This window comes from Silene latifolia, chromosome 7, assembly GCF_048544455.1.
Source record: "Silene latifolia isolate original U9 population chromosome 7, ASM4854445v1, whole genome shotgun sequence".
Lineage (NCBI taxonomy): Eukaryota > Viridiplantae > Streptophyta > Magnoliopsida > Caryophyllales > Caryophyllaceae > Silene > Silene latifolia.
This window is the reverse complement of record NC_133532.1, coordinates 33,299,504-33,371,592: the sequence shown is the minus strand read 5'-3', so window position 1 is coordinate 33,371,592 and position 72,089 is coordinate 33,299,504. Positions and strand designations below refer to the sequence as shown.

Genomic DNA, 72,089 nt, shown 5'->3' with positions numbered 1-72,089 from the left:
TTATTCCTACTCCTACATGTACATTGAGGACAATGTCCAAAATAAAGTGGGGGATGGGAATTTATATTCCAAAAATGCATAAAAATTGAAAAATTTCGAAAAATCACAAAAATATGTCTTTTAATTTCATAAAAACAAAAACCATAAAAATTTGAAAAATTGAAAAATCCAAAAACAAGTTCATTTCCTTTGTAGTGTAGTTATGTATATATTGTTGTATATATTTTGTTTGTTTTATCCTTGTTCACTTTGATTGACTACGCCACATCCGAGACATGAGGATATTGAAGACCGCATGGTATGATCTTTCCAATCTCCTTTTTCCTCTTTATGTTAATGACTATGTGGCTTTATTTTGATTGATGCGGTAAAAACAATGTGAACTTAGGACTTGCATTTAGATTATTTGGCATACTAGTTGGTAGAATCATATGCATTAGGATGTTTATATGCTAGTTGCATCATTGCATGTAGTTTGCATGTTAGAAAAATTTTGTGAAACCGTCTACTTGGGAAGCTTGACAAGTGTATATAGGCCCTAGTAGATGCTTTTTGTTCTTAAGACTTTGCTTGTTAGAATACTTGTAAAACACCCTAGGATGTGTCATGCTAGTATCCTTTGACCCATGGATTAAGGCATAGTCAAGAGTACCTTGTGGTGTGATAACTCCTTGGCTACCGTTTATTCCAAGGTGACCCTTGAAACCATGCATCCATCCATCATTCATCCATGTTCTACCACATTTTTGTCATCAAAGGGAATGGGCACAAAAAGAAATCAATTTGAGTTCAATGAAATGAAAAATGAAAGAAAGTTTGCAAAAATGCATCAAAAGAAAAGAGGAGCAAAAATAGAACTCCTAAAGCTTCAAAAATAAGGCACCCTCCCTACATATGGGGTGACTTTGAAAATTTTCAAAAGAAATGAGAAAAGTTGAAAGTTGTCAAGTGTTGAAATGCCAAAAATCAAAAAGAAATGGCAAAAAGAAAGTGTTCTCAAATGTCAAATGCCACAAGAAATTGGGGGGAAAAACAACAACAAAGCAAACTCCCAAATGAAACTCAAATTCTATCGATCCCTTTATCCATCATATCCATTTTTGTGCATGATAGAGAGGGGATGACCCTTCTTCTTGTCTAGGCAAGAGGGGGAATTCCGCGATCCTCCAGTGTTTCTAACACCATAGGGAGTCTACTCTTGACGAAAGCATTTAACGATTGAGGACAAAGGTACCCTAGCTTGACACATTTTGGAGGTGATTTATTGGTATCCTTCTAGGCTTAGTAGTTTGAACAAATTGCATCTATGAAGGAGTGTGTACCCTTGAATTGCTTCCCTTGTAGATAATTTCCGCCACTTAGATGAGGAAAGTGGCTATTCCTTTTTGTAGATGCATCCATTATGTGATTTTGTGTGCTTTAATGTTTGGATGTGTCGCCATTTTGGCAAGACCCACCTTGCCTTGCAAGAAGGCATCCTACCTCATGGTTGTCTTGTTGTGAGTTGAAGGGTCGGAGTGAGACCCGCTTATTGTCTCATATCGGCTATATTATTAGGTTAGTTTAAATAAAGGCCTAGTTTTAGTCACCTCTTTACTCGGGACGAGTAAAGGTTCGGTTTGGGGATATTTGATGTGACCATAATTAGCGCACATTTAGTCCCCTAATTGAGCCTATTTTGCATACTATTATAACATTTTATGGCCATTTTATCCGTCAAAACCTTCCTATTTGCTTTTCTATCGCATTTCATATGTTTTGTAGAAAAGGAGATAATAAGGCGGAAATTCCCGTCTTTCGTGCATATTTGGAAGCTTATTGATGATATTAGATGGACTAGTATGAAGAGGAGGCAAGAATGATGTCCAAGTATGTAGGAATAAAGAGTTTATAGAAGACTCATAAGGGTTAAAAGCAAGGATGACGAGAAGGAAGCCATTTATGAAGAAATTGCTCGGAAACTGAACCAAGGGTTGCTCATTTGGCTCTGAAAGTATGCTAGATGGAACGGCATCGAAAAATCAAGTGATCTAGGCTTTTGAATCACTCCAATAGGAGTCCGGATGAGAAAATAACGTCCGTTTTACAATCCGAGGTCAAACAAAGAAGCTGTTCGGGAATCCGCGCGTCCCGAGAAGAAGACGCTCGTCTTCCCCAATCCGCCCGGATTGTCCCCAATCGGCCCGTCTTCTGGCTGGGAAAAACAAGAAAATTCACTGGAGGAGAATCCGCCCATCTTGCTTTAAATCCGCTCGGATTCCCCCTCGCCAATCCGAGCGTCTTGCCCAAGAATCCGCTCGATTCCTCACCAGATCCGGCCGTCCCGACTCCCATCCGCACGGATTCCAAAGACAAAGACGTTTTCATTCTTCTAGCAACGATAAGAGAAGCCCTTCTCTCGGAGAATCCCGGAGTCTCCTTGCTCAACTTAAAAAGTGTAATTACTAGTTTAGCCCTTAGTTAACCCTAATGCATCCTCCCTAATTTTCACTATAAATACCCCATTTGTAATAATCAAACCATCAAGTTTTTACACAAGTTTTTAGAGTAGAAAATCCTTCTTTAGATTAGATTAGGAGTAGATTAGAATAGATTACTCTTTAATCTTTCCACAAATTACACATTAATCTCTCCTTAATTATTGTTCAAGTTCATTATTCAAGTTTATTATTGGGTAATTGAAGATTATTGGGTTATTATTGGGAGATTGACAACCTTCCATCAATCATCAAGTTTCTTCTTTTATTCTTGCATTATTCTTTGGAATCTCCATAGGTATAATCCTCTTAATCCTTGTTTTAATTATTGTTAATCTTTCTTACTTGTTCATCATGTTTTACCTTGTTAATATGATTGACAACCTTGTTAACATGCTAAACTTGATAATGAGTGAGTAGTTACTTAGCTAGGATTAGTGGGTAATTAGGGGAAACCAACATGGGATTGATTCATGCTTAATCTAATATGTTTTCATAATCAAATTGCTTGCTTGTTGTGATGTCAACTTTATGCACATGTTATGTTTGATGAAATGCTAAGCCTATGAATCCTTGCATTTTTACCATCTCTTATCTACTCAACTTGACTTGTAAGATATAAACCAACTCGAGTCTTGTTAGACCATGCATAGAAGTTGATTAGGAGGAAAGTAAGTCGACTTGTAGGTGTTGTACAATCTAATCGATTCGGCTCCGGGACCCAACTCTTCCTAAGAACCGTAAGATATAACCCAACTCGGTTTCTCCACAACATTAATTGCTTGCAACCTTGTAAACATGTTTGTATGATCAACACCATGAATTCCCCATGACCTCATGATATCCTAGCACTCTTAATCAATTGTTTACATCTTTTCTTTTATTGCTTGTTTTACTATATTGCTTGCATTAGTCTAGAACACAACTACAAACCCAAACAAATTGTGACACTAGCATAAATTGAGATAGATAGACTTAGAACCCAAAGCACACCGTCCCATGGATCGACCTCGACTTACCGCTAACTAGTAGTTTGTTGAGTATTATAAATGTGTTTGATTGGATGACCCGACGACATCGTCCGGATCACCACATGTGCACATTTTCATTTTAGGAAATACATTTCATTTTCTTTTTTAGAAATAATTCCAATTCCTCATTTTAGGACATAATTTCCATTATAATTCATTTACTTTTTTTATTATTATTTTTATTTTCCTAATTTCATTTCCACATCTCTAACTTACAGATTTCTTTTTTCTTTTTCTTTTAGGGGGTAACCCTCCCTACCGTCCGGTCATTTCCGGCAAATTTTTTGCTTTTCCTCGTGTTCTTTTGCGTCTCATGCAAATTTTTTGCTTTTCCTCGTGTTCTTTTGCGTCTCATTTTGCGCTGATTAAAGGCCTTATGTATATAAAATGTATGTTTTGCGTAATTTCTATGTAAATTTCGGCAGCATGACGGCGCAAACCGTTATCTACCAAACCTGTTCAAGAACTAACCTGCAGGTACAAGCAACACAACCCAGCAGCAAAGGCACTCAGGCCACCGTATATACACCGAACAAAGTCCAAAAGTCCAAGCAAACTGGGGGCTTGCGCCCCAAACAGAGTCCAAAAATGTTTCAAAATCAGATGTCCAAATGTACAAGACTACAAAACTACACAAAACTACTGCTGGGCGCCCTCCAACTCGGCAACGCTCGCCACCAGAACGGCGATCACGACATCCCGAACCTCGAGCTCCCTCAGCAAGCGAGCCGTCTCCTCCCGAGACTGGGTCAACTCTCGCTCCAGCTCACGGTCACCCCGTAAATAGCAACAAATTGGCTCATGTCAATCAATTCAAGCAAGATCGAAAATCAAAACCAAAAAAATCAAATAAGGTTCATACCTGACGACCTCGACCACCGACGAGTGCCTCGATGGCGGTAGCTCGCAGCCGGTTGGCCACCCTCCATAGCGCCACGAACCGGACGGCGCGACTGCGTTATCAAAAAAATTCTCGAAGAAATTGAGCAAACTCAATCAAATGTGTTCTTACACAAAAGTCATACAAGTTGGAGGCTTACCCTCCGAATCAGATGCTGCTAGTCATCTAAGCCAGCATCCGTCACAGCTACGTCAAAGTCACGCAACTCGGAGATCGTCGTCCTCCCGGTCACGTCAGTGTACTCGAGGGTCTCGGGGTACTCTGGGGGCTCGATGCCCGCCGCCTCAACCTCCTGCAAAGACAAATGGCTCTCATTAATCGATGATCCTTCGTCGTAATTCTCGGAATCAAATCAAGAAAAAGTAAAAGACACTCACCACTACCGCCAAGACGCCGGCCTCCCGTAAAGGAACGCCGAGTAGTCCTCGCCAGCAAAGCGAGAAGGTCGTCGCCACGGCACCGCCCAAGTCCGCCTCCCTCTCGGCCTCAGAAGGCTCCCTAAACATCGTCCCGGGAGGATCGACGGGAACCGTCAACGCGTCCCGAGAGCACCGACGAGCCAACCGCTCGCCCAAGTACCACACAGACCCATCGACGTCCTCAACAAAGAGCCGACTCGGGCTCCTAGGTCGAAGGACCTCGGCGACGAAAGGGGCGCTCTCACGCGTACTCCGCCCAAGTCCGGCACCCATTGCGACAATATAAAAGCACAGATCCTCCCTATGACCAATTAAAAGCAAAGTATAAGAAGAGTAAATGAATACAAATGGGATACTCACGCTTGCTCAAAGAGCGTTCACGTCCCGCCGGTAGACATTGTGAGAAGAACGCTTACTCTTCGTCCGACACATGACCCAATCCTCACCACGGATAGGCCCTCTCCAACGGCTCCGTCCTCTTAGGCGCGAGGCCCGAAAAGTAGGAGTACACCCACGCCCGTAAAATGCAGAATAATCAATGACGATCTTTCGTGATTTGATAAAGAAAGGAATTTACTTTGGTCTAAAGGAAGGTTCATACCTCCAACAAAGAGCCCAGCCCGACAGCGCCGGAGAAGTCCCCTTCTCCATCAACTCCGGACGAACCATGGCCCTCATGAAGCGGATGAGGACCGCAAAACCAAGCGGTGACCCGGTCCCAACGTCCTAGGGAACTCGGGTCGAAAAGAAAGGGAAGGAGCTTCGTCGACACCTCTCGCCCTTGTCTCCGAGGTAAATCGAAGACAAAACCACCAAAGCCACGGGCGAGCCCTCTCGGTACCAGGGAGGAGGAGCCGTCTCCCTCCCATCAATCGTCACCAGCGGGGTCTTCCCGCAAAGTAGTCTCGAACGTAAGTACTGGTACCAAACCCGCATCGCAACAGCCTTCGGCGACAAGTTCCAGCCGATCAACCTCCTCGCCTCGGCCGAGTCCGCCTCATGGCGCTCCGCCACACCATCTCCTCGGCCCCACACCTGGCACTGAAATCATGCCGTAATCCTCCAGAGTGACACCCACCTCACCAAAAGGTAGGTGAAACGTGGAAGTCGTGTCCCAAAATCGGTCCAAGAAAGCGCGGACCAGGCTAAGGTTAGCCCGCAACTTCCTCTTCACGATATCCCTCCGGACTGAACCCGAGGACCGAACGCTCCACGCTCGATCATGGCCCTCTCCTCCGCCGACACCGCTCGTAGTGCTCCATCGTTTGTCGTGTAACCCGAGAACGACCGATGTTCCCGCCTCCTATTATGATTTGAAACAAAGCTATCTTTAGTTTTGAATGAAATTTGAAAGAAATTTGGACAAAAAAGAATGAAAGAGGATGAATAATGAGTAGTGAATTCTTATTTACCAAGCTCTTCACCGTCCTGTAGGACAGGTGACCCTCTGCAGCCCACACGAGGTGCCTACTCTCCCAAGTCTCAGCCCACGCAGGAGCTCCTCTCAGCTGACGACCTCCTCGCCCGACGTTGGCCCGTCTCGGAGCCTCCTCCTCCTCGACGGCCTCCTCCTCGTGAGCCTCGTCTCCAGCAGCCATCACCGCAGCGGTGAAGGCCTGCTCTAAAGCCTCCTCAACAGTAGCGGCGTCTATCTCCATGGGAGCTCTCCCAGAAGTAGAAGCCTCATCACCTGCAACATTAAAGCAAATTCAGGCCGCGTCATACGACGACAAGCCTTTGTTAAGGGGTTTTCGAGCCTTCACACCAAAACTACTCCTCCCGTGCCATCCTTGGCCACGTTCCCACCAACCCGATCAGTCATGCGATAAATTGGGTCAAGTCAAGTCCAATTCGAAGCCTAGTTCTGGTTCGAGTCGGAAATTCGGCAAAGATTTCGCTATAACGGTGATTATGCCCTAGAAAGGTGTCCTGAAAAAGTTGTCACAAACCAAAATTCCGAGATGGTAGGAAGTTTACCCATCGTTCAAGGATCCCAAATATCAAATTTCATCGCCAATGGGCAATCCTAAGGCTATTTTCGAAGCAAATTACGGTTCAACTGTAAAACCGTCTCAAAATTCATTCAAAGGCTCAAAACTTGATGAAAATTCGAAGCGAATGCATGGTTGTGTTCCTAACACTGCCTACTATCCATTTCTAACATCAATTTGGCAAGGCAAGTCCGTTTGGGGGAAAAGCCCCAAATTTTCGATCAAAAGGGTCGAAAACCCTAATTTTCGCGGCTCAAAATTCGACGAATGTAGAAGATTAATGCAAGATCAAGACACATACCTCGATTAGTCATGTTTAAAGCAAGCTTTTGAATCAAACCTTGGCGGAAATGGTGAAGATTTGAGAGAGAAATCGTGTGAATTGTGTTTCGAAATAATGAAACAAATGCCTCTGATTTTCGCGTTTTTACGCAGGAAAGCCAAATTGGGGAAAAGACGCAGCAGGCGCTGCGCCTCTTCCAAGAGACGCAGCTCTTGATGCGCCTCTTCCTTTTGTTCCCTCCATACGAATTTTCAAAAATTCGTTATAGGTTCGTTATTTGTGGGCCCATCTTTGGTGCGCCTCTTCCACAATGCTATTTTAATCTCTGGGCCCATTCGACGATTTTCTTTCGTTCCGACTCGCATTTGTCCCCAGCGCAGCAGTATTTTGCACTATTGCTCACTCAAGATTTCTTCCATGACGATCAAGATGTTCCTAGGTCGTCAAAATATTTGTCCCAGTAAAAGAAAGATATTTTGCGATATTGCTCACTCAAGATTTCTTCCATGGCGATCAAGATGTTCCTAATCGTCAATATATTCCCCAACAAGAGTTCGCTTGAGACCGACGCAAGCAGATTCAACCTCAAGTTTTTGCCGAGTTCGCTTGAGACCGACGCAAGCGGATTCCCCAGCAGCTTTCTACCAACGTCCTGTCTGCTGATATTTATTCCTCACGGAGTTCGGCAAAGGTGTCATTCTCCTAAGCATCTCGAGAAGAAGTCTCGGTATGGTCTCTTCTTATGGTCAAGAGCTTCCTTACGTAGTCTAATGGACTTTAAACGACCCTCCCGATAGTCGACGGACTCTAAAATGTTCCCGACGACAGTCATTGGCTCGCACCCCTTGAGCCGCCTCGCGTCGCCATAGTCGTCAGGTTGTAATCTTCGATTGAACTGATGGCTATACTTTGACTTTCGCCTTGTCCAAGCCTTAGTCAAAGTGGGGGCTCAGAGATACCTCATTTCGCACCTCCCGTAAGCCACCCGGTGATGATTGGGCCGCATGTTTGATACGCAGAACGATTTGTGACAATTCGTAAGATTATCGTCAAGTGATTGCTCAAATATTAAATGTCTACCTCTTAGTTGTCATCTACGTCCCGATACGGTCGTTTTGGCGTAAATTAGAGTACATTCGAGTCCGGGTCAAAAACCGTCTCCATTTTCTGATAACTGTTAAATCCCGAGTCAGAATGTTCTGGAATGTTCCGGATATTTCTATTCCATATTTCACAAATTTTATCTTTTGGCAAATAATATCCCGTAATATTCATAAGATATTCGAGTTATTTCCGTCCTACCATAACTCAAACGCGGAAATCTTTCTTCAGCAGGAGGAAACCTCCTGGGAACAGACGCAGCAGGCGCTGCGCCTCTTCCAAGAGACGCAATGGCTGCTGCGCCTCTTCCCAGGCCCTTTTCTGCATGTTTTATGTATCTTTTTCATATCTTTCCGAGATTCACTTCCAAAGAGTCTCCGAAACCCTAATTCCGTCGTGTGATTAGTATAAATAGGAGCTTTCGTTCCTCATATTTCTCACGCGAGTGTCCGCCCTTCTCTTCTCCCTTTGCATTCTAGACTTTGTTCTTACTTATTGGCGCCTACGTGCTTGAACTTTCGACCACGTAAGCTCGGATCTTTCCGGGTACCAGCCTCTCCGTTGCATGACCGACCAATTTGACCAACTACACTCAATCAACTTAATTAATCAATCGTTTTCCTCTTACGAGGGCACTCTCTTTGCATTCGCGTCGAGCATTCACTAATCGATATCTTAGTCCTTCTCGTTTCGTCAACATGTAAGTCTGAGGGTGTATGATCCTATTTATTTATTGTATTTTACTTTATCGTTATCAATTGTAAGATTTACGTCGAAAATACCATTAAAATCGATTTCTAAAACCCTTTGTTAAAATCTGTTTTTGCGGATTTCCAGTAAATAACCGTCGAGAAAGGACGCAAAGAATCGCCGCGCCTCTTCGAAGGAGCGCGAGCTTCTGCTGCGCCTCTTCGTGAGGGGCCGCCGCAGCTTCTCGCTTTCTTTCTTCTTCGTTTGTCCTCTGTAATTCGTATTTAAATCTTTCTTTTGCTTGTTTCGTCTGTTAATTCTTCGTCGTAATAGTATATAATCCACATGTATTGTAATCATTCATCATTAGTATGTTTTAATTCGTCATAAATCCGACTTAAATCCTAAATAATCCGATATTTACGGGTTTTCGTCATTGAATTCAAACCCGGATTTTAGAGATTCAATTTGTTCATATTAAGTTTCTGGAATTCGTCATTGATATAGTTTAATCTGTTTATTCGCATGTTCGTCGCATATTCGTTGTATATCCGTCGTATTTAGTCTAATTGACCTATTTCAATAGAGGACTCATTAATGTTCTTCGCTTTCATCATAATTTCATGTAAATAATCTGTTTCCGGTTCGTCCTATCCACGTTTATCGCTTTTATGACCATCATTCACATGTAATTAACCTGTTAATCACTTTCATCCGAGTAAATATTATCAATCAATCATTAAATTAACCAATCGACATTAACGATTTGCGCTTCGCTTCACGGCGAACTCACCCTTGGGAACATGACGCAAAGAATCGCCGCGCTCTTCCGAGGGCGCAGCCTCTTGCGCTGTTCCAGGATGATTTCTGTCCCTGAACTCCGTTTCTGCCTTGACGTAGTTTAATTAGTTTACGTATTAACTAACTATTAATCGTATTATCACTTCTGTTCTGTTCGTAATTCCTTCTTTTATTCCTTTTTCTCAAATCATCCGTTTTAAAGGTATTTTCGACATAAATCGCCTATTCCGTTGTAATTAATGTAATTTTCATTATTGTAATTTTATAATCATTGTATTTCTTTTATCATTTGTATGTTTTCACATGTAAATCAACATTAACTCCTACTTCGACCCAATTGTATGCTAATTACGTGTCAACCGACTTAGTACTAATTCTCACATGCTAGGATTAAAACTTGGATGTTGCATTGCATGCATTATAACCGACGATATATCAAGTATAGACAACTTCCCTAATCATTAGTAGAGGCCGCTATCGAGGCGGGCGGGATTAGGTGTTCGATCAAAAGAGCTTCCTAATACGTACCCTCACCCCTTACTCCAGATCTCCGTGAGCACCCGTGTTCATTGGCATCCACGAGAGTCATTCTAGACATAGAATGCTAAGGGTAACGATTGCTTAGTGTTCATGTCACTACTTTGTGTCTTGACATGATACGAGGTATTCGAACGGTTCCAATTTCCCATAAAAATTGGTGGCGACTCCATACAAAATGCAAACGCTTGTTTCGTTCTCACCAAGCGCCCCCGTGGGCGGCCCGCTGTCCACACATAAACATGCATGCAACTAATATGATAGACAATTCTAACTACCGTACACATACATTCCAACCAATCAAGGTCCCGTCACAGCCGAGGGCTTACAAAGGTATGGTAAAGTGAGGTAATGGGTAAGAAAAGACAAAATATTTTTGGAAATGTGAGGGTATAGGCGGCCAAGTTAGTACCTAAACAAAGCCAAATGACAACATCCATTTCTAATCAATCAAAATTAAGCACAATGCTCTTAATTCGGCATACAAACTCACTTAACCGAATAACCACGACTCCTCATAAGATAGAAATAAAACATAGAAGTGAAAATCGTCAATAATCAAACTATTTCATTTTCCTCTTTTTCTTTCTTCTTTTCTTTCACGGTTTTCTGATCTCCTTTTTTTTCTTTTTTTTTCATCTTCTTTTTTCGTTTCATCCTTCTCCTTCCTCCATAAATTACCAACTCCAGATAGTCAATACAATCCAAACTTGGCACAATAAATTATATACTGCAAAAACATACACTAAACTAGCTTGATAGGGCAGGCTAAATTTGGATGTAGTTAAGGGTCAAAAGGCAAATTTGGTTAAATGTGGAGTTAAATGGGTAAAAATGAAAGAAAGGGGAAATGTAAGCGCCTCCCTGCATGTGACACCAACTACTAACCCGAATGTATGTAGGCAAAAAGCAATTGAATTTTATATTTGTGCAAATTAATGTTACATGCTATGCAAGGAGTACACTACTCACAATTCCTACATGAACTGGTCGTAAATGACACAGTTATAAGGCTCTAAATCTTAGAAATTATAAGTAGTTTCCCAAAATTTTAGGTCAAGTCTATTCGTTCAGCTAAATTTTAACATAAACTCGTAAATATGCAATAAGACAAAGCTAAGAAGAATATTAGTATTTCGCAAGGCTTAAGCAAAAAGGACTAAAAGTAGTGCAATTTCATCATTGAAATCCACCGTTCCGACTCAACCTATATGCATAAATAAACGTAAAACGTGAATTTTTTGTTTTCTTCGAAATTTTCTACTTTTTTTTTTTTTTTTGAATTTTTGAAAATAAAAGACAATGCATGCAAAAAAGTAAACGTGACAACAGAAATGCAATAAAAACAGTATGCAGACACGTATATGGATGCATATACCCTCCCTAAATCAAACTGTACAATGTCCTCATTGTACTCAAAAATAGGGAAAGGAAATGCAAACTGAAAGAAGAGTGAAGCTGCGAAAAACTTATAAGAATACGCGAAGTGGGGACCTCCCCAAACCAGCCAGCAACAAGGGAGATCACTAATAGCTCCATAACAACGTCACTAGAAGCGAATCAAAACGAGCCTACTCAAAGGTACTCGATCGAGGTGCAAAATTACGCGATCGAGTCAAATAGGCTGAAGAAGTTGCTCGATCGAGAACAAAAAGTACTCGATCGAGTGATTCTCATGAGGTACCTGCAAACATGTAATAAACGCCTAAAGAACTGACGAAGCAAGTCTAACCGATCCAGTCTATCATCTGAAAACCAATTATTACAAGTCCAACAAAGCTGAAATGTTTGAAAAAACAACTAAAAAGTTTTAAACTCCGGGTTGCCTCCCGGACAGCGCTAGTTTCATATAGGTCCCAGCTCGACCTTCTCTTCTTCATCCACAAACAAAAATCAATGGCCCACAACAAGGCTGTTGACTGAATACAGTCCCTTCAGCGTCCATAGTATTTTTACTTTTGGTCACCACAGTAAAGCATTGGAAGAACAGCGACTCTTGGCAGCAACATCGCCTCCACCTTTGGGTTCCTCGCGCGTTTTCTTCTTATACGGCCTAGCCTCGTCCAAACCTCCATCTGGGTCATCAATCCATACTGTTCTAGTCTCTAAATTCAACATATGGTGCCTGCCTCCTGGGTCTTTCAACCTGTCAAGACCTGTAGAAGAAATAATAAAGGAATTAACCTTATTCGTATAATCATCGTCTAAATTAAATTTAGACGAAAATTTATTGTTCTCAGCATAAAAATTACTCGATCGAGCACTCAAGATACTTGATCGAGAAGTTTTTTCGGCAATTGTACTCGATCAAACAACTTGTGTCACTCGATCGAGGATCATATTTTCCTCATTGCTCGATCGAGAGCTTTTATCCTCTCGATCGAGTACTTCCTTAATAATTTCATTCGATCGAGCAAAGTAGGGCTCTCGATCAAATGTTTGAACAGGGGTAGGCGAGACTGCATTGTATTCTTCCTCTTGAACGGTATTTTTAGCATCCGAGCCATCATTTTCAGCACCATTAGGCATAAACGGTCCTTTATAGGGAGTATCAATCCTGGTGCGAATAGCATAGACCGTCTCGGGTTGCTTAGAAGTTTGCTCGGTAATTACTTGAGCCAACTGAGCCTCAAGTCTCTTGATAATGACGTTTTTAGTTTGCATAACCTCCTGCACTTGAAGCGTAAGTGTCTTCACTATAGACGTCGACTCAACAATTTCTTCTTTCTGCTTATCAGGAGGAGGAGTTTGTTGTTGCGGCGGCCAGATAAATGGAGGCTTTTGATAGCCTCGTTGTTGAAACGGATGTGGCGGCACATGTGCAAAGGAATTATGAGCTTGTCTACGCTGCCTAAACGCATAGACTTCGTCGTTCTCTGTCAAACAAGTAACAGCATTGTGCCCCGCAGCACCACATCTTTCACAATAGACCACCTGTTGCGCCATAGTATGGAACGGAGGTGGACTACCCCGAGATTGTTTACTCTCCAGCTTGTCAGATCTTGCATTCTGAGCTTCAAACTATGCTATAATTTTGGAGACACTAGACATCTTGGTAGAAGGGTCAAAGGTACTCATGCCTTCCCTTTGACGATTTTTCTCCTAGAATCCTGTCTAGGTAGGACCTGTAGGACCTATCAAAACAACACAAAAGGAAAAAGATAAAAACTGCCTCAAAGAATTTATTCCTTGAGGCGAAAGATAGACAAAAATAAAACAAGTAAATAAAATAGTTGTCTTCCCGGCAACGGCGCCAAAATTTGACACGGTTGTCGTAACCCTATCAAAAATAAAACCAACTGGCTCTAACTTATGCAGCAGAGGTAAGTCGGGTATCTTATCCACAGGGAGGCTATGTTGTTATCTACTTTCTAATCTAAGTCTGTCTGTGTCACTCGGTTGTTTGTTTGAAATACTAAACTAAAATTTGCGGTAAAAGAAAGATGTGATCAAATAAGAGAGGGAAGTGCAAGGATTGTTGGTTCACCATGGTTTTCTAGGTATCCAAAACTAGAGTCAAAGGTCGGCATAAATTTGGTCTGCATGGTAGTGAAAAGGTCCTCTCGGTTCGCTATTCGCCCTAAAAATTACTAACTTAGCTTTCATCCTCATTAGAATGCCCTAATGTTCACTGTAGTTCTTACCCCTTCCAATCTCTCGATCTAGGTCAAGGCGTAACGAAATTAACTAGCTACAGTTAATTGCAGTGATTAACAACACAAACCAAATTCGGCCAAACCTAATCATCTAATCTCGATCTCCCTAATCACCATGGCTCCCATATACCCTAGGACAAGGGATCTAACTACGCATAATAAATAAATCAATAAAGAGAGATAAAGCAAGGACAAACATGGTAAAAAGATGTGAGCAAAAGAGAAATAACATAAAAGAGAGAAGGGAAATTACAAAGAATGAGATCCGGAAATAAAGAGCAGTGTAACGTCGAACAGAAATAATGAGTAGAGGAAAAGTCGAATGAAAGATGAATAATACAGTATGGAGGAATGTCCTTTACCTCATTAAGTCTCTCCTATTTATAGGAGAGATATTTATTTAACCTAATACGATAACAAGATATTAAAATCTTGCGTCAGATAGAAAAGTACTCGATCGAGCACTTTCATATCACTCGATCGAACAAATCCAAGCTAAAACCTCTCGATCGAGTACTTTTGTTACTCGATCGAGGACCTCCAATTAAGCATCTCTCGATCGAGTAGATTGGGTGGTCGATTGAGTAGATTAACCTCTCGATCGAGCAATGTTCAGCGCATAATTCCTGCTTCGCGAACTGAATTTCAAACGGCCGCCATTTCTTCGTTACTTGGGAAAACATAGCGTTTTTAGTGGCGTTGGAAAGCTAACAGAATAATATTTCATCTCCAGTTGGAATCACTTGAAAATCAGTTGTAGAACTCTAGATATGGTTGTTCAAAGTAGGCACTAGTAATTCGAAACTCTTCCTTTGTCCGCTAAGCTTCCTTACTTCTATGCGCATCTCAAAATAGTAGTCTCCAAGCTCCGACTCAACTCATCTCCTAAATGCATGTATAGGGACATGTTTTAGGCTTGATTATGCTCCTCTCCGGTTCATACCTGCAATTATTACAAGAGAAACCAAAGTAGACAATTCGGAGGACATTTGTAGCTAAACACTACTAAATATGCATAGGAATGCGTGCAAATACGGTACAAAAAATCTATATAAAATGCACGCATCATAGACTGAACAAGTATAGATTCACCCTTTAATCATCCTCCTACTCTCCCATTAACCCTAGCAAGGTTACTACTCGCTAGTCACCATGACAACTATGCTAATAGTTTAACAACAACAAACAAGGAGACTAAACTAAGTATGATGATATAAAGCAAGTAACAAAGAATTAAAAAGAGATATGAAAGGTACCAGTTTGAAAGTAAAGATGAACATAAATAAAGAAGGGTTCTTGCATAAAGATTAAAACTTGTCACATAGTCTTCAAATACATACCCAATAAATCCAAGATGTACACTAATGAAGATGTAAATTGGAAGAACAATTATTGAAAGCTTAATGTAAATTATGTGGAAAGGTTAATGACTAATCTAATCTAAGTGAGTATTGAAAACTAAGGGATCTTCCTAAGTCTAATGAGGCATAACCCTAATTATTAAAAAGTGAGTATACATATGGGTCATAAGATTTAGGGTTAACTAAGAGCTTAAATGAAGTGTTGGCTCAATAAGAGAAGTTGTCGCCATGCAAGACTTCTCCCAACTCGTGAGGGCTGAGTCAGAGGTGGCCAACCCTGAACTAGAAGTTGCCCAACTTGGTGCTTACACGCCCGAGTTGAGGCTTGACTTGCTCGACTTGGTGCTGACTCCGACAACTTGGCGGTTAAAGTTCCTTCTCTTTATCTTGGATGCCCCAAGATTCGTCAGGCTTACTCTGGGTCGTGGGGGCTAGCTCCTTACTACCCAAAATCTTGGATATTGGTCTACGAGTCTTCGTGCTTAGCCTTCTCTTTTTTGTCAATCATCGGTTGAGTCGTTTTACCCTCATTTTATCTAAATATCGTGCCAAGATCGTTGCATCGGGTTCATATTCTACAAAACAAATGTAGAGGGACAGAAACGACAAATAGGAAGAAAATGACTATAGATATGACAGGAATTGGCTCAATTCGCATACGAGATGAGGTTGGTTAAGGGGCTAAAATTGCGTAATAAATATGAACCACATCAACCATATACAAACAAACACATGGAAACGTACCGACACAACTAACATCAAGTTAAAAAATAAAGTAGAGCACACAAAGGATGAGAGTTTGGCCCAACTCAAACAAACATGATTCCAATAACTACTGAGGCAAACATCAAGTCTAGAAATAAAGGAGAGCACATAAAGGATGAGAGTTTCTTCAAATTAAGTAAGCTTAAAAGGAGATATTTTGCTGAAGAGATAACCAAGCATGAATCTAGCCTTATAATTACAAAACACTAGTAAGAAATAGGTTGAAAAACAAAATAAAATATGGTTAGCTTGGTCCCTTGAATAGCAGTCACATGCTTGGGTAGTTTTTTTTTGGGGGGTAGAATTGTAAAGTTCTCATTAATAACAACTCAAGCCATTACACATCATTCATCGTAATAAAACTCTACAGGAGAAGATAATTAACATTATATTCCTACTCCCTCACAAATTCTAACTAGTATTTAATCTAGGAATACTCGTCCTCTGGATTTGCTCTTTATACTCCCCCTAAACTCTTTTCTTAACTTCCTCCTTAATCCTCCTCACAAGGATCATAAGTCAAACAATGGACTTGTGGATCCTACAAAGATATCGAGCCCACCAGAATAGTACTTAAAAAGGCCACCATTCGTTAAATCGGACACTTGATATATTGAAAAAACTGGACAAAACAGGAAAAACAATAATAAAGTGAGGGATAAGTAATTAAATTCTACATGAATTAATAAAATCCATTATTATTATTTTTACTCTCCCTCTGTTAACATGAATCAACAAATATACTATCCAATCTGGGGTGTTAGATCTTGTTTTGAACAATATAAAAGAACTAGGCTTCAAGCGTTGTTATGGTTGGATTTTGCCGTTTTGGTCAAGTGGAAGGGAAGACAAGGCTTTGATCCCGCGCTCAGACCTTGAACTTTCTGCAAACAACAAACTTCTTTCGTGCATTCCTCGACTCTTCTCTTCTTCATTGTACTCGGCCATATAATAAGTCTCTTCATTGACACCCATGGTAGGGGGCCAAAACATACCACCCCATTGCGGAAAATAGATGAAGGCAACCGGAAGTGTGCATGCTATGGTCATGACCCCCATGTACAAAAGACCATAATGAGCGGTAAAATTCCCCACGGTGAAGAAAAGGAACTGAGTTAAGCCAGCCCCAATGTTACCCCCAGCTCCAGTCATTCCATTGATGATTCCTAGCGATCGTCTTGAGATGAAAGGGACAATTCCGAAAGTGGCTCCACAAGCGGCTTGAACACCTATGGAAAATATTACTAGGGCCACGATAGCCATTGAAAGGGTTGCGGCTGAACCAAGCCAAATGCAGAACAACCCGCCTAAGGTCTGGAAGATCCAAAGGGTCCATAGTCGTCCTCTCATGCCAAAGTAATGCGCACTCCAATCTGAAGCAAGCCCCCCAAATGGACGAGTCACAAAGCTTGCCAATCCAAAACTACCTGCAATTAATCCCGCTGTATGCAAGTTAAGGTGGAACCTGTGAACAACAACAATAATAGTATTATTAGCCCTCAATGGATCCATGATGACGTAAAAAGGGGTTTGATGTTTCTTACGTCTTATTTGAACTTGAAAATGACTAACAATAGTCAATTAATTATAGTTCTATTATAAAGTGCATCTATCGATGGTCACAACCTAATCATCCTTCAGAAATGAAAAACAATGTTGGTTAATATGGCATATTAGAAACTTTCATCAAAATAATGTCTATCATAAACTTGACATAAAGCATTATATCTGTTGTAAATAATGTCGCATTGTCAAATTAGAGTCATAGATAAATTGCTTAATTGAATATTAGCTTAACAGAAAGTTTCACTTTGTTAAGGTTCAAAGTCGACATTTAAACCAGAATTTATCTGACTAGCGTAGTTATAAATATTTGATGAAAATACTATCCCTAAATTTCATTTTTTTGCTCATGAGCTAGTAAATTATTACAATCTAGTATAGATCCCGCGCAAATGCGCGGTTTTTTAGATAAGAATATTAGAGAATTTAATAATTATACTATTGGTATTTAACTCCATTGGAAATTTATTATAAAATTTACTATTAGTAATTTTGTATTAAGAGCTAGAAAAGAGATTGTTCAACACTTTTTACTCCGTATAAGATTGTCGGTTTTACTAAAATTATTTTATTTTTGTTTTAATAAAAAGTTGTTTTTAATTATATCACTATATCCACTGAAAGGCGTTATATAAATAATTAAAAAAAAAAGTAACCAAAATTTAAGTTTTTATATAGTATGGAGCAAAGATGGATATTAAGTTAAAGTGTAAAAATATATATCATAAGTAAAAATAATAACAATTTATGAATACTCTAAACTCGTAGTACGTTTGTATCAGAAGATAGAATAATAAAATTAATTAGAAAATGTTTCCTAAAAAATGTTCTTGGTCATAACTCATAATGTTTAGTTTTAAAAATAATAATAGTAAAATATTTATATCACATTGCAGAGGCGTTTCTGACGGGGGTGCAGGGGGTTCATCTGCACTCCCTTTCCCGAAAAATAATTACAATATTCTTTAGTAAAGGAGCACAATAATTACGTGAGTTTAGTGGTTATTAAGACTAATTCTTAGTTAGAGGTCATAGGTTCTATCCTTACATTGAACAATTTTAATTTAATGTTATATTACCATATATTTTGTTCAATTAAACAATTTTTTTTCCCCATATAACTCCATATTTTCATAGTTAAAAAATTTTACGCACCCCCGTCCATCAAATCCTAGAACCGCCTCTGTCACATTGTACATATAATTAGTGCAATTTCATGTATGTAACAAAATAAGAATATCCGTTAATATGTCTATGCAAGTTAAAAGAATATTATACCTTTTTTAAATGGTATATAAATTATTTATTGTATGAAATTATTCAGTATGATTCAGTTGTAGATATGATATTATGAAGCCCATTTATAACTTAAGTCAAAATTAATCAAGATGGCTCAGTTGTAGATATTGTGTTATGAAGCTCATTTATAGCCTAATTTTTTTAAAGGGGGTTCAATACCAAACTATTTCACAGTTTATGATCTATTTCAAACTATTTCCCATTGGGTCCATGCATCACTTTTTTCCCATATTTTATGCAAACCGCTACTTGATGTAGCGATTTTATCCATTAATTCCTTCAAGAAGCGATTAATCTAAAATCTCTACTTGAAGTGACGATCAACCCCTTCAGATTTTCACCCTAACAAACCATACCTACTAGTTATTAAGGAAGTACTCTCTTTGTCTCAATCATTTCTTTGCCTTTTTTATTCTTTATGAGAGATATTTTAATTAATGGAAAACAAAGGATTGGAGCGAAGGGAGTACTAAAAGGGTAAAATCACTGCTTGAAGTAGTGATTTACATAAAATCGAAAAAAATACTAAAAGGGTAAAATCACTGCTTGAAGTAGTGATTTACATAAAATCGAAAAAAATGGAAAAAAAGGAGATGGCGTTAACCTCTTCGGAAGAAATATTTTGAAAAGGACCCTGAACCGTCGAATAGTTTTATTTAGAGCCCCACTTTGAATAAAATTCACAATTGAGCCTAAATGTTTCTTTTGTCGTCATATATATTTGTTGTCTAATCAGCAATTCATGGACTATACAACCAGTTGTATATGTTGTATGGTGTAGAATTTGAGCTTTGTGATAAAGTATCCGAGCTTTATGTTAAAGAATATGAGCTTTATTAGAAAGTACTGAGTTCATCCATTTACACATTAAAAACATGAACTTTAAATTAGCTCGGAAAAAATACATATAAGCTCGAATTCTTATACTTGGTTGTACCATGCTTATAGTACAACTAGATGTATAATCCTATTTGTCTAATCAGTAATTAAGTTTAAGTGAGATAAAACATACTCTCTCATTCACTAGAAACATACTTCCACATTTTTTTTTTTTTTTTCGACAAAAGTAAACCATTATATTAAAAGAAAAGAAACAGAAAACAGAAGAGTCAGAAACCAAAGACTGTACAACAAGAAACTAACCAGTAGCTAAACTAACCGACCAGTTACGTCGGGAACGAAGAAAAGTGCGAATTCCAGACAGGGAATGACGCACATCGATTGGTACTGGCATTTGAGATGCCAGAACTGAAGATAATTTTGGTGATGAAACTATAAAAGCAATATCAGTAGACGAAACATCCCTTGTCTTCATGACCTGGTGCAAAGCATGAGAATGTGCCGCGAAAAGAGAGGAAGCACGCAGGTAGAAGATCTTAGGTAAGCAAGTATCAGATACAACAGTAGCCACATATCCATTCTGAAAGGAACTCCTGCAAATAGAGATCTTGTAAGTGATCGTAGCACGCGAAAATGTTGGAGACATACCTGCCAGATTGGAAAATCGTCGGGATTGAAAGTCTTCAAGACGGAGAGAAGATAAACTTAAATGGGACTGATGCAAGGTTTCTGCCAGACGAAGGATACGTACAGGCTCAAGAGTAGCATTGTCAAAAACAATGGAATTCCGAGTGAGCCAAATGGAGCGTAAGACACAAAAGAAGTACAGTAAATCGTCAAACCCTGTTGAAGAAGAACGATGGAGATACAGCAGATGATCAGCCAGCCACTTACTGAAAGAGACAGTTGAATTAGCCATAGATCTAATTCCAAGCAACGAGGCCCGCCAGACATGCTGTATTACATCACATGAACGAAACAGATGTTCAGGAGTCTCCGTACCCGTCTGACATAACGGACAGGAAATATCAATGCTCAAACCTCGATGGGCTAGAACAGTCTTAGTTGGAATAATGTGATGAGCTAGGCGCCATATAAAAAGAGGAAACTTCTTTGAAAACGGAACGAGCCAAATTAATTTCCATGGGAAGACATATAAATGTCGTGGTTGTGGCGAGAGGATAGGTAAGAGATATTTGTAACCCGATTGGATATTATATGCACCATCCTCAGTGTATTTCCAATACAGATAATCATCAATTTCAATTTGAGGGGGTTCCATGGCCAAGATGGCCTTAGCAGTGGGAGCATCGAAAACCCGAAAGATAAGAGGTGTCTTCCACGAGCCATTCTCCAAAATCAAATCAGAAAGTAAAAGTTTCAAATGACCAACACACCCTCACAAAGCACCCCAAAGGGCAAAGGCCCTCACTCACTCCTCTTCTAGTAAAAAGGATATTTTTGTAAATTCCCAGCACTTGACCCACCTATCTTAAAAATCACTGAAAAGCAAATGCTATCTTTCTAATGAATGAGAGGGGTAACTTCTTTTAGAGCACCCACAATAGAGAGGAGGTTACCTTCCTCTTATTTTTTCACTCATCCTCTATTTTTATGATACCTCAATATTTTTTTATTTACCTTATTTTTTATTATTATCATCCTCTTCTTTTATCTCCTCTAGTTTTCTTACCACAATAGAGAGGATCCTCTTAAATTATTAATCTTACTTTAAATAATCTTATATTTGATAAATAAATAAATTAGTAGACACAGAGAAAATAATGGTTGGTTAGTGGGCACTAGGGCCAATGTTTACTTTCCTCTACTTTCCTCTAAAAGTAGAGGAAGTAATCATCTTCCTCTTGCTAAGAAGACATGTAACATATGTCTCACAATAGAGAGGATGTCCTCTTAGAAGAGAGAGAGTGTTAAGAGGATGCTCAATCCTCTCTATTGTGGGTGCTCTTAGCCTGTAAACTTTTATATACAATAGAGGCAATAATTTTAAAAGTTTAAAGATGGGATAGTTTGTATTTTTCTTCTTGTGTAGTCACTGTAGTGTGTATGATTATTTATCTTTAGACCACCCTCAAGCAAGGGTCGCCCTAACTAGGTCGCGACCCATATTTACTCTTAATCACACCTTATTTATCTTGACCCACTTTCACCCTCCCAAGCAGAAAGTCGCGACCTAGGTCACCAACCCAATCATTTTCCATTTTCCAACAATTTCAATCATTTCTCACATTCTCTACCCCACTAAACATTTTCTCATATTTTCAAATTATCATTTAATTTATATAACTTAATTTTAGTTTTATAATTTTATAAATAATTTAATTATAAAATAATAACTATGTATATTAGATAAAAAAATTTAGTACATGATAAATATTTTATCTTTAATTTGTATATTAGATAAAAAAATTAATTTAGTTTAATAATCGTATTTTAACAATCTATTCAATGTAATAATCGTATATTATTTTCAACAACGCAATCGAGTCAATATCGTAGCTTTAATATTAAATAAACTCAAAAAAAACATTAATATTAAACAAACTCAAAAAAAAAAAAAAATTTAATTAACGTGGAAACTACTGGAGACCACAAGGACAAAGACACAAACCAAATTCATTCATCTTTGAAATCCCAGTTTGTTAAAACACAAACCCAAACCCTTTTCCCAAATTCATTCCCCCAACCCAGTTACCCAGATAAAAAGGATCCCAAATAAAATTCCAAACAAACGACATCACCATCTTCAACGCATCACCATCATCGATTTTCAACATCATAGCCGATCTTCACCATCATCGATCTTTTCAATTTTCTGGGTTTCAATTTCACCCATATCTTCATCTATCAGTTTCCGTTTTTTCAAATCTCATTTTTTCAATTTTGGTAAGTCTCATTCTTGATTTTATTGTTGATTTCTATAGTGGGTAATTTAAAATCTTTATTTTTTCAATTTAAAGGGATAGAAGTTTTATTTTGTTGATGTTTATGTAATTAATTTGTTACACTTTTTAATGAATTCAAAATTGATCAAAATATATCAAAGTTGAGTTCATTTTGTAGAGAATTTAAAGATAATGCCCTTTTATATAAGCTCATATTTTTTAAAGTTTTGATTTAATGTGTAATTTTCAATAACTCAATTGTTAACTAGTTCTTTAATGTAAAATTTTTTGGCAGAAATGGCAGGAAGATGGAAGGGTTGAGCTTGACTTGTCCTTTTTATTTGTACCCAACAAACATGACATGTGTCGGGTCACCAACCAGGTCAAAAATATCAAAAGAGGTCATGGGATGACCTCTTTTGCCAACCGGGTCTTGCTAATTTGGAGCTTAATTTGTGATTAAGGAGACCCACCCCCCTCATGACCTAGATCATGACCTTGCTTGGGGGTGGTCTTAGAGTTAAAAAGATGCGAAAAAGATCAGTTAACACTGATGATTATCATAATCAACCGTTTAATTTGTTAAATCTGAATGGTAAAGAAAATTTATTAATCGTCAAATTAATTATGCTAGTCAAGTAGGAATATCAATTAGGGGAAATACATCACTTGATAACTTACATATAATTAAAACTTACTAAGAAGCCATAGGTAGGTCAATGAATTAAACTAACAAGAGAATGAAAGTTTAATTTGTGTGAATATCTTTCCTCAAAAAAATTTATCCAAACTAGTTTTAAACCCGTGCAAAATTGCACGGGTATGTATTTGGCCAGTATTAATGTTTTTAGATGTATATTTGTTTTTGCATTTCTAAAAACAACATATTTGAAAGGTTTTCGACTGTTAACTTATCGTGTTGTTATTATTAAAAAAATATTTATTACAACAATTGTGAATTATTTATTAAAAAAAATTTTAATCACTTGTAAATTAAATTAAAATTTATTTGTTATTTTAGAGTAAAAAAAAATTAAAATTTGCTTTAAATGGTAGTTGAAGACTAAATTAACTCGGTTGCTTATCATTGTCACCTACCATTTTCAGTGTGCGCGGTTGATAGTTAAGTTGTCGAGTTTTATATTCCAAGTAAATACTCCGTAATGATTGATTTTTTAAACAAAATTTTTGTTACCATGTAGTTTTAAAAAATTATGTTGTTATGTTGTTGTTGCATGGTACAATAATATTAACCAAAATACATGAATATTTTATACTCCAAGTAAATACGTCGTCAAGAATTATTTTTTAAACAAAATTATTGTACCATGTAGTTTTAAAAAATTATGTATGTAATTCATTTGCGTTTTATGTTTTATCCCGTATATAAATGTAATTCCTTCTCGTAATTATGTAATTTTATTATTATTTAATTTTGTTTTAAAACTTATGTAATTCAATTTCATTTACTCTCATTTGTAATTCATTCTGCGTATATGTTATTAATTTTATTTACACGGAATGTATAAAATTACTCCGTATTTCATAATATTAATTCATAGAATTTTTTCATAATATTATTTCATAGAATTTGTTGCAAGACAAAATTTATCGTATGTTTGAAAAGACGGAAATCTGAAGAAATAAATACATTGCACACTAACGGGTCCCGCCATAACATGAATTTCCAGGAAAAAAAAGGTTGCATTATTGTCGTGGCGCGCTGAGGATTGAGTATTGTCTTTTGTATTAATATAGATAAGATTCGATAAAAGAATTATGTGGTTGTTAATTTAGGAGATAAATACATATACCCGATTTCCAAATTATTAGACGACTCCTTATTTTATATGTATACAATAAAAAAAATTGGTTTTCATATTTTATCTGAGACAACCAATAATATCTATATGTTTTTGAACATTTCAGACGTGCTTGAAGAACGAAGATAAAAAAAAATATGTCAGATCTAAAGAGTCTCGCAAATTTATACGAAGAATTACCATTTTAAGATCTTACAAATGCCCGCCACATGGTGTTTGCCGTAAAATCGATGTTCTGATTGTCGCTTTCTGGTGGCGTAATGATTGGAACAAGAATACAATACACTGGCTTCGACGTGATGTTTTGCATTCTCCTAAGGAATATGGCGGCCTTGGCATTCAGAATACATTCTTGCTAAGTCAATCCCTACTCCTAAAAAACTTCTGGCGTATTACTTCCCGGCCAACTACCTTACTTGCAAAGTTTTGGACTGCAAAATACCAGAGGGATCTACCTATTCCGAACTCCAGGTCTTTGGTCTCTAATGTATCTTATGCATGGACTGGCATCTGTCGTGCAGTGAATTTGACGAAAGACGTTATTTGCTGGAAATTAGGTAGTGGTAAGTTGGTTGATATTTGGTCGAGTCGGTGGGTAAATGGAGATTTACCTACACTCAATACACCCTTTTCAAACCCACCACCACCTTTATCATCTTTTATTTTGGAGTCTGGGGACTGGAACCTGACTATGCTCTTCCGTTATTTTTCTTCTAAAACTACCAAGGAAATCATTGTTATGGAACCTCCAGCCCCTGATATTGACGACTTTATTTATTGGAAATTTACTGAGGATGGTGTTTATTCAGCTAAGTCTGGCTACTTTTTACTTTGGTCACAAACTCTGACTGCTTCCTCCGCTCGCTCTAGGGCACAACAATTTCCTTGGAACATTGTATGGAGAAAGACGATGCCACGTAAGTTGTCAATCCTTCTTTGGCGAATGGCACACAACATATTACCAACTAATGTTAATTTGTTATCACGAGGTTTGAATGTGGCGCAAGATTGTCATCTTTGCCACTCTTCACATGAGTCTATGGACCATCTATTTAGATCATGTTCGATAACTCATCGCTTATGGAAATCTTGTTGGCTTGGTATTAATCCCATGGCGAACCCATTTACTCCCTTTCTCACATGGATTGCGGATTTTATATCTTATCTTGCGAGTCACTCTTATGGATCGAGCAAGGACTCCAACTTGATTTATTTTTGTTGTGTACTCCGTGCCATCTGGACCTTTCGGAATTTGGTTGTTTTCAAAAATCATCCTGTTGAGCCTGAAGTTATTTATCGTCTCATTGGCGATCTGGTAAGTTCTAATTCTCGGCTTCAACTGATTAGGTCCTCTTTTGAGACGCATGCTGTGTGTCTTCCTCTTATCAAAATTGCAGGAATTACTACTTTGCAACGAGACGATGGTGTTTGCATTTTAGTCTCTACCCAGCGAGTTCGGTTTTCACAATGCTTCACTGGTTTTCTATTGGATTCTGCTTTGGGATATTCATTTTCTAACACTGTACGTGCGGGATTGTCGTTCATTGCTTCTGCACGAATCCTCATTCTGGCTATGCGTTATGCTCAACGGATGGATTATAGCCAGGTTAACTTCCGTGTTATATGTCGAAAATTATCCTCCGTTCTGGCAAACAAATTGCCTTACCAATTACTGTACGGCACTTTGTCTTTCAGATCCGTACTTTGTTTGTACTTCATCCTTTATGGTCTGTAAGCCTAGCAACTGGCTAAACTTTGTTGTATTTTGTTCGTCTTTTTCAATATAAAAGGTTCATTGTTGTCAAAAAAAAAAAAAAAAAAAAAAAAATTGCCCGCCAAAGGTTATTCATTCTTCTCCAATTCTACATGCTCCTAAAACGAGTCTAGCATAGTACCACGGGAGAAAGGGTCTTACTACTATCACAATGTGTTCTTTTTTAACATTTTAAATCGTAAGATCTATAGCCACATTGAATTTTTAAGATATACGACCATAATATTTGATAATGTCATTTATATCCTGCTTCCAAATATAAATATGGAGGAACATTACCGAAATGAAAGATACGGATCTTGTTCATGCGTTGCACTTTTCAATATTTGGGGTTTTTAAAATTATACAAATCCGTATTTTAAATTTCTTATTGTACGCCTAAACTCTATAGATAATCTATACCATAACCATATTGATAGTATCCGTCAGTTTGGTTCGTTACTTGACATTTAAATTTTAATTAATCCTAAATCAAGCCAATTAGCTAATTACTTATTCACAAAAACTTCAGAGAGACGGTCTCTCAGTAATGTTATTGAAAAACCTCTCACATGATGGGGTGAAGGACCCACTGATTTTCGTTTTTCCTTATTATGTCTTCCACTAAATTAGTGGGAGACGGTCTCTCATGAGACCTACTATTACTTATTAGCTCGCTCAATTACCCTTTAAACTACATAATAATCTATAAATCTACCTAACTATCCATATAAAACCTTTGTTTTCATTGATTCTTCGTGAAGGTGGTTAATAGTAGTTGTGCTTGTTCAAAATGATTTCTAATTCTTCTCATATTTGACGGTAGCATGATATTAATGGGTGAAAAACGAGGTTGAACAATTTGAGAGAGGAGTAAAATTGAAAGAGGTCATTAAAAGACACTGAGGGGGCGTTTGGTACGGGAAAGGGTAAGAGAATGAAATCAAGAAAGGGTAAGAAGGGGGAAGGTATGGGATCACCCCTAATATCCTTTATTGTTTGGTTGGATATGAAAGAGAAAGGGAATCGTCATCATTAAAACTAACTCCACCACCTGCCACCGCCATGATAAAGTGTCAAGATACAACTCATCCATGATAAAGGCATATGTGAGTATCCTACATTGGAAAAAGAGGAGAGAGTTGTCTATCATATAAACCAAGGAGTTACTCCACCCGTTGCCAATTGGTTTTGGGATAAAACCTCCTTGGACTTATAAGTCGGACTCTCTCTCCTTCATGCGGGTGCGGCCTAGGCCCGATAACGGAACTTATGATGATATCAGAGCCCATGGTCGAAAAAACTAAAAACAAAGACTTGGGCATGAAAAATAGAAAAAGAAAAAAGTTGGGCCAGAAAAATTGCAGTTGGACAAAAGAGACTTAAAAAATTCAATCTGCATGAACAGGGACCTCACATGTGATGGGGAGTGTTAAGATACAACTCATCCATGAGAAAGGCACATGTGAGTATCCCACATTGGAAAAAGAGGAGAGAATTGACTATCATATAAACCATTATCCATTTGCATTTTGTGAGAGAGACACTATCCGTCTTCAACTTCTGATGAATAATTATGCATAACTTAATGTTAGGTAGCAATTCATGTCCTACGTTGGAAAAGTAGAGAAATATTCGTTGTTTATAAGAGATCCACCACTTTATGTATATGAGACTTTTTAAAAAGGAGCCCAAAAAATTCTATACGAACTTAACATAAAGCGGACAATATCGTATTAATGTCACAAGTGATGAATGCAGCGGTACCATCAAGTGTAATCATCAAGTGTAATCAAAGTCGATGGCTCGGTTGTGTCTCGTGTGCATGTGGTGGACCCATGGTAGTGGATTGCGTTTGACAATGTGTATAAGCCCTCAGTATGATGACCTCACGATTGGGGATGTGGTGTTTCCTTGTGTGAACAGACTTATTGGTAATATATTCCATCCATTCAACTTCACAAAGTCATTATTCCTTCCTATTTTGAACAAGTGTCGCATTTGGACAATAACACGAAAATTAAGGAATATAGTTAAAATAATGGAAATTATTGTATAAGGGTAAGAATATATGAGTTAAATAATGAAAAGTATTGAATATGATGGGTTATGGTGGTTGGGGTGGTAAAAAAATAAAAGAGCCAAGGGTAGGAAAGTAAAAAACCATGTCCAAATATGACAAATGGGACAGTTATGTGAATATACGGAAATGACAAATGAGACAGTTATTTAGAATAGGAGGGAGTATGCTTTATCACGTTTGTCAACGCGGCTTTTACTCGACAAATATCTTTAGTTACGTATTTGCAAAAATTATAAAAGTTAGATATTTTTAATGTACTCTGAAAGACGAACCAAATAAGATCTCACGTGAATATATTTTCACTTATGTATCGAGAGAAAATTGAAGTTAAATATCCGCTTTTAAATAATGTGCAAAAGAGATAATGGTCTTGTGGAGTTGAATAGAGGGAGTAGTGATTAGGCAATGAGTCCTGTTCGGTCATAACCACAGTGCAAGATGCACTAGCATTATTGGGGACAATCATGTGGTCATTTTTGTAGGGAGGATTCTTGAGGTAGGCAACCAAATTCGTCTTGCCTTATTTATAAGAGACTCACTACCTCATTACTATTAGTACGAGGTTTTTTGGTAAAAATTCCAAGAGCAAATTTGTGCGATATTAGAGCCTAGTTGGACAGTATCTTATTAATGTGACTGAGTGGTGAAGGCTAGGGCAGAGCAAAAAATCCGATTATTCAAACTGATCCGATATCTGATTCGTATCTGATCCGAATTTTTGGATATCCGATCCAAAAGTTAAGTTTGGTTTGGATATCTGATCCGAAATCTTTGGTTTTGGTTTGGATATGGATATTAGAATTAAAACATTTGGATATCCGATCTGATCCAAAACTATAGTTTTCTAGTATAATTTCGAGAAAATAAAATTTTATTTGATATACAACTTAATTAATGTTAAAATATTAGAGAAATATTTAGGTGTTACTTAAATTTTATAGCGAGAACATTAGAATAAGAATATGAAAGAAAATCATCATGTAAAACTATGAATATAATCGTGTTTCAAACTTAATTTTAAAGTAAATTCAAAAGTATGGATATCCGATAGATATCCGCATCCGATCCGATTATTTTGGATACCCGAACATTGGATATCCGAGACATTTGGTTTGGATATTGGATATCTAACTTCAGGATTTCTATTATGGATATCCGATCCGAACTAGCACTTTGGATCAAATACCCGATCCGTACTCTGCCCTAGTGAAGGTGGCCGTCCAAACAAGTAAACCACCAAAAACTAAAATAAAATTTAGAAAAATGGAAAAATAATCTTACCTATCGAAAAAGTACTCTGCAATAACATTATGAATGGTCAATTCAACACCTAAGGAGTAGCCATAGAGCAGAGCAAAAATCCATGTTCGGTAATTGGAGACTCCATGCCATAGCACCTTAAAATATACTTCCTCCATTCAACTCCACTCTACCACTTTGCTTTTTCACGTTTGTCAACGCGTGTTTTGCGCGGTAAATATCGTTAGGTACGTATTTGCAAAAATTATAAAAATTAGATATTTTTAATATACTCGTAAAGACAAATCAAACAAGATCCCACATGAATGTATTTTCACTTATGTATTGAGAGAAAATCGAAATTGAATATGCATTTGTGAATAGTGTAGAAAATAGAAATAGGTAGAGTGGAGTTGAATGGAGGAAGTATGAGTAAGGCACATCAAATTAGGAAAGTTATTGTTGTCAGAAAAAAAAAAATAAAAAAAAAATAAGGAAAGTTATAATAGAGCTAGTGCATTGAAACTATCCCTTTATATACTAAACGAATAAATGTTCCTAATGAAAGATTCGGTGTACCCAAGAATTTTTCTGTTCCTAATACCTTTTCCTTCCAAATATTTTTTTATACAAAAAAATAAATGATAATTAAACGCAGTTATTTAAACAAGAAACTAATAAAGATAATTATTTCATTAAACAGTTATATTTTCCGTAAAATTAATGTTTTCATCAAATTATATTATTTTTGCTAAACTCTAAATTATAATATTTTATTAAAATAAAATAAAATAAAATTCATAAAAAACTATTAATTGCTAATCTTTTATTGATACAATTACTATAGGATGACTTGACCAATACTTGTATAAACAAAACTATAAATTGTTAAGAAATTTTATAAATTGAAATCACTTTTTCATTAAATTACATTTCAGCACATTGCTTAATTCTCTTGATTTATTTTCAATTTTCAACTTCTTTTTTTCAAATTAGAACACAACGATTAGAAATATGAATAATTAAAGAGGTACTAATTTTAAATATATAAGTACGATATTAATAGTAGAAAACCCTATATTTTGTACATGATTACACGAGGTCTAGACTAATTTTATATAAACTTATTTAATTTATGTGCCTTGTTATTTTTGGCTAATTTAACTCCATATATCTAAGATCGGACTTTTTTACCTAATAAATATAAGAACTTTTTATTTTTGGAACCCAATAAAATTTTTATTTTCTCCATCTATCTATTTAACTTTTTTTTATTATCTAAGAATTTAATTCTTATATATGAGCCTAGTTCTTATTCTAACAAGGCCAATAATGCCCATAATAGAACTATTTTATTTCTAAATTTTTTAGTGACAAAGTAAAAGTATTAACAATCATTGCACATACTCTACATTACGTATTAAGGTAGGTATCAGATAAATAGTATGTCTTAACCAAGAACATAAATTTTAACTTGACCTTAGATGCTCACTTATTAATTAGTATGAGATCAGAGGTTATTTGATTGCCTTACTAATTGAAGAGAAAATAAAACTTCTTAGATGTTGTTTGATTGTCAATTCATGAAGACTAAAACTTTCCATTGAACTCTAATATTCTTATATAGCGTAGAAAGTCACTTATAATTTAGACTTCCAAAGTTTTTTTTTTATTTTTTTTATTTTGGAATTCTCAAATCTATATCTTATTGTCAACTAAAGTAATGGATAATTCGGAATTATAATAAGTCTCGTCCACTGCAACAAAAGCGAAGCACACTGTGCTAACATTTTTTTTTTAGTCAACGATAAAACGAGGCAACTACAAAAGTTAGGGATGAAATTTCCCACATAAATTCATCTTATTCTTGCTTGCGAAACAATAATTCTTACACAATCCACATGAATTATTTATTGGGCATTTCTTCTTCCAATGGTGAATCAAAGTATGAAACAATAAAACTGATTAATTAAGACTAGCTTAACAGATTCAGATGTTTTTTTCTCACATTAAGATAACACACAATCCATTCTAGTTCGTTATAATTTTCAGAACAGAATATAAAGTAGATTACTATTGTTCTAAGGCCTTGTTTGAATACCAAAACAAAAGGGAAAGAGAAGGGAAGGAGGGAAGGGAAAGTGTGGGAAGGGGTAGGAGGGAGAATGGGATATAAGTGTTTGGATACAATTTCTGCCCAATTTTTTTTTATGCTTTACTGATTTTGATTTGCCTTAAGGAAAACGGATCCCTTAAAATCTCCTCCCGCCCTCCACCCTTATTTGGTTCCCAAACAAGATATTTTAAATCGTCTACTCTCCCTTCTTTTTCTAGCCTTCAAATCCATCCAAACAAGCCCTAAATGTCAAGCTAAACAAACACTACAAAACTTTAACGAGGATCTAAGAATTGAAATTCCAATGTTCGGTAATTTATACGAATTAGGTTATCTAAGTAAATAAATGATTAGTAGCAGTGGTTGAGTTAATGGTTTACCTTGGAGAACTTATCCTTGACGACCTCACCCTTCTTTTGTAAATCACCAAGATTACCATCAGGCAAGTCCTGCCCAAGAGTAAGAACTAAAATCCCCATAACTATGTGTAGTAAACCTGGTATAAAGAAGGCAATCCTCCAAGCCGTAAAGGATGTGGACCCCATACGACGAATAATCTCGAAAAGTACCGGCATCAATAGCTGTGTGGCCCCCCCACCAGCGTTCCCCCACCCTGCGGCCGTGCCATTTACTAGCCCGATGAAGCGACCATTAAACATGGTACTCATCCAATACTGACACGACACGAATGTAGCTAAGCAGAAACCTATTATGAACCTCGTCACTATGAATCCTCCTGCATCCGTGATAGAGGACATCCAGAAGACTGCAGGCGCGGTTAACATGATTATGACAGCACAAGCGTACCGTGGGCCCATAAGATCACATAATGTTCCCATCACAAGCCTGGAGAGAATACTTCCAGTGACTGAGGCCACTGATGCGTTACCTAATAATAAAAATCGGATCACTATTGGATATATTTTCTCAAACAAGTAGTGTTCCAATAATAATAAATTTAGTACTCCGTAAAGACCGTAATTGTAATTTGTTAAGCTTATATTGAAAATATTGACGATTTATTCATAATTGCTCGAAAATCTTATGATAAGACGGAGTTGATTTGCAAATGAACTACAATGCTATTCCTCCGTCCGAATCAATTGTTTACTTTTGATTAGAAAACCCTCATAAAAAAATATGAAAGATAAATAAATGAATAGAACATACAAAATATTACTCCGTATAAAAACATATTTCCTCCTTCCCACCTACATAAGTTACATTTCATCATGTTGTCATAGTTAGCGGTAATAAGATAGTTGGATAACATAAATAAAGCTTAATACCTATGTCCGTCTTGGAAAGGTCAAGGTTGTCTCTTATGATGGGAACCAAAGGTGCGGCCGCAAATGTGGATATGAAGCATGTGAAAAATGATGTCCAACATAGGTGGAATGTTATCATATGAGGTTTAGCTAAGGACATAATCTTGAATTGCAACGCCTTATGTTCGGTATCTACCAGGAGATCGAAGTCGGCCGTAAGGTCCAAAGGGACGGCGTTAGACATGGCGGAGAAGGAGTTCGATTGTTCCTTCATCTCGGGGTCTCCGTGCATATAGCTGCGTGGCTCACCATCCATTGTTACTTGATCAATTGTAGTACTATTATTTTTCTTTTGTATTGATTTTGTTGTAAGAAATAAATACAATGACGCCAGTTAAGTCCGATCAGGCAAAGCTTATAAAGTACGGATACGTACCTAACGTTTACGGGTTTACATTGCACAAAGACACTATTATTAAATAAATAGAACTACATACAATTGGGTATAAAATAAAAGCAAAAAATAGGTGGAATTGAATTATTTGCCGAGTCAAAAAGTATATCCTTCAACAAACAAAGTACTGTTTAAACATTTGTGTTACTCTATATAATTATGAACTATTTTTCAATTAAGCTTATATACTCCCTCTATTTCGGTCATTTGTTTTCATATTCTATTTTTACGTGTCTTATTATCTTTCATTTTTATTTTAGAAATATTTTTTATGAGCAGTTTGATCTTTCTCACTCAATTTGGTCAACGTATCACAATAATAATTAATTCTCTCCTTTTTTTTGGCTCTTGTACCAAAATAAAAAATACTGAGTGACATGAATCAATTAAAAAAAAAACACAAATTCTCATTATAGACGGAAACTACCCGTCTATAATGAAATCCGGGCTAAACAAATATCACTTTTCTAATAGGATAAACAACAAGTGGGGTGTTGGGAGAAAAAAATGTCAATATTTTTATTATATTTGACCCATTTATAACAATAGACGGATATACCCGTCTATAACAAAACTAATTTTAAAAAAAATGTTATGAAGTAGTGCAGAAGCACTACGTACAGTTGAATCCAACCAGTTCGCTGAATCTTGTATTTTGCATAAAATAATAAATGGTCACCTCAACGGGGTACCGAAGGATCAAGCATGACTAATACCCCGTAGCACTGTAAGACGTATACATGGGGCCGCAAAATGCTGATAATAATTCACAAAACATTGTGGAGGTACACTAAGGTTGCCAAGGCAAGAATTTCAAATTCACGTCTTCCTCTTTGCTAAGCTAATTAAGTTTAGTTGCAATATATGATGGAAAACCAAAAACACATGAATATATAAGTAACCGAGTTTCATTTGTTGATACTAGTGTAAATTCGGTGCATAAATGCACGATTTTTTAAATCGGATATTAGAGAGTTTAGTAGATAAAGATGATGAAATTTAAAGCAAATTTAAATATTTATATACTATGGATAAGAAATAGGAGTATTAAGTTAAAGTGTAAGAATATATATTTATTCATAAGTTTATAATATTAGAAGTTAAAACTCTCTGTAAATATCTTTCATAAACAATGTTAATTAAAATTACGTAAAACATTTAGTGGAGAATATATATGAATTTTTATATTTATAAAATTTAGATGAAATATATTATTACAAAATGACCTATACGAAATACTATTAATTACGGAGTAGCGATTTGTTGTACTGCAATCATATTACATAGGTATACTAACACATGATATAATAATAAGATCATGTAAATCAGATGTAAAACCCAAGTTTTACAAATTAATGGCGATTAGTAGAAATTGGTTTGTAGCCCATTATTCATAAGTAGTTTATAATCCAAAAAAATGGCCCAATTATGAGAAATATTGCTTAGGTGGGAAAATTAAGATAATCTTTTATTCTCTTAGTAGTAAGAGAGATTAGATTAGATTAAATATATTATTACAAAATGACCTATACGAAATGCTATTAATTACGGAGTAGCGATTTGTTGTACTGCAATCATATTACATAGGTATATACTAACGCATGATATAATAATAAGATCATGTAAATCAGATGTAAAGCCCAACTTTTACAGATCAATGGCGATTAGTAGAAATTGGTTTGTAGCCCATTATTCATAAATAGTTTATAATCCAAAAAAATGACCCAATTATGAGAAATATTGCTTAGGCGGAAAAATTAAGATAATCTTTTATTCTCTTAGTAGTAAGAGAGAAGAGATGGGAAGGGCAAATTATATCCTACTCCCAAGAGTAGAAAGTAAGATACTCTCAAAGAAGTTATTGGAAAAATAATAATAATAAAAAAAATAACTACCACTACATCTTTCAGTATTACGTTTCTCTTTCTTTTTCATATTCTTCAATAAAACAACTATAAAATCATATCAAATTTATCAATTCCATAATTTCCATCCATTTGTAGTCACATTTTTCAAGTTTATAGTTCAAAATTGTCAAACTAAACACCATATTCACTAAATTCAAAGTGAATATAATAGTGTCATTTGCTGAATATCACATTACATGACTCATATTCATCAAATTACTCTATCATATTCACAAAACCCAAAATGAATATAATAGTGTTATATAGTGAATATACACTACGTAATACATATTCATCAAATTACATTATCATATTTGCTAAATTTAAAGTGAATATAAAAGTGTATCATGGTGAATATCGTACTACATACTACAAAGTCATCAAATTACACTATCATATTCACTAAATTGAAAGTGAATATAACGGTGACATATGAATATCATACTAGAAAATATATTCATTAGACTAAATTACCATATTCACTAGATTAAAAGTCCATAGGATAAATATCACACCCGAAATCAAGATCTAACGATAAATTTGATGTAATTTCAAGACTTAATTATCTGATAAGTTTTAAAATAATCAATCAAAACATAAATCTGAGATTACAAAACTAACAAGTTTGATTGAAAATGAATTTTATGCATAATATTTTTGATAAATATGAAAGATTTAGGTTTCAAATAGGAGGAAGATGGGTTTATGCTAATGATAAACTAATAACTACTTAATAGTGCGTGGTTTTATATTTTAATTTTAGTTTTTTTAATTGTGAGAGCATGGAGTACCCAGCACATGGGTGTAGGGCATAAGAATAAACCTAGTTTTAGGATTCCGATACGCTATTTTCTTATGTTTTTTTAGCTGAAATGCAAGTAAAATTAGTCAACATATTTACTTCGTCTAGTCGTGTTTGTGTGAAAACAAGCACGGTATCTTATGGTACTATGGAGGTCGTAACTATCCTTCTATACTTTGTCAACAACACTAAATGTAAGGGCTCTTGCCACGTATGTTTGCCTATTGTCAATTACAAACGTCTAATTATTTATAAAATTTAATTAGCACTAGGGATGATGATATGTTTCTTATATTAACAATCGGGAATCTTCAAAAATACTTATATAATATGAAATGTAAAAACAGAGTGCATACGAAGTACTTGTACTTGCTAGTTTACATGCTAAGGGATAGATGGCTTAAAACGAAGTACTAATCTTAGATAAACTAAGTTCTAAGATCTAAATTGACGCTTAGTTAAGGGTATTCAAGAAAAGGAAAGGGAATGAGACCCCCTCTTCCCTTTGTTTTTGTTTGGTTAGGATTAACACCGCATCCCCCTATTGACGACAACTGGAGTGTCAGCTCTTGCCGATGGGGACTAATGGTGGCACTAGTCTAGGTGGTTCGGGGTGGTGGTGATAGGTTTAGGGTGGTTGCAAAATCTTGGTCTTATTTTTTCATTTCGTTATTTATTTCAAACCAAATGACCAAGTATATGAAAAAGAAACCCTTTCCTTTCCTATTATTTCCCTTTCTTATTCTTATTCTGTTTCCCTAGTGCGAACTAAACACCTGCTAAAGGATAACTAAAATGTTATAGTTGATTTGGTTCTGTTTGTTGCAAAATCTTGGCCTTCTAACTGCTTTCATTAGTAGATTGTATTTAAATAAGCGCCGACCGGCCACCTTCTTCTTTCCAAGCGCACATCCTCTTTTCTCCAGTCGATAACATATTCTATTTTCCGATTTTTTATTTACAAAAAAAACCATTTTTTATTTAGTTAATTTCGAATTATTTTTTCTAAAAAGAATGATTTAATTTACAGAAAATTTGACATATTTTTGTTTAGTAAAAGTTATATAGACATATGATCGACTCGGAAAACAAATAACAATTAAGTATACAAGCATGCATTATAATGGTTTGCAGAGTGCTTAAAACGGATTTTGGTTTAAAGAGTGGTTTACACACCAAGCAATCAAACTACGGCCTATGGAGAGGTCCGTACCAGACCAGGGTAAGGTCGATTCCATGTTCAATTCGCGCGAGAAGTGAAAGCCCTTGATGCAAACATCAGTATGCATCATGTATGGTTGACATCAACTGCTATCCATCTAGTAAGAAACAAATTAAATAAGAATTTGTATTGTTGATACGGCACGACTGGTTGAATTGGGTTGGGTATGCCTATGAAGGTTAGAAAACATGGGCTATGTCGAATGAGAATCAATAATTTCAAAACACAAATTTAACTCCAACCTCGGTCAAGTTTCACCACGGGTAACACAAAGACTGAGTCAAAATGTATATATCCACCCCCAACGGAGTCACCAAACTATAAATCACACCTCGTGCGCAACGCGGCGGCACTCGCCAATGGGTTTGTTACCAATATGCAAGGCTTGGAATCGCTGAAATGGTTGAACGATCCTGCAATTCGGAGTCACCATGAAATTATTATGTAAATTAAAATTTGGAAAACCGTTTGAAACAACTTTATGTCTTGTCAGATTAATAATCCAGTATTCAAAAGGTCGAGTGTAACACCCCCATACTCCAAGTGCCTTACCAGAACCACTTAAAGCACGAGAATGCTACCATCTCGGTTACCCGAGGCAATGTAAATCAAATAGACAATAAAAAAAGTACTTAAATAAATAAGTTTGAAGTGATACAAGTCCAAATCTCAAAACTGATAAAACAAATACAACTGTATCTCAAAACTGTTGAACCAACTGAACTGAAAGTAGTTCATGACACAGCGGAAGACTCTAGCGACTCATGTGATGACTCCATCCCAGCCATCCCATGCGCATCAACTCATACCTGCTCAATAACTGCTCACCATCCCCGAATGGATCACCACAGTTTTTAAAACAATTAAACGGGGTCAGTACTGATTACACAAACGATACAACCAAAGCAATACAACAATCGAATCCAACCAAACCAATCTCCATCAACTCATCACACACAAAAGTGTGTAGTCCTGCCAGAATACTCATCGCAACAAGTATTCCACACCGCCAGTGGGGGACCGCAGCCGTTCCCACCTAAGCCCCGCTCATCTCATCCGAGCGATAAACCCAAGTTCCTAAATGTGAACATCCCTTCTGTGGCGGGTTCCACAGAAGGCGAATCAAGGGCGTGAAGCCACTCCCGCAAGTGACTCCACTCAGCCGAGGACACACCTATACAACAACCACATTATATTATCAACAATCACCAACCCCAAATCCAATACCAATATGATATACAACAACAACAACAATCAATCAATCAATTATCAACAATGCCTTCTAAACAATACTGAGTAGGGAAACCCTACCTGGACTAGCAATCACACGACCGTCACAACAGCTAATCAAAAACGTTCCTCTATGAATCCTCCTCCTATAACACATATACATACAATTACTACCAAATCCATACAATACACCCAAAACCCTTAAAACTACCCAATTAGGGTTTTAACTAAACTCAACGAAATGCTATAAAAATTATACAAGAAGCTTACCCTTGACACGATGATCACAACGGTATAAAGAACAAGACAATCTGACGATCCTAGCCTTGGGATTTGTGAACAACGCGACGAATGCAAACTACGTAACTCCTTTTCTTTTCTCTTGAAAGGTTTGAGAAGGTAAAAGTGTTTAAGAATAATGACGGAAGTCTTTTATATTAATCTCGCGTTATTAACAAAACCTGGCTAAATCAACCCGTAAGACTCACTTAATCGATCGAGTAAGTGACTTACTCGATCGAGTGTCACACGTACTCGATCGAGTACCCATCAGGTCAGCTACTGTTTTGCGTAAAAACATACTTACTCGATAGAGTAAGTCCCACTCGATAGAGTACCCACAGACATAGAAAACCGTAGTATTATAGTCTTCCCTCCTTAAAAAGAACTTCATCCCCGAAGTTCAACCCATACACAAAAACAAAACATACTATCTCCACTCCGACACAACATCATAACCAAAACTCAAAAGAAAACTCCCAACCAACATCCAAACCGACTCAAAGCAACTACTAACTGTACTAAAACAAACATAAAGCATATAAAAACCTTATGCGACCATCTCCTACCCCCCTAAAAGAAACATGGTTACGTCCCCGTAACCACACATACCTGATCAAAAAGAGACGGATACCGCTCTCTCATAGCCTCCTCCGCCTCCCAAGTAGTCTCCTCAACCTCATGGTTAGACCAAAGAACCTTAAGCAACACCGTTTCCCCATGTCTAGTTTTCTGAACCTTGCGATCAAGAATCTGTTTTGGCACCTCAAGATAAGATAAGGACTCATCCAACTCTATGTTCTCTACCTCTAACACATGTGAAGGATTGCTCACATACTTTCGTAACTGAGATACATAAAACACATTATGTACTCTCTCCAAAGCTGCTAGCAACGCTAACCGGTAAGCAACCCCACCCACACGATCCAAAATCTCATATGGTCCAATAAACTTCTGGCTCAGCTTTCCTTTCTTACCAAATATCATGACCCCATGCATAGGAGACACTTTCAAAAGAACCTTGTCCCCAACCTGAAACTCTATGTCACGGCGATGTAAATCTGCATAGCTCTTTTGTCGATCCTGGGCCACTTTCATCTTTTGTCTGATCAGCTTAACCTGTTCTATCATCTCCTGTACCATCTATGATCCAAAAACCACTGCCTCAGCTCTATCATCCCAACAAATCGGACTCCTACACCTCCTCCCATACAAAGCCTCAAATGGTGCCATCCCAATACTCGTGTGATAGCTGTTGTTATAAGAAAACTCAATAAGGTCCAATATTGTAACACCCCCACACACCAAGATGTCTTACCAAGGACCATCCCAGTGTATGAAGGTGTTACCATCTCGGTCACCCGAGGTAGTAGATCAAATAAACAATGAAAGAACATTTATATTATAATGCTTTGAGTCTTTACAAAATAAAACAACGTAACAGGATATAAGGTGCTAGCTACGACAACTATTAAACTCATGCGTCGGGACTTCTACTCCGGTAGCGTGGTGACTCGATTCCCCTCCAAGCCCATCAGCAAACAGACCAACTGTACCTGCTGAGCCAACTGCTCACCATCCCCGAATAGATCACCACAGTTTTGAAAACACAACACGGGGTCAGTTACTGAATAACCAAAGTAAGGCAAGTACAAGAGAAAACAACAGCTGATCAACATCCACCTCCAGTCTCCCATTCTCACACAGTAACCGACTACACACTGAAATGTGTAGCCCTGCCAGATTACCCATCGCAACAGGTAATCCTCGCCGCCAGTGGGGGACCGCAGCCAATCCCCACCTAAGCCCCCCTCATCAACGAGCGATAACCCTGTCCATTAATATGCACATCCCCTCCTGTTGCGGGTTCCACAGAGGGCGAAACTAGGGCGTGAAGCCACTCCCGCAAGTGACTCCACTCAACCGAGGACGCACCTCGCGAACATCATCAACAACCATCACAACTCCAACACCCAACTCTAACTCCAACTCCAACTCCAAGATCAACAGATAATCACAATACCAATTACAACAATCACAATACAATCTTAAATCAATTAATAGTAAACCGAGTAGGGAAACCCTACCTTATCGCCAAGCCATGAAAATGCATCCACAAATAGCCAAGCAAGTCTCCGAGACGCATCCTACAAAATGTAACCATATCCTATTACAGGACTACCTCAAAAGCCTACTGAAAAGACAACAAAACAGCGACTTACCTAGTGACGCGGACCGACGATGAAAACGACGACATCCTCGCACGCATCCTTCATATTTAAACCCGTCCCCTTCCATGGTTAAAGTCTAGGCTATATGAGAGTGTAGGGGAAGGTGGGTGAGAGGTGAGAGGGGGATAAATTAGGGTTAGAGTGAAAATGGAACCGTCAAAATAAAATAAGACTTACTGTGACACCCCGCGATAAAGCGGAAAATATAACTAATAAATTAAAGCGGAAATTTGTGAGTTTTTTTTTTAAACTTTTAAAATTACTAGTTAAAGAATAGCACGCGGGTGCCAAAAGGAAGTGAAACAATTACAACAATAGACAAATTTAGGTTATTACAACCCAAGTCTAGATAGCGGGGAAAAGATATCCCACGAATAAACAAATAAAGGGTTTCTAACTAGAAAACTAAGGTCCAAGGGTTTAGTTCTCGCTAGCCCACACGTCTTCCCCACGTAAGCATCTTCACTACCTGTCATTCATGTAAACATGAACGCCACAGTCAGTGGGGAGTAACTCAAGGTTCTCCCAGCCACAATATGTCGAAACGAACATAACAAAGAACATAAACAAACAATAATATTAGATAAGACATGAGTGAATCGAATCATAACTAAACATGGGATCATACGTATTTAAACCAACAAGAGTAAAAGAAATGATGGAATAAACAAGTAAGGCATAAGCAACAATAAATAAATGGAAAAGAAGGACAAGGAAGCAGACACGACCACTTAGCCACGAGCACGTATTTCAAGGAGATATGACCAAAGTAACCATCCAAATAATGCAAGACATTTACTACTCTTAGACTATAATTTCCCCGGGTAGGACTACGATAATAATACGATCCTAGTCTAAATTTGCAGATTCTCGGGTGTACATCCCGATTCGACGTGCGCCAGCACAGCACGCACCCAAGACTCGACTACTAAGGAGACCGAGTACCCCAATCGCCGAAACAAAGACGAAAGTGGCGGAAAGACTAAGATAAGACTCACTTGCCAGAACAGCACAAGTGGCCAAAAGCCGTACTTGCCAGAACAGCACAAGTAGGCCAAAACCGTACTTACCAGAACAGCACAAGTAGGTCAAACCCGTGCTTGCCAGAACAACACAAGCAGGGCAAAAATGTATGTCAAGCTCATACGATGGTAATATGGCATTTCTATAAGAATACGACTCTTTACAAGTAATTATTTATAATAACCTTCTCATGCACATGTGACTGGATTATTAATGTCACATTCATACTTATGGTTTACGTCTCACCATAAGTACGGATGGGAACATCAATCCCGACGATCATATCGCAACTAGAGGGCCTATGGCTCACCCCTAGTGTCCGATAGGACCAAGACTCTCACCACCGAACAATACAAGACATTATCAATGATATGACCCTTCACAAATAATTATTTAACAATAAATATCTCATACTTGTCTTATGCAAATAAATACTTCATTTTATAATTTGTCATGCCGGTTAAATAAAATGTAATGAATGATAATGAATAATTTATGTTATAAGAAATATACGGGATAAAATGTGACCAAGTCCAATTGACCCATTTATAAACCCAATAAATAAATCATGTGAAATCCAATGAATTGTAACATTTCGTAATTGTTAGGTGTAATTGATGTGTCGAAAATGTGTGTTAACCGTGTTAGAAATGCGTGACATCCGTAAGAACGATATGCAATACCCTTCTGAGGTTTGGGTACGGGAGCGAACTTCGGGACGAAGTTCATTTTAAGAGGGGAAGACTGTAATACCCCGTATTTTATATAATAAATTAAATGAATATTATATAAAAAATTAAATGGATATTATTATATATTAATTATTATACATTTTATATTACCAATTAAGTCGGGTAATTGTTGAGTCGATAATTACATTAAGCTATCGTAAGTTATTTAAGACGGTTTCATATGGAATTCGAAAGGTGAGCTAAACCAAATGAGCTGGCCCATTAACGATTTCACCCAATTAAACCCTAAGCCCATTAACCCTAATTATACACTAACCCTAACCCTAAACCTAATGATAACCTAAACACTACCCCAACCAACCCGCCTCTCTCAGATCTCACACACCCTCAACCCGCCTCCCTTCTTCATCAGCTTAGATCTCAGCCTTTCACGCAATACGAGAGAGAGAGAGAGAGCATGGGTGGTCACGGTGCAGCAAGGAAGGGCTAGGGGTGGTCGTCGACGTTCTTAGGCGGCCGTGGTGGTTGTTATGGTGGCGGAAAAAGAGAACGATTTTGAGATGGAATATTATTGGACATCTGTCCATTGGACTGCTTAACTGCTTAATTGGATTTGCTGGCACTTTGAGGTAGGGAAATACACTTGTCCTATTATCGTCATTGTCGAATTGTGTTAACTTGATTCCTGGTTGTTGATTTACGTTATCATTTATATTCGGAAAGGTGATTGACTGATTTGATCGTATTGAGTATGATATCATAACATCGGGTAACGGACATGACTTTATGATTTATCAGTTCAGTGATTTATATACATATTGCATTGCATTAATAACTGTTGAGCATTTCATATGCATTGGAGTTGGAGGATGAGGTGGTGGTGATGATGTTGAGATACGATGTGATGTTGTGATAAGGCCCAGGCGGGTTCTGCAGGATTCTCCCTGGTGTCCTCAGCTGTTGAGCTGGCAGATCGGCTTCGGTCGATATATAGTCTACCGGGGATCGGTATGGCTGGGTTGTCCGGGTTATGAGATGTGTGTGATGAGTTGAGACGGAGATGGAGGTGACGGAGTGTCATGCATATCATATTTTATTGTTTTATTGTTTTCCCTACTCAACCTCGTGGTTGACCCTGTGTATTCGTGAACACCTGTGATGAACCGTTTTATGGGGAGCAGACTTGACAGGTTTAAGAGATAGGACGGGAGCTTGATGGGCGTGAGACACTGGATCAGACGACCTAGTAACTAGATCATCATCTAGAAGACTTCACTTTTATTTACGTCAGTTCTTGTAATTTAATTTGAAAAGAGAATTTGTAATAATTAAGTTAAATATTATATAAATTGCCTTGGAGTTTAATTTGTTATTCACTACCTCGGGAAACCGAGATGGTAACAGTCCGGTTTATGAGGGAATGTCTTGACGAGGACTTCTTTTACAAACCGGGGTGTTACAAAGTGGTATCAGAGCGAACGATCCTCAGGCCTAAACCAATGAACCCAATGAACATAGGATGTGTCTAATTAAAATGAACCCGGATAGAATCTGTTAGGAGCATACTACGGTAAGGTATGAGTTAGGGGCCCCCTCACACCGAACCCGTGGTCCTCTCGCCTGAACCGGAAACCATGAGTGTATACGAGAGAAAGGGTAGAATAGTGCTTGAGGTTGAACAGAAATTCAAATATCGTTGCCTAAGTATTACCTGATTGATACATTGATTATTGCCTAATTGAGTTGATATATACTTTGAGACCCATATATTTTAACCATTATGCAGGATAACGCTACGGTAAGTAATTTGTATGAATGATGTGTTGATAGCACCACTATATCTAGTAATATGAGGTTATGTGATTCCAAAGCCATGCTAGTATAGTCTTGTGATAGTAATTAGAAACACTATTGAATTGCACGTTTATAGCCATAGCAATCGTGACTAGATATACGGAATAGATCGAGATGCGAAGGGATTCTACGGGATAGATGATTACGTAAGTACAGTGTGAGATTTAAGTTAGGATGGATTAGTATCGATAGTATAGTTATAAGAATTGGAACATAGAAAATAAATAACTTAGTGATAAAACTCGTTCTGGTTGGTGTTACCCTTTTATTGACCTTACTACCATTTCTTTTCTGTTTATTGCCTATCGATGAAAATTTTATGGGAAGTAGCCTCGTGAGTTAGTGATCATTTGACGTTGGTTTCACGCTTATATGACATACGGATTATGAGTAATAAATACTTTAGTGAACTGTGGTTAGGAAGTTCCCGTGCAGTGATGTTTGACCAATGATTTTATAAAATCCTCATTTAAATTGTATTAATAATTTTCGCATAATTCCAACTCCATCAATCAAAAGAGTCGCATATGTTTTCAAAATGAATAAGTCACTAAAAAAATCTTGATGTCTCAATATTAAATAATAAGTTTTGCAAACTGACCCAAGTTTGGACCAAGTGTTGTCACATGTTTGTTTGGACCTACCGAGCTGTAAAATTCTTTAAAAATAAAATTCTCGTGCTGTAGACCTAATTATTTTTTTTCCCCTGTGTTTTTAACTTCCCGTGTTTTATAAAAGCAATATGAATCAAGTTTTAATCGAACGGTTATTTATTCGTGATCTTTGAAAGTTACAACGTAAATCAAAACATGTAAAATGTGTGTTCTAGGTTGAGTTTTCAGATAATTGTTTGAGTAATTCATGAGCCTTAGTAATGTGAATTTATAATGTTTTATATGACGACAGAGCGCATGTTCGATAGTTATGTATCTTAAAAAGTGATAAAATTAAAGTTTAGTTGATAACATTGTTGGCATGATAGTATGAGTAAAATTGAAAAAAACTTAAATTGATTTTTAATCAAGGGTGAGATATTTTATATGAGTCCAGTTGTTTGCATAAATTACATACGTTTGGCATGTTGTAATATCTCTGGTGTGTGCATCATATTTGCATAGTAGTCGGATATATATAAATATAAAACTATATTGTCACATCTTAGTAAAAATTTGATGGTATTAAAAGTTAATTGATTATTCTAATATACTCGCATGAATATTTACAATAATTTTGTTTAAAAGTTTACACATGAGTGGTAGTAATGATTGTGTCTAAATGATCACACGTGTAGGGTGTCATCTGAGTTCTAATGTCTTTCATATGAGTTGTGTGCCCATAGTTATAATTATTATCTTCATCACATTAAATTATTTCAGTTGAACCTAAAACCTATAACATGATGATAAACAGTGTCATCATTCCTTATTGAATATGTTCGTTATTATATTGTCATAAAATGCTAAAGTGATGTTGGCCATTGTAGCACGACATTTGACATATCTATATTCTCGAGTCGTCACTATCAATTATATTTTAATAAAAAGTGTTTATGATAATTATATTGGCAATTATAATGGATAACCCTTTAATGATTCACATGATATGTAAGGGATATTGTAAAATGGGTGTAGTTAAATACATTTAATCCTTTATGTTATGATGTTGGGTGCAAATAAAATATATTCAAAACCAAGAACGAAATTTTATGCATGATAGTCTTGTATGTTAACTTTTCAATATCGCTGTTTAATCGCTTGTTTGACTCGACCAATAAGTTTATAAAAATTTGCCAATCAATGTGCTTTCGTCATTTATGAATAAATACCAAACCCTTTTGTTATGAGGATTAAAAATATTTCAAAGATGATAAGTATTGCGAAACTGGTTTGTCTTCATTTTATCGGTGATTACGTGTCTTGACCTAAATCAGAAATTAAGTAAAGGAAAGTCGATCGAAAATTAGGTTATAAATTTTCATAAATCGATCTATCAAAGTATTGACCCTAATTCTTTTCGGATGTTGATTGATCCCCTATGTTTCTAAAGCAAAAATTACAATGATTGGTAAAATGAATAATTACAAATGATTTTTACCGTAGTAATGTAGCTTCCTTGAGAGAGTTTGTATGTTAATTGTCTTTGGTAAGGATTAGTTAACTGGAGCGTGAGTTGTGAATCTTTTATCCTCTTTCGGTGGTTAGCGATAGTTGGAGAACTTTGGTAATAATAATGAAGGTTACGAGGACGTAACCATGTTTTTAGTTGGGTAGGATTGTAAAATCTTGATGCTTAATTTACACTTGTTTGTAGGTTATAGTTGACCAAGTTGACGTTTAGTTGTGGGGTACCTATGCAAATGCGTTCTCTATGTTTGTTCCTACTTCTTTAGTTGGTGGATGTGTAAAAGGAAAGTGTGATTAAACTACTAGTAATGAGTTATGAGTTGTGGGGCCCTTGTGCCGGGTTACGTTTACGGTCCAGTGAGACCACGGTGATTGAGTTACTTGAGTTTGAGATCGAAATTTAGATGGAAGATGACGGTGTTCTCAGATGATTATATAGTGTTATACATTTGTGTTCGCAGGTAGTTATTAATTATAGTTAGTTGGTTAAGTAATGATGAGTTAAACTTCGGGACGAAGTTTACTTTTAGGAGGGCTGAATGTAACATTTCGTATTTGTTAGGTGTAATTGATGTGTCGAAAATGTGTGTTAACCGTGTTAGAAATGCGTGACATCCGTAAGAACGATATGCAATACCCTTCTAAGGTTTGGGTACGGGAGCGAACTTCGGGACGAAGTTCATTTTAAGGGGGAAGATCAGTAATACCCCGTATTTTATATAATAAATTAAATGAATATTATATAAAAAATTAAATGGATATTATTATATATTAATTATTATACATTTTATATTACCAATTAAGCCGGGTAATTGTTGAGTCGATAATTACATTAAGCTATCGTAAGTTATTTAAGACGGTTTCATATGGAATTCGAAAGGTGAGCTAAACCATTGAGCTGGCCCATTAACAGATTTCACCCAATTAAACCCTAAGCCCATTAACCCTAATTATACACTAACCCTAACCCTAAACCTAATGATAACCTAAACACTACCCCAACCAACCCGCCTCTCTCAGATCTCACACACCCTCAACCCGCCTCCCTTCTTCATCAGCTTAGATCTCAGCCTTTCACGCAATACGAGAGAGAGAGAGAGAGAGCATGGGTGGTCACGGTGCAGCAAGGAAGGGCTAGGGGTGGTCGTCGACGTTCTTAGGCGGCCGTGGTGGTTGTTATGGTGGCGGAAAAAGAGAACGATTTTGAGATGGAATATTATTGGACATCTGTCCATTGGACTGCTTAACTGCTTAATTGGATTTGCTGGCACTTTGAGGTAGGGAAATACACTTGTCCTATTATCGTCATTGTCGAATTGTGTTAACTTGATTCCTGGTTGTTGATTTACGTTATCATTTATATTCGGAAAGGTGATTGACTGATTTGATCGTATTGAGTATGATATCATAACATCGGGTAACGGACATGACTTTATGATTTATCAGTTCAGTGATTTATATACATATTGCATTGCATTAATAACTGTTGAGCATTTCATATGCATTGGAGTTGGAGGATGAGGTGGTGGTGATGATGTTGAGATACGATGTGATGTTGTGATAAGGCCCAGGGCGGGTTCTCGCAGACTTGCCCTGGTGTCCTCACCGTTGAGTGGGCGATCGGCTTCGGTCGATATATAGTCTACCGGGGATCGGTATGGCTGGGTTGTCCGGGTTATGAGATGTGTGTGATGAGTTGAGACGGAGATGGAGGTGACGGAGTGTCATGCATATCATATTTTATTGTTTTATTGTTTTCCCTACTCAACCTCGTGGTTGACCCTGTGTATTCGTGAACACCTGTGATGAACCGTTTTATGGGGAGCAGACTTGACAGGTTTAAGAGATAGGACGGGAGCTTGATGGGCGTGAGACACTGGATCGATTTACCTAGTAACTAGATCATCATCTAGAAGACTTCACTTTTATTTACGTCAGTTCTTGTAATTTAATTTGAAAAGAGAATTTGTAATAATTAAGTTAAATATTATATAAATTGCCTTGGAGTTTAATTTGTTATTCACTACCTCGGGAAACCGAGATGGTAACAGTCCGGTTTATGAGGGAATGTCTTGACGAGGACTTCTTTTACAAACCGGGGTGTTACATGAATGGACTAGGATAAGCCCAATAAATAAATCATGTGACAAGCCCAACAGAATAAATAAGTAAATGAACGATATTAACTAATTACGTTATATAAAATATGAGACGGGAATTTAATTATACAGACGACGCAAGGTTGGCACCAAAAGTTCCCATAATATAAATGTGGCCCAATTAACGCAAAATATGTAAACAAGCCCAATTGAATAAGTATTTAGAAGAACGATATTAATGGATTACGTTATATAAAATATGAGTCCAAATTTACATGTTTCAAACCTAAGAAATGGCGCCAACACCAAGGACTAGACACGACTCAAAGAGTAATTTGGGCAACCCCATTCACGGCCCAACAGTCAGCCAAACACGACCTCCTAACCAGCCACAAACGCAGCCCGTAGCCCTCGCCAAAACAACCCATACAACCCACCTAAACTACCACCCAACTCTTCCAGCCACCACACCAATAGACGCCCGAGTGCAGCCCCAAAAACGTGTAACACAGCCCATACTTTCTACCACAAAACAGCCACCATAAACCCGTCAACAACCGCCCACACAACCACCAGTTCAGCCACCCAAAAACACGGTCCAAAACAACCCTTCCACGGCTCCAAAACAGAGCCATAAAGCAGGCCATTAGACCTGCCATCAACACGACTCAAAAAGTTCCGTTTTGGATTCTCTTAAACCCGACACAGACGTTCACTTGTAAACGAAATTTAGACGGAATTGTTATCATTAATATGACCTAACCCGACAGATAAAATGGGTTCACGAAACAGCCACCCAAAATGTGCCAAGCACGGCCAAGGAGGGACAAACCTGCAAAACCATAAAACCGGACCCAACAGAGACCGTAACAGGTTGCCCGCGGCCACTGTCTCTACTGCTACATGTTGGAGCTTGTGTCCTCCACAAATTAGTGTGATAACATTTGTAAATCTCTTACAGGTTCACAAGGGTATACTTCGTATTTTATCAGTTGATTAACGATTACCTAATAACGGTTGGCTTGCTAGAAAATTTGACGTTATTATCATACAGATGGCGGTGATCAACTGGTCCCTAAAAGTCACACCTAAAGAATGTGTTTGAGAGATGTGATTATGGAAATATAATCACATTGATGCCTTATATGACTAAACAGTTAGTCAATGTGTTGATGAGACAATTATTTAATGCCGATTAAATAATATTAGTTGAAACAAATTAACTGTCAATTCGTAAATTGAATATAATAAGTTATATTTAATTAATGTATATAATGTTAGCTTGGACGAATTAATATGTTAATTCGTAATTAAATGTAATCGGTTATATTTAATCAGCAAATGCTAATTATACGATATTGTCATAATAAATTATTATTGACCCGTATTAATAAATCAACCGCAAGCTGTTGTGTGTAGACATGTTAATGCGGAATAATATAAATGACAATTTATATTTAATACATTTAATACATTTTGCATACTACCAAAATAAGAAGATTTAATCTCCTTATTTTGGGTAGGTAGAAAAACCGAAATAAAGAGAATATAATCTCTTCTAATTTTCGGGATTTGGGCCGAAATTTTGGAGAGAAAATATCCCTCTCATTTAACTCTTATTTCGGTCAACATAAGAGGTGAGGAGAGATCAATTTTCTAACCTAATTTTTCTAACCTATTCTTGCCTCTCATATAAAAACACAAAACGAAAAACCCTAAGCAATTTACAGAAATTGGGGATCGATTCTAGCAAGAACACAAAGGGCATATCTCATATCGTCTTGAGTGCAACTGATAGGTGAATATCATTGCGATATTGTTCTTAGGCCGATTTTGCTAGGACCGAAGGTTGTTTCTCAATTCTCTCCCTTTTCGTTTATGTATTTTATTTTATGACTAGCATTCATCATTATGATTCGTTATAATCCTTAAAATTAAAGGGATGCATACAGATAAATCCCACAAGTGGTATCAGAGCCAAGGCCACGAATTTATTTTGATGATTTTCATAAAAATTGGATGTAAAGGATATAAGGGTTTCGAAAAAAAAATTTTAGGGTTTTTTTTTTTGCCGATTTGAATTTTTTTTTTCAGCCGAGTTGTTTTCGTTTTTGTTGCTTTGATTTCCATTTTGATTTTTCATATTGTTGTTTTAATCAGTTAGAATGATTATATGAAGAATTGGTAGATGTTTGATTTAATGTAGATTAAGTTAAAATGTAAATGGAATCGTCATGTTGATGATATAAAAATTGTTTTGCTATATAGTTTTTTGGCATATGCGTTAATCATGTTTCATTAATTCATATGCTAATCATGTTCTAATAGCAACTATAAACGATTTTCTTCATCGGCTTTTTGTTTTAGGGCTGTTTTCAAATTTTTTAGGCCGTATGCATAAAAAAAAATAGGTTTCTGTTTTTTTTTTCAAGAATGCCGAGAAAGAGAAAAAAAATAAAGGCTGCTACTGTTTTTTTTTGTTCCAGCCGAAAAAGAAAAAAAAAACGATTTTCTGTTTTTTTTAGGGTTTACCGAGCCAAAAAGGGAAAAAAAAAATTCTGTTTTTATCGTTTTGGCTAAAACCGTGAGCCAAGAAAAAAAGGATTCTGTTTTTTTTTCGGGGCTAAAACCGTGAGCAACAAGAAGAAAAAAAAAGAAACTGTTTTTTTTTATTTTTTCTATATGCCGAGACTATTAAAAAAAAAGGTTTTTTTTTTGTTTGTTTTGGCCAATATTAATTATACATTACATTTACAATGTATGATTAATTGTTGTGAAACAGTTCACAAATTTTAAGATACCTAATTATTTTAAAGTAGTTTAAAATATTGATGGATTAAATTCATATTACAAGTTTAATATGAATTAAGTTGAAATTAATGTGATTAATTGAGTAATTGTCACTTAATTTGATAATTTAAATAGGTGGTTTGGATAAAATTAATCAACATAATTAAAGAATTATGTCTTGCATGTTTAATTTTTTTTAGTTGATGCTTTTCTTTTGTTGAATGAATCGTTGAATGAATTTATTTACGTATTTTTGCAATCGGTTGTAATTTGTAATACTTAGTGTGGCCTTAGTTAATTATGTTTTCGTAATGAAGGAAACATAATTTTTATGTAATTATGAGATCTCAAATCTCCTTATTTTTCTTTAGTTTTTGGGTTTTGAAATTAGAATGTAAATAGGTTTATTTTGTAATTTATTTATTGTAATTTCAAAGAAGACTAAAGATGGAGATTGGAGCTCACTCCCGCTACATGGATCAAGATGGAACATCGAGACAAGCTTCTCGGGTCCAAGGATGGATTCCAAATTTGTATTTAATGTTCATTTTGATAGGATAGGCCACACTAGGACTTTATTATTGTTTTTATGTTTTTCGTTCCTATTTCTTTTCATTCACATGATAGTTTATGCATCATTTTCCGCCTTAAACCAAACCACCTACTACTAAAATGCATGAAAATTGACTCATATAGATTGTATGTTAGTTTTCATGGACATACAGATGTCACATACTTATTAAGCCATCACCTTAGTTTATTCATTCGCGCATGCTAGATATTAGTTCACTTAAATGAATTAAAATAAAGTTGATGGGATCTTCCTCTAAAACGGAAATTGAGACTAGTCTTTATAAGGGCAAACAACTATGAATCTCTTCTTCGTCGGTAGGCATAATATGACCCCTTCTACGTTGGGTAAGTAGTTTGTGTTGACTTAGGTTACCTCAACATCATAGTCCGAAGAGTTTCTCGTGATTATGATGGACTAAAGATAGAATTTACAGAAATTTATCGACCAAGAATTCTAACGGTAGAATTAGCTAAAAGGTTGGCTTATCAATTTACAGATAATTGGGTCTTGGGATCATTTATATAATTCTTGAGGAAGATCAATTGTATAAATGCATGAGTCTTCGCGTTATAACAGTATTACATTAGACTTAAATTAAAATCGATGAACATGCTTATTATTTATTCTTCTTTTCGCAGTGTAGAACACGTTTATTTTACTGTTACAACAAATGGTTGGAAATAACGAAATCCCAATGCCAAGTGCCACACTTGGACGCGAGTCCTGGCTGAAAGTTTTAATGGACAACATGAATCAGTACACGCGACTGAAGAATGATGGGTCCAACTTTGCGGACTGGGAGGCAGCACTACGGAATGCTATTGCTGACGGTAAGCTCAAGTACTTAACTGAGCCAATACCGGTAAACCCAGGCCCCAATGCGGGAGTTAACGAGTCACTTGCTTATAGTGATTTCGTTATGGAAGCGGGTGCGATAAAGAACGTACTCATCTTTGCAATGGAAACCAATTTGCAGAGACGCTTCATTGCCCAAGGTGCGAACAAGATTTTCACCACGCTCACTAACGAGTTCTCAAAAGCACCGTGGATCGTTACTTATGAGCATACCTGTCGCTTCTTTGATGCGAAACTCCAAAAGGGCCAACTGGTTAGCCCACACATTCTTAACATGATTGAGAATATCGAGATATTGGAGGCACTTGATTGCAAAATCAGTGAGAGCATTGTCATTGACCGAATGCTTCATTCTCTTCACGATGGTTTTGCCTTTTTCAGGGCGAACTACTACATGAATGACTTGAAAAAGAGTCCTCATGAGCTACACTCCCTTCTCATACAGACCGAGAAGGATATGAAATTGAGTGGGAGCGTGAAGCAGGATGTTCTCACGATTTCCAACAAGGGTAAAGGTAAGGGCAAAGCTGCAGGCGACCTAACTGTAGGTAAGCCAAAATTCAAGAAGCCAGGAAACGGTAAGAGTGGGCCTGGTGAGACTAGTGGCTCACAGGGCAAGGCAAAGAGCAAGGGCGGTGATATTGAGTGCCACCATTGTCACAAGACTGGACATTGGAGGAGGAACTGTCCCGTCTACCGTGAGGACATCAAAGCAGGCCGCGTCGTTCCTGTTGGCATGTCATCTTATATTCATATGATTGAGATTTACCATGCAAGTTTCGGAACTTGGGTACTTGATACTGGTTGTGGTTCTCATCTGTGTAATCATTTGCAGGGCCTAAGAAACATCACACCTCTCGGAAAGAGTGATGTGGACCTGCGAGTCGGGAATGGAGCTAGAGTTGCTGCTGTCTCGAAGGGAACATATGTAATCCAACTCCCTAGTGGTTTTGAGTTATTTTTAAATAATCACATTACTATGTACCCAGTTTGTCTAAGAACATTATTTCAGTTTCCGTACTTGATAAAGACGGATTTTCATTTTTAATAAAGGATAATAGCTGTATTTTGTCTTTCAATGAAATGATTTATGGCAAAGCGGTTTCCATGAATGGAATTTATATCTTAGATCAAACCACGGAAGTATTACACGTGAACAATAAGAAATTAAAGGTTGGTGACAAAGATCAAACCTATCTATGGAATTGTCGAATGGGACACATAAATGAGAAACGCGTAAAGAAACTCGTCGATAATGGGACTATTCCCGCATTCGAATTTTCTACATATGGCAAGTGTGAATCATGTCTCATTGGCAAAATGACTCGAATTTCCTTCAAAGGTGTTGGAATGCGCGCTAGTGACCTATTAGGACTCATACATACTGATGTTTGTGGACCTATGTCAATTACCGCTAGAGATGGCTATAGATATTTTATCACTTTCACGGACGATTTGAGTAGATACGGATATGTCTACTTAATGAAGCATAAAAGTGAGTCCTTTGAGAAACTCAAGGAATACCAGAACAGGGTTGAGAACTAACTGGGTAGAAAGGTTAAAGCACTCCGTTCAGATCGGGGTGGCGAATATCTTTCAAATGAGTTTGATCAACACCTTAAAGACTGTGGAATCGTTTTGCGTCTAACTCCACCTGGAACACCTCAATTAAATGGTGTGTCCGAACGCAGAAATCGAACCTTACTTGATATGGTTCGATCCATGATGAGTCACACGGTAGTGCCTGATTCATTATGGGGTTTTGCTTTTTTGTCAGCTGCTCTTATACTTAACCGAAGTCCGACTAAAGCTGTCGACAAGACTCTATATGAAATGTGGAAGGGAACGGTCCCTAACTTGTACTTTATTCGGGTTTGGGGCTGCGAGGCTTATGTTAAGTGGAGACACGAGGATAAGCTCGGCCCGCGATCGGTCAAGACATACTTTATAGGTTATCCAAAAGGAACGTTTGGTCATTACTTCTATTCGCCTACCGAACATCGAGTTTTTGTTGCGGCTAGTGCGACGTTCTTAGAGAAAGAATTTCTCGAGAATAAGACAAGTAATAGAACCTTTGAGCTGTCGGAGATTCCAGAACTAACAACTGAGGAACGGATGGAGGAAGTTGTTCCTCCAACTGATGATACGATTAATATTCTTGAGGAACCTAGGTGGTCGGATAAGTCTCTCATCCTCCGGACAGATACATTGGTATGGTCGAGGAGAATGACGTTTTACTCCTAGAGAGTAATGAACCCGCTACCTATAAAGGTGCTATGGCCTGTTCCGACTCAAAGCTATGGCTCAAAGCCATGCAATCCGAGATGGACTCCATGTATGAGAATAACGTATGGGATCTAGTTGATTTACCTAATAAGGTAAAACCTCTACAGTGCAAATGGCTTTACAAAATAAAGCATTCCGTAGACGCGCAACCAGATACCTATAAGGCACGACTAGTGGCAAAAGGTTTCACTCAAGTGCACGGATTGCATTATGATGAGATTTTTGCACCTGTAGTCATGCTACGTTCCATTCGGATAATCTTAGCGATTGCCGCATTTCATGATTATGAAATTTGGCAAATGGATGTGAAAACCGCCTTCTTAAACGGTTATTTGGAGGAAGAGTTGTACATGGTGCAACCCGAAGATTTCATAGATCCTGAACATCCTAAGAAAGTATGCAAGCTTAAGCGTTCCATTTATGAACTTAAGCAAGCTTCTCGGAGTTGGAATCATCGTTTCGACCAGGTGATAAAAGAGTATGGTTTCACTCGATCGGTCGAGGAACCATACTTATATATCAAGTCGAGTGGGAGCAAGATTGTTTTCTTGATATTGTATGTCGCTGACATACTCTTGATTGGGAATGACATTCCTCTCCTATCTTCGGTTAAAGAATGGTTGAAGAACCATTTCCAGATGAAAGATCTGGGTGAGGCACAACGCATTTTGGGAATCCGTATCTACCGAGATAGATCACGACGGACGTTATCACTTAGTCAGGAGTCTTATTTGGATAAGATTCTTGAGAAGTTCAGCATGACCAACTCCAAGAAGGGGAACCTTCCAATGACGTCTGGGATGCAGTTGAGCAAGTCTCAGTCACCCACGACGCCTGAAGGGATTGAGCGCATGAGTCGTGTTCCTTATGCATCTGCAATAGGATCAATCATGTATGCCATGATATGCACACGTCCAGACGTGAAATATGCATTGAGTATGACGAGTCAGTACCAAAAGAATCCAGGTAAAACACACTGGATAGCTGTTAAAAATATCCTCAAGTACCTACGGAGGACTAAGGATAGGGTATTGACTTATGGAGGCGATACTAAGCTATGCGCAATCGGTTACGCCGAGATGATTCAAAATCTCAGTCCGGGTTCGTCTTCACTCTTAATGGTGCCGCGGTTAGCTGGAAGAGTTCCAAACAGAGTGTTGTAGCAGATTCTACCACTGAATCCGAGTACTATGCCGCGACCATTGTTATGACGGTCCCAAAAACAGAGGGCGAAAACGTCCCAAATCCAATTTACCCGCTATTTGAGACGGAAAACTCAGCTAAAAACCATTAAAAACGAACCTAACCCAGACCGTGACAGGACGTATGCAACCACTATTCAACAATTCATAATCAGAGGACGATACCATCCATTTCCAGCATCCATTCGAGACCAATTACCACACCAAAGATAAAGAAAGGTAAAGAATTAAACTTTATTAAACAAGAGTAAGAATACTACAAGTAGGACGAAATTCTCGACACGGTTGTCGAGTAACCTATCACCGTTACCTGTCTTTGATCTCTTAAACGTCCAAAAGTATGGGCCTTTCTTCAGCCTTCAGCTTAAAAGAGGGAAGAACGAGTCGATTAAGACAAGAAACCGAGTTGTCATTTGAGATGGTATTTTCGAACTTCTACAAAATCAAGACTTTATTACCTTAAAATAATGAGGGAGGAATGAGGAAGAGAATAGAGCAAGTATTATGAAATTTGGCTGAGAAATGGAGAAAGGATCTAAGCTTGAGTGTCGGCTAAAATGGTGAGTACGGCTCTGTTGATTGTTGCTGTTGTTTTGTTTGGTGCAGGTGAAACCAAAAGAAGAAGGAGAAATAAAAGAGGGGGTGTGGGGTTGCGCATCAACAACAACAACAAAGAATAATAATAAAAATAATATATAATAATAATAATAATAATAATAATAATAATATATAATAATATAATATATAAATATATATTTAAAGAGATATTTTAAAAGTAGAGTGTAGGATGTTAGGTGGGTGTGATGTGTTGTCGAATTCTGGTTGGTCCGGATTAAAGTATGTACAAAATGAAATGTGACGGTCTATAGCTAGACGGATGTTGAGACGGGAATTATTATCACAATCATTATTATTATCCGACCAAAAATACGTATACATATATTATTATATAAATCATGCCTTAAAAATATAATTTATTCGTACGTATTTTTATATAAACGAGCTTTTATATAATACGTTTATAAAATCGTGTTTGACATAAAATTAATTAAATTGAATAATCCAAAAATATTTAATAAAGTAACTCAAACGGTTTAATAAATTTTAAATGTTAAAAAGGGAAATTCGCGGGTGTTACACTTGCGAACTTCCGTTTTGTAATAACGCGTCAACAGCAGTTATACTCGGTCGAGTACTATCATACTCGGCCGAGTAAGCCCTACTCGGTCGAGTATTCACACTCGACCGAGTAGTCTCTACTAGGTCGAGCAACCACTCCCGTAAGACACTTCTCTTCACTTAGCCTCTCGCCTATCCCTCTTTTAGGGTCATCCATGGTCAAAGGGTCGGTCAAAAGGGTCCTTGAACATCGTGGATGTTACAATCTTCCCCCCTTAAAAGGAACTTCGTCCTCGAAGTTCAACCCATACGTCCCAACCACGAGAATAACCACCTAAGCGCAGTTCGATATGATACCACAGATGCACAAGACTCCAACCACTATAAAACACACAAGATGCACAAGATTCCGACCACTACAAAACACACAAGATGCACAAGATTCCGACCACTACAAGGTTCGCGACCATATAGAAGGAAAAGATGGACATAGAAAGAAGGGTAAGCACAAAGGAACTTTGATTCAACTTTGGTTTATATGGACTTTTACATCGCGATGTTATCTACCCCTCTAAAAAGGAACTTCATCCCCGAAATTCGTTCCACCCACTAACTACGGTTAACCGAAAGTCGAACAACCCTTGCAAGACCTATACTCTGGGACGAATCAAACACACACCTCTACACGTAAGCAACCAACGACGTTATGAATACCACTTTATGAATACCAGACAAGGAATGATACGCACAACCCCCTTAATGAATTACGAAAGCATGAAACGTCATGGTATTACTACTACTGCGAACACAATCACGCCACATATTACCTTTACCGTCATACTTGAAACTCTCCCATAGGTCATAATTACATGTACAAGGTGCCCTATACCAAGGTTCGGAGACACCATCAAAATATTAAAGCACACTCAAGACCAAAGAATTGACCATTTTAAGCTATAACGATTTTCAACAATGTAAGGTTAAATTCCCTGGTACTCGGCTGAGTATAAGAGAGTACTCGACCGAGTAAGCTCTACTTGGCCGAGTTTTCGTGAACAAAGAGCAATTTTGACATTAAGCACAAGCTTGCCAATAATCTTACTTGCACAAAGTCACATATGCCATTCCCAGCTGAAAGTTTATGTCTACGAGGTCTCAAACATAGTATATGAACACAAGTAGCGGCCTTATGGCCAAATACAATCATCTCAACGAAAAAGAGTACAACTAGGAACGAGAAATATCCATCAACAAACCGAAAACAAATCCAGGAATACAACGAAATCACACATCCGGACCCTCCTCCATCTCATCACCGCCACCTGCACCATATGTACCAGTCCCTGATGTACCTACTCTCTGAAAACCTCCACCTGAGTAGCCGCCTCCGCCTAGCTGATTGCCATAGTTGGCTCTCCACGGTCTCGCGAGGCAGGCAAACTCGGTCTCCTCTGGTGGCTTCCAAAATCCAGGATCAACTCCATAGCTGTGGAAGACGCCGGTGTCTACTCCTGGTCCCCTCCACCAGACGGTCTGTGCCAACTCGGTCCCTATACCCTGGTTATGGGCCATCTCATGCATGTTGCGGAGCACCAAAGTAGTGGAGATCCGCTTAGTCAAGTCACTAACCTGCATCCTAGGGTCATGCCGTGGGATAGCGCGAGTACTGCGGTGCGTAGAAACTTGGTGTGGAGTAAGAGGTCTCAGTCTCAACCTCGTCCACCCTAGGCTGTCTCACTCTACGACGCTCACGAGGTGGGAGAGGAGCCTGCTATCTCTCAGACGCCATGGAAGGCTCAAATAGATCTAAGAGGATGGCGGGGTCGATCAAGTAATACTAAGGTCCGGGTCTAGGTAAACCACTCCTTGGGTCATACTCTGCCAAATGGTCAACCACGGGTAAACGGGCGGGGTCAGGAAGCACCATCCACCAGGATCCCCTCACTCTCCATGCATATGACCCATCCTCTAAAGTCCTAAGCCACCTATTGGTACTCCAATACTTGTCATTAATGGTAGGTACGGTGTCAAACACCTCATTCCCCGATGGAGGTAGAGCCTCAAAGTCAGTCAGTCGCTGGGCTAAAAGGGTCACTATGCCCCCGCATGAAATGTGGCGGTTTGGAAACTGCGCCATAAGCTCTAAGCTAGAGCACACAATCCAAGGAGCACTATAGTATAAAGGCTTCCCCCGATGAAGGTTAAGGTAAAACATCAACAACATGACCTCGTGAGAGTTCAGCTTACTCACATCGTCTCTCGAATACAGAAGACAGGTTATCATCATAAGAAACATGTGAAGGGAGAGATGCTGAACATCATTAATCAGCATGGCACTAGCGCTAGGGGCAGGTCGGCCAGCCAGGTAAGAGAGGTAAAGAGGCACTCCACTGTTCTTAGCTACATCACTAAGGTATCCCTCCTCCTCTGCCTCTAGGCCTAGGTGGCCGGAAAACTCATCAAGGGTTAACTCATGATCCTCATTCATGAGGCAGAAAGAAACGATTTTCCCTCTCACATCGTACACAAAGGAGCTTAAGAACTCCAAGGTCAGGTGGGGGTAAGACTTCTTTCGGAGGTGGTAAAGCCCTTCCATACCTAAGATCTCGAAGATATGAACTATATCCGCCTTAACCCCCAAAGTCTCTAGGATGTCGGGGTTCACACACTGAGTTGGTCTCATGGTCCGACTTATCAAAGCTACAAAGGCGTTACGCTGCTTGAAGTCAGAAAAGATTACCGATGGGTGTTCATCCACCGGAGGAACGACGGGTCCATGGCTAGATTGACCCGTTTCCAATTGGACGTTGGCACGAGTCCGCTTCTTGGCTGGGGCCTTTTTCTTTCGGTGATGCGTGCATTTTATATAAACTTTTTTTTATCATATTTTCACGCATTTCCACGTATATTACGTAGTATTAAGCTACAAATGTCCCCGAATTGTCTACTTTGGTTTGTCTTGTATTATTTGCAGGTATGAACCGGAGAGGAGAATAATCAAGCTTAATACATGTCCCTATATATGCATGCATGCATTTAGGATATGAGTCGAGTCGGAGCTTAGAATCTACTAATGGTGATGCGCGTAGAAGTAAGGTTGCTAGGCGAGCAAAGAAAGAGCTTCAAATTACTAGTGCCTACTTTGAAGAGCCATATCTCGAGTTTTACAACTTATATCCAGGAAATTCCAATTGGAGATGAAATCTCATCCTCTTAGCTTTCCAACGCCACCAAAAACGCCTGATTTGCCCAAGTAACGAAGAAATGGCTGCCATTTGAAGTTCAGTGAGCAAAGCAGGAAGTACGCGCTGTATTCGATCGAACATAAACCTTTCGATCGACCAACTACTCTACTGGTGTAATACCCACGATGTTTAAAGACTCTTTTGACCGACCCTTTGACCAGGAAAGACCTTAGGAGGGGATAGGTAAGAGGCTAGGTGAGGATAAGTGCCTTATGGGAGTGATTACTCGACCTAGTAGGGACTACTCGGTCGAGTAGTGTGAATACTTGACCGAGTAGAGCTTACTTGACAGAGTACGAGAGTACTCAACCGAGTATGGCTGTTGTTGACACGTTGATATAAAATGCAAGTTCGCAAATTTTATTTCATTTTCGACAGTTCCTCTTTCTCTAAACCTAATTTATCTTTCTCTCACCTATCACCCATATCTCCATACACTCTCATTTAGCCTAGACCTCAACCATGGAAGGGGACGGGGTTTGCGTAGGAAGGATGCTTGCGTGGTCGTCGTCCGTGTCACCGTTGGTCCGCGTCACTAGGTAAGTCGCTGTTTGGTTGTCCTTTTCAGTAGATTTTTTGGGGTAGTCGTATAATAGGATGTGGTTATCGTTGTAGGTTGCGTCTCGGAGTCTTGCTTGGCAGTTTGTGGATACATTTTCATGATTAGCGAAAAGGTAGGGTTTTCCTACTCAGATCCTGTTTAATTGATTTGAGATGTTTTGTTGGAATTGTGTATGATTGTTGTCTGCTGATCATCGTTGGAGTGTTGGTGCGGTGGTGGTATGGTGGTTGTGATGGTGTTGTGATGATTGTGGTGGAGTCACTTGCGGGAGTGGCTTCACACCCTAGTTCGCCCTCCGTGGAACCGGCCACTGGTGGGGATGTGCACATTAAGGGACAGGGTTATCGCTCGGTGATGAGCGAGACTTAGGTGAGGATTGGCTGCGGTCCCCCACTGGCGGCGAGGATTACCTGTTGCGATGGGTAATCTGGCAGGGCTAGACACTTCGGTGTGTAGTCGGTTACTGTGTTAGATCGGGAGACCGGAGGTGGAGGATGATCAGCTTGTTGCTTGTCGTACTTGTCTTACTTTAATTATTCATTAACTGACCCCGTGTTGTGTTTTCAAAACTGTGGTGATCCATTCGGGGATGGTGAGCAGTTGGCTTATCAGGTACAGTTGGTTTGCTGCTATTGGGCAAGGAGGGAATCGAGTCACCATGCTACCGATATAGATGTCCTGTCGCATGAGCTCTATAGCAGTCATAGTTATTATTTGTATCCAGTTTTGTATTTTGGTTGTAACGAATTAAAGTAATATAATATAAGTGTTCTTACATTGTCTATTTGATCTACTACCTCGGGTGACCGAGATGGTAGCACCTTTATACACTGGAATGGTCCTTGGTAAGGCATCCTGGTGTGCGGGGGTGTTGCAAAGTGGTATCAGAGCCGACGATTTTGGAACCTGAACCAATGAACCAAATGAACATAGGGTGTAAATTAAAATGAACCTGGTGCATGTGCGTTGGGAGCCCCAGCTGATGCTAGATTTTGGGTGAGTAGGCGCCCTCATTTCAAAATCATGGCCTCATCGTGCTTAAGCCAGCCACAGGGAAACGGTAGTTAGTAGGAGTAGTTGCTTGAAGAGTGTTTGTCATGCGTGATTGTTAGCCGTAATTCTTGTAATAATGTGAGTCTTAAATGTAATGATGATGATAATTGCTAAATACCTTTGTGTTGTGGCATGACTAAGTCGAATGGTTTACTTGATCAATTGTTGTGTCATACGATGGTTTAATACTAGATGAATGTTTAGAGTAGTGTGAGTATAGGGTGAATTGTGGAATTTTCAAAAGCATAATTGTAAGTGAGATAATGTGGTGAATATATGCATACAAGTTAACGGTATGGTAAACGGTGTAGAAATGCGCCATGAGGTGTGATGTTGTAGCTTTATAGACTGATCTTCGCAGGTTGTGTCGCTAGTCATAGTTGTCTGTATGGATCGTGCTATAACCGTCTGCTGTAATTGATGTGAGGAACGTATGTAGTTCGTCAACTGATTTAGCAATGGTTATATATACATATGTCGTGTGAGATGCGTGTTTATGTGGTAGAATTAAGTTCTAACGGTGACGAGATCGATTATACGAGGCTCCGAACGTCGTTACTCGTTTTGCAGGTTCCATAATTTTGATATCTCGTTTTTGTTTCGTGAGACTCGGCCGAGAATAGCTTATACTCGACCAAGCAGGCCACACTCGGCCGAGTATAGTAACACTCGACCGAGTACCCAGTAAGTTTAGATTAAAGTCGCTACCGATCTTTGGATACTCGGCCGAGCAGTCTAAATACTCGACCGAGTAGCCCATACTCGGCCGAGTAAGCCCAATACTCGACCGAGTACGGTTTTATCGGGAACCATCCGGGTTGCTTTAAAAACCCTATAATGCCTCTTTCTTTCTTATTTCTGCCTCATACTTCTTCTTCTTTCCTCTTCTAAAACTTCAAAACACTTCTATCTCAAATTTTTGGGTAGTTTCTTGGTGATTGCTTGTGGATTTTTCATCTTTGTTTGCTCAACACATCAACCAAGGTAATGTTTTAATCAATTTCTTCAATTTGTTCTTAATTTATGGTATATATTTACTCAAGTTTCGAATCCCTATCATGTGTAAACTGAAATTAGTGACTTTCTCTTGATATCTTGAGTTTATTTGCTTCCAAATTAAACCTAGTTCATGCCGTCACAAACCCGATTCCATGATGTAAAAATCGCTTCTTGAGTGATACAATGTTTCTAGGGTTTTGCCCTAAGTTGAATTTTTGACTCTTTTCATTGTTCTAGGATACTTTTTCAAGGATTTTTGGTGATTAAAATGGCCCTTTTATTAAAATGCTTTGTGTTTTGTGAGAAAATTTCGCCTTAAAACTTCGTCTTGAAAGTATACAATCCAAAATCAGTCCGTCCATGGCAAAATTCTATTATATGTACCCTTGCTAAAACCCATATTTTGCAGCATGCCGAAAACAAGAGCCCCAGCCAATAAGCGGACTCGTGCTAACACCCAATTTGAGACGGGTCAATCTAGTAATGAACCCGTCGTTCCTCCGGTGGAAGAACATCCATCGGTAATCTTTTCAGACTTCAAGCAATATAAGGCCTTTGTAGCTTTGATGAGTCGTCCCTTCAAACCTACTCGGTGTGTGAACCCCGAGATTTTGGAGACTTTGGGGGTTAAGGAAGACATAGTCCATATCTTTGAGATCTTGAGAATGGAGGGACTATACCACTTGCGGAAGAAATCCTACCCTCATCTGACCTTGGAATTCCTGAGTTCATTCGTGTATGACGTGAAGGAGAAGACCGTCTCCTTCCGTCTCATAAATGAGGACCATGAGTTGACCCTTGATGAGTTTGTTGGCCACCTGGGCCTAGTGGCAGAGAGGGAGGGGTACCTTAGTGATATAGCCAAGAACAGTGGTGCACCTCTTTACCTTCCTTATCTGACTGGCCGACCTGCTCCTAGTGCTAGTGCCATGCTGATTAATGATGTTAAGCATGTCTCCCTCTGCATGTTCCTTAGGATGATAACTTGCCTTTTGTACGCGAGAGATGATGTGAGTAAGTGTGGACATGGGCCCACCTACACGCCGAGCCGATCTGTCAGACGTATAGCGGTCTTTTGAAAGCCACGCTCGACGGCGTAAAAATGCCTTCAACCGGATCGTTTTAGATCGGTCGGTTTCGTCTCGGTAAGGGTCTCGAAACGATTAGAGATGTTCGGAGTCGCCAACAAGCATTTGTGGGATGCTTGGAACCCGTTCGAATCCACTTTATACCTCAGTCAAACGAAGCACAAAACAGTGTTTTTAAATGAGCAAGTTAGTCGTCTGATCCGTCCTATATCCGGGTTAGCCGGAGTCGGGATCGTCCTAGACTAATGCTGGAAAGGGAACAGACCCTGCACCAGGCAGCCAGATGAGGCGCGAGCCTATTGGCGATGTAAGGGGGTCTCCCCTGGTTTGAAAATAGGAAAAGAAAATGGCCTGTTTAGGCGCGGGTCAGTCAACGGTATAAGACGCATTCTGACCATTGAAAAAACGTATATAAAACGTATTGAAAATGGGTATTTGGACCCGTTTTGGTTTGAAAGGACCGTTTAGGTCGTATTTGTGTTGATTTGAGGAACAAGACTTGAATAATCATCATTGTTTTGACGATATTTGATGTCGGGTTCGACTTTATAAGCTTGACATGAATAGTTTTGAAAGTAATTATGAACTAATTGTTTTAAGTTCATTTGGATATAATTAGTCGATACTCATCATCGTACTCGGGTTAAAATCCGACATGCTATGTAGAACCAAGGATGACTTTGTGTTGGTGACTAATACATTTATTTTGAAAATGTAAAGAAATGATGAAAGGCTTTAAAATACCTTCCAAAATGTAAAGAAATGAAATAAAAGGCTTTAAAATACCTCTTAAATGTAATTAACACCGAAACACGGATTAAACCGTCATGGTATTAAGATCCAAGGGTGAAAATTGTTTTATGGTTAAAACTTGTAAAATAAAATAAACATGGGTTTGAAAATACTTGAAATGGTAAAAACCGATTACAAATATGAAAATAAATTAAAGAGGAAAGACGAGAACAAACACGGTTGAGTCTGATCTGGGCATCCCATTGAGGCGCGAGCGTCTGTGCATAACAAGGGGCTTCTGTCTCAGGCCAAAACTCAGTTTTGGCTCGTCTAACCTATATTTGGATCGTGTTATGCATGATTTAGCATGTTATAGTCATGAAACAAGTAAAGACATGATAAAAGAAGGATTTTTACACCCTCATACTTACATGCTTGGTTTATGGCGAGAAACCGACGTAAGTGTATCAATTCATAGTATGATATTTTAATTTAGTCATAAAATTAAATCGGATCTTATGCATGCAAAACAATTACAAGTATAAGGAGAAAATCAATTCTTACATTGATGATTTCGGAATATGGGCACTAGTAAGTTCACCTTCTTACTAGTTCTTGAGCTTTCCAAAGGTGGAAGAACAAGATTCAAGTGGAGAATCTCTCCTAAGGAATTATACCCAAAGTAACACCCTTAATAATGATAATTAATATGATCTAGTATTAATTAAAATCTTACTTAAACTTGACACAAAAAAATTGATTTTTGTTCTCTTCCTTTTCGGTTAAGAGGAGAGGATTTTATGAGTATTTCTTTCTCTAAAATATTTCACAAATTGAAGAGAGTAGTTGTTATTTTCTAACACTAGAAAATTATGGTAATGTAGTGAATAATTTTATATGAAAAACCCTTGGCTTTTCTTATCACAAAACCGGTTAATTGGGGGGGGGGGGGGGTATAGTAATTGTGGCCAATGCATGCAAAAGTTGCTCTTCTCAAAAGCTATAGGGTTGCATGGCTATAGACTAGAGTAATCATTGTGTTTTCTATTTAAAATAATCAACACAATTTAAAACCCTAACCCTCCCCATTTTCGGTACACCCAACATAAAATGGAAGGTCCATTTTATTTTGTCATTTGTCAATTTTGTCATATGTCACATGTTACATGACATGTCACAATATAATGCATTTTTAACATATTAAAAATCAACATATTAATAACATATGTCACATAGAAAATTAACTAGTAATTCTTGATTACTTGTACCAAAATGGTTTATTGAATTATAAATTACAACAACTTGTATTTATAATAAATTATTCATTCTGCTTCAATTGTTTCGTAAACAATAATTTAATCTATGTAATAAAACAATTCGATTACTTAGACCGTATCTAATTTAATTGAATTACAATGAGACACGTTAATTTTACTTACAAAATCACCCGTCAATTTTAAGCAATTTAATTAACTCGTATCGGCATACGATTAATTAAATAATCAATTAAGAGTATTACCCTATAAGTATGATCTCAGGGTATCAACTGATCACCACCATCGCACGACAGTAATGTCAAACTCTAGTCAGCCAATCATTATCGATATGTGTGGGCCAGTTGACTGTAAAATATTACTTTCCCTCATGTATTCTTAAATATGAGATTTAAACATGTGATCATCATGATCGACAATTGTTATCGCATTATTGTCGGGGACACTTACTCCAACAATCTCCCACTTGTCCTCGACAAGTGTGCGTCACCAATTCTCTTGTCTTATTACTATCTCCCACTCAATGCAAGGTGTCTTTCGGGTCGTACTTGCAAGTGATCATATCGAGAGTGGTTTCCTCGATCTGGAGAATAACTGATTGACCGTAATTATCTACCATAGATATCTTCCGAGCATGGCCACGCATTTCCAGTTCATTACTCCTTGAGTGGCCCTGAGATATTGTTTTAACCCTGACAAAGGGGTGGACAATTCCTATCTCACTATTCGATTCGACTAGCCACAGCTCATCATAACCCAAAATAAGCCCTTTAACCCCATTTACGAAGGTCGTAGGATCATAAATCAAAGTTACTCTGAAACTGTGCCACCTTGGGCGAACAGTCTTTAGTCAAAAGAATCGACTCATTAGAATACTATAGTAGCTCTTGCCACGACCAGGCTATATAAATTTGCCAGACCTCTGTAAGCGGTCATTAGGCCCGACAAAGTGTTCCTAACAGTTTGCCTATGTGATCGACTAGTCATATCATATGACTCTATGACACTTGAACTCTCCATCAATCGCATCACACTCTAGTCACTTCGAGACGTCACCTCATACAAGTGACTATGGGCAAATACAATGTTAATCCGGGTTCACTTTAACGGGGTTTAATATTGTCTCTACAACCCGTTTGGATATAACAAAGTACAAGATGATTTAATGATAACTCAAACGATAAATGTAGACATTTCATTTGAGTAGTCAATACCATATTACTACCATATGTCTTACAAGTGTGTTAACACTTGTTGATGCAGTAAAAGTTCAACACAACATGTGTCCACGTGCTCAAACTTTCGAATTGCGATTTCCCTTATTTTCATGTCATCTCTCATAGCATGAACTCTACCAAGCACATATCTAGTCTTCAAACTAGACTTTGGTTCTTTAATCTTGTAAGAAACCCTTTTGTTGTTATCACATAACCAACAATTTGGATTATGGTAGATGATACAACTTGCACTAGTCAAGTGTTCCACCAACTCACAATGCACTAGGTATATGTTTTGTAGGATCCTGCAACAATTGTCAAGATGATTAGTCTAGGACTTCTCCCAAATCCTTGCATTCTAGAAAATACTAGTTTTGTGTAACTTCTTACCACAACCAAGTATCCTTCCAAATTTTTATTTCTCTCTTAGCGTAATTGGCTTAGGATCTTCATAAATCCTTATGTGTTTGGAAACTCCAGCATGTGTAACTTCTTATCACACAACTGAGTGTTCTTCCAAACTCTAGAATAGCTCATTAGTTCTCCTCGAGAATTCATGACAATTCTTATATAGCTTACCAATGACTCATCATGCTCTTAGCATATGATTTATTTAGGACATGTGCATGATTATTCTAATGGTAATTCCATCTTGATCGATATGAATAACCTACGTATCTTGTTGATTTGATGTGCGCATCTTAATGCCAATCCAACATCCCATGTTTTAATTGGATTCATCTTAGTCCATATTCATCCAGAATTGAAAACTTAAGTGCTTTCTTTATCAAAGATAGTATATGCTCGTCATTCTCAATGAGTAATAAGTTGTAAAATTCATGGAGGATGATTACTCCCACTAAATCCCATGTCTACACATGACAATTTCAAACTCCCACTCAATTCCACATGTTTCGTGATTGACCACTCAATCGAAACATTTCATGAATTGAAATCATTTTTGCTTTGTTAGGTTGTTATGATAAAACCACATATGTTATCAACATATCCTTTCAAAATACCTATTTGGAAAGAGGTTTCGATCTCTAACAATGGAAAGAGATTTTAATCTCTAACTTATTCATTCTTAAAATGAAGCAAAGCAATGTCATTACTAAAATGTAAAATTCAATATGGAGTTCATATGTCCCTCTCAAGGATGCATTTCGTTTCATTAGGCTCTTAAGTAAACGTTAACGTTGAATCTTATTGTTTAGTTTGATCATAATCAAACAAGAATCTTTATGTTAAGTCTTTTCATTAGTCATGTTCTTTTAAGTACTTTCTTTTGGTCTCCTCACGTAGTTTCCTTAAGAACATCTTCTTATGGTTTCTTCACATGGATCCCATCTATACATAATTAGTAATGTATACAAATTATTTTCTCTTATATAGATCTCGTCTACTCAAGGTATACAAATCATTCTTTGTGTCTTAATATTACTCCCACTCTATCTTTAGAATATATACACTAAATATTCAAAAGGTAGCTTTTGTGACACAAATGATGTTTTGGTGAAGAAGGAGAGATATCACATAGATTAATAGACTTATTTGATTTTAAAGATTTAATGGGTGTATGTAGGTTATTAAGTTTCCCTTAAGTGAGTTCATTAACTCAATATCACTTTATAATTGATCATACACAAACTCCAAGCTTATGGACATATAATGAATCTATCATTATAATTGTCCATTGGATCAATTTTAAGTAGATGTTCATATGTTTCTATGTCAAGCATATAAATATGAATTTTAGAAAAATTAAAAATACGATAAACGTAGTGACTTGGGTTGCAAACCAAGTCACTATTAATCCAAAATTACAACCATTGTTCAAAGGATTAAAACAAATTTCCATGTCAAACAAGGAAATTAAAATAGTTCTAGAAATTCAAAACACAACATGATAATAAAGACAATAAATAAAGCCAAGCTTCATGGGTGGTTACTCCTAGCTCCCTCACGATCTCTTAAGCTTGCTTTTCCTTGCCCTTGTTGTTGCTTGGAGGAGGCCCTAATTACAATAAAACGGGGATACTTTATCACAACTTGTATCAAAATACCAAAGTTGAATTAGAAACATAAAAGAAGGGATGGTAATTTACCTACTAGAGTGATCTTTCCAGATTTCATGTCACCAAGATATTTGGAATAATTCCTCTTCCAATGTCCAATGCCATTACAATAATGACACTTGTCTAGGGGACCCTTCTTGGGTTTGGAAGTGCTAGCTTCAAAAGTTCTAGCCTTGGTTTTCATGGGAGCTTGCCTCTTACCCTTTTTGCCACTTTTCTTGAAGGTTCCCTTGCTCTTATTGCTTATATTGAGAACATCCTTAGGGGAGTTAACATTTAGCCCCATGCCTCTTTCGGCTTACACAAGTAACTTGTGCAACTCTTTAAGGGACACATTCTTGTCTTGCATGTTGAAATTCACCCGGAATTGCACTTATGCTTTGACTTTGCTTAAGGAGTGAAGAATTCTATCAATGATGAGTTATTTGGGAATTTCAACCTTTTGAATCTTCAATGTCTCGACATGCTCCAACAATTTGAGCACATGAGGGCTAACTTTTTGGCCCTCTTTGAAGTCGAGATCAAAGAATGCCGAGGCCGCCTCATATTGGACGATCCTCGGTGTTTGTGAAAACATTGTCACAAGCTTAGAGTAGATTTCATAGGCGGTGGCCATCTTAAAGGCTCTCCTTTGGAGATCCGCCTCCATAGCAAAAATCAATACATTTTTGATTGCGGCGAACTCTTTGTGGTAAGCTTCATATGCTTCCCTAGTGGCGGCACTTGACCTAGCATTAGGTTCAGGTGGAGAGGCCTCAATGAGGTAACAAAGCTTGTCGTCACCTTGAGTGGCTACTTTGAGTTGGGCATCCCAATCAGAGAAATTTGACCCATTCTTTTCAAGTTTACATCGATCCATAAAGGATCGGAGCCATGAAACATTAATGAGAGTGTTTGCGTTGGTGTTTGGTGCGGCCATTGGTTATTGAGAATAAAAGCGGTCTACAAAACAAAATAGAAGGAATAATAAAACATTTATCGTTTTAATAATAATACTTGTAAATAATTTAAATTTAAACAAGTTTTATTTCATTTATATAGAGACCTCTACCCAACTATGATAAATGATTCCAAGACCCAAATTCATATTAACTTGGGTACGGTGAAGCCGGATAATCCCTCATCAATATAACTCGGTGGATTAACTCTTTAATCGATTCTACTTCTAGAACTCTCAGTCGATAAAATTACTCTAATATTTATCTTTAGCCCGGAACACATGCGATTACGGTCACGAATACTTCCGTTGAGCTCAATCCAAATTTCGAAGTAATAACATTTTACTACCCACTTACCCAACGTAACAAGGTTTGTATTACGGTGAAGCCGGATTAACTCCCTTATGAAATTGGGTTTCGTGGGTTCTACTATTTGGTAAGGCTAAATCTCAATTATTAATTTAGCGAGAGGTCATGTCAATTTATTATCTATCACGATTTAAACTAACTAAAGTGGTGAACTACGACAATTATAATTGACACGGTCGATGACTCGATTAAATAAAATGCATGTTTAGTTATGACGATTTAGCGATGCATGCAAACATATAAATAAAATGCAAAGCATAAATATAAAATCCTAGTATGGCCTCCCTAAAATAGAAAATCTAATTAACTATTACAAATTCGGAAACCAACTCCTTGGTCCCTTGAACTTCGGTCTTGGCACGCATCTCGAGGTAACACTGTCTTCATGGAAACTCCGGGAAATTACAAAATAATAAATAAAAATTACATAATTTCCTATTATACATTTGTAATAAAAATAAATCTATTAAATTACAAAACGGTGATACGAGATCACAATAATTACAACCGAATAGATATTCCCATGCATTTCGGGTAATACCAATTAAAAAACTAAGGCCATACTAAGTAAAATTACATAATTCAAAAAATTATATAAATAAAAAAAAATATGACAATCATAAATAAAATGTAGCATTAAAATGTGTATGAACATGCTTAAATTTATGCTAAATCGCCTATAAAGAGCCAATATCGTATATTACAACGGTTTTTATGGATTTGCGTGATTTAACTTATTAAAATCACAAAATGTTACATAAATTCATATTTATGTTCAAGTTAATTACCCTAACCATCTTAGGACTCAAAACTTAGTCTTCACTAACATTTTGACAATAATTCAACTTGATTTCTTAATATTGTTCATAATGGACCCAAAAATACAAAT

The 72,089-nt window shown here is 37.6% G+C and overlaps 1 protein-coding gene and 1 long non-coding RNA gene across 2 annotated transcripts; one reads left to right on the top strand and one right to left on the bottom strand.

Annotated features, from left to right (window-relative positions):
• Positions 1 to 16,678: 16,678 nt before the first annotated feature.
• LOC141591005 (high affinity nitrate transporter 2.4-like) lies at positions 16,679 to 33,389 on the bottom strand. The gene is made up of 4 exons (XM_074411484.1): positions 32,925 to 33,389; positions 32,016 to 32,524; positions 29,562 to 29,677; positions 16,679 to 17,478 (listed from the first exon to the last, which is right to left on the bottom strand). The coding sequence occupies exons 1-4, from the start codon at positions 33,217 to 33,219 to the stop codon at positions 16,821 to 16,823; spliced, it is 1,578 nt and encodes a 525-aa protein (XP_074267585.1). The 5' UTR covers positions 33,220 to 33,389; the 3' UTR covers positions 16,679 to 16,820.
• A 9,885-nt stretch (positions 33,390 to 43,274) lies between these two features.
• Positions 43,275 to 44,147, top strand: LOC141591004 (uncharacterized). The gene is made up of 2 exons (XR_012520588.1): positions 43,275 to 43,372; positions 43,925 to 44,147. It is a non-coding gene; the product is annotated as an uncharacterized LOC141591004 (long non-coding RNA).
• The last annotated feature ends 27,942 nt before the right edge of the window (positions 44,148 to 72,089 follow it).

Bases quoted from the DNA above. Each gene is read 5' to 3' on its own strand.
- LOC141591005 (XM_074411484.1), bottom strand. From the start codon at position 33,219: ATGGATGGTGAGCCACGCAGCTATATGCACGGAGACCCCGAGATGAAG. The intron at 29,678-32,015 runs GTAAACCATTAA...GTATATTTTAAG, and splicing joins TCAAGGATAAGTTCTCCAAG to GTGCTATGGCATGGAGTCTC. The intron at 17,479-29,561 runs GTAAGATTATTT...TGTTGTTCACAG, and splicing joins GCAGAGTACTTTTTCGATAG to GTTCCACCTTAACTTGCATA.